This window comes from Chenopodium quinoa, unplaced genomic scaffold, assembly GCF_001683475.1.
Source record: "Chenopodium quinoa cultivar QQ74 unplaced genomic scaffold, ASM168347v1, whole genome shotgun sequence".
NCBI classification, from domain to species: domain Eukaryota; kingdom Viridiplantae; phylum Streptophyta; class Magnoliopsida; order Caryophyllales; family Amaranthaceae; genus Chenopodium; species Chenopodium quinoa.
The window spans coordinates 6,701,064-6,773,152 of record NW_018742329.1 but is presented as its reverse complement, the minus strand read 5'-3'; the positions used below and the strand labels follow the sequence as shown (position 1 = coordinate 6,773,152).

Genomic DNA, 72,089 nt, shown 5'->3' with positions numbered 1-72,089 from the left:
TCTTCTTCTTCATCTTCCTCTTCTTCCTTTGACTGATCTGATTGTTCTCAAGGTTTTTATCAATGGCGGAAGGTCCAGATTCATCGTCGCCATCTCTGGCGATGATTTCATCGTCTCGGCCTGTTCCAGTGAGGGAGGATTGTTGGAGCGAAGACGCGACGTTTACGCTGATCGAGGCGTGGGGACAGAGGTATATTGAGCTGAATCGAGGAAATCTGAGGCAGAAACAATGGCAGGAGGTTGCTGATACGGTGAATAACCGCCATGGACATGTGAAGAAAGCTCGGAGAACGGATGTGCAGTGTAAGAATCGGATCGATACTTTGAAGAAGAAGTATAAGATTGAGAAGGCTAGGGTTTTGGATTCTAATGGTGAGTATAAGAGTTCTTGGCCTTTCTTTGATCCTTTGGATCAATTGATTGGATCTACTATGCCGTTGAAGAAAATTTCTTCTCCTTCGCCTCCAATGGCGGTTCCGTTGATTGCTCATCGGACGCCGATGATTTTGCCTCAGAAGAGGCCGGCGCCGTCTCCGTCGCCTCCGGTTCCGACTCCGGCGCCGATGCGAGGTGATGAGCCGTCGTATTTTAGGAAGAATTATTCGGCGATTGCTGCTGCTGCCGCGGCTGCTGCGGTGGAGAGTGAGGATGAGGATGAGGAAGAAGAGGAGGAGGAGGAAGAGGAAGTAGAGGTGAGTGGAGAGAGTAGTGAGGCGGATGGGATAAGGAAGCTGGCAAGGGTGATTGAGAAGTTTGGGGAGGTTTATGCGAAAGTCGAGGCCGAAAAGCAGAGGCAGATGGTTGAATTGGAGAAGCAGAGGATGCAATTTGCCAAGGAGATGGAGTGTCAAAGGATGCAGATGCTTGTTGAAATGCAGGTGCAGCTTGAGAAGGTTAAGCGTGCCAAGAGATCCGATTCGAATGGTGAGATTACGCTTCTTAGCTTTGTTAATTTGTTTGATTTTATTGATTTGTTGATCATGTGAATTTTAGATTATAATCGTTTTATAATAATGTGTTTGAGGAGCATATATTATATTGAGGTGGATGTACTTGTTCAAATATGCAATTTGCCCCTTTGCATAAAGTTATTGTCAACTTTGATCTATTTTATTAATTGCATGCTCTATGGTTTGCTTGCTAGGTTTTGTTATGCTCAAAATTTTACGAAAATTATGTGGAAGGTTGTTTTGTGAGTGATGGCTGGTGTGAAATATACTTTGCTTTGGTGGCTTTGATGGTGATAAACTGATAATTCATAGTATTAGAGTCTTAGTTCGATGTTGTAGTTGTTCAAGTTTGTAGAGGTTTGGTGAGTCTGAGTACACTGGTAGAGTTCATGTGCTTCTATTTCTTGATGTTCGCCATTCTTAATATGATAGGATTGGCTGTTGATATTCTCCTTAGGATCAGAAAGGTTGATGAGTTTATTTTGTTTGTTTTTATAATTTTATTATTCGGGTTACATACGATTGTCAGTTAACATGATTTTTATCAACATAAATACAATCCTTGAATTTCCTGTCATATTTCTCATTGATGTCAGGAGGAACTAACCTCTCTTTCATGCTCTCTTCAACTCTTACAGGTTCTTGCTTATCTCCCTAAACATTATTTTGTCAAACATCAAGTTAATATCCTGTTTAATCTGTAGTATGTTGTAGTTAGGTTCTAATATTTTCAGAGTTCTCAGGCATACATTGAGGGGCCGTTTGGTTGGGGGTATTTAGGAAAGGGAATGGGAATCAATTGGCCCGATTCCCTTTGTTGATGTTTGTTTAGCACTTTCTTTCATTCCCTTTACCCCCTCCATTCCCCAAATTCCTTCTAAGTCCATTCCCCACCCCCCCCCCCAGTTATTTCCATTCCATTCCCTAGCCACCCCAACACCACCACATCACCACCTTTACACCTACCAACACCACCGGAAACCAGCCCACCTACGTACCTGACCATCGCCGACCCTACCCCGACCACCGCTGCCCCACCCCCGATCCTCGCCGCCCTCCCCTTCCCCGCAAAAGCAACCACAACCCCCGCAAAAACAACCACAACCCCCGCAAAAATAACCACCACCACCCACCCAACCCTTCCTATCGCCGTTAAACCGCCGCCTAGCCCTCCCAAAGCCCCGTCCCTGCCCCTCCCCTCTCCCTGCAAATCTGCCCCTCCCCCATAAAGCGTCCCATAACCACCGCAAAACCCTAAAAACTCTTCTCCCTCCCCTTAAAATCGTCAGCCGCCTCTCCCACCACCCTCGAAATCCGTGGGGGAAGGGTTGTCGACGGTTTTTATGGTGAGGGAGAATGGTTTCTAGGGTTCATTCGTGGCTGAGGTAAGTTTTACGGGGCTGAGGGAGGATTTGCGAGGGGCGGGGACAGCCGGCGAAGGGAGGCGCACGGTGAGGGAGCAGCGGCGAGGGGTTTGGTGGCTGGGTGGTGGCTGGAAATGGTGGAGAGTGAAAGTGTAGGTGGCTGTGTGGTGGTGGTGTGGTGGTGGGACTCATTCTCTTTGTTGTAAAACAAACATCATACACAATTTTAGGTAATTTCATTCCATTCCTTGTCTTTCCCTTTGTTCATTCCATTCCGATTACCCTGTGCGAACCAAACGACCCCTGATTATTGTTGACTGGTTTGTCTTTGCTGAACTTCCTGTTCATTCTTTTCAATATCACTATTTTTGTTCTTTAACTTCACTGAATGACGGGTTACTTTTTTTTCTTTTGTTTTTCTTTTTCGGAGGGGGTGTCGTATGTGTGATACGAGTACATGATTAATGTTCTTTGCCTTTGTTGAAGTTTTTTGATGTTATTCAGCAGCTCCATATTTTCTGCTGTGTTATGTACATGGAATTGAAACTTGTCCATTCCGTTAGGAAGCAGCTGTTCTGTAGCAGAATCTGGATTTGCAATTTTCGAAAACCCCATTACATAACACCTGGCATATACTATGCTTTTCTCCCAGTGTTGATTGTTACATAATGATGACCCATCATGTTAGGTGTTTATTTTATTTTTTTTATTTTTTATTTATTTTTTTTAAAAAAAATCTGTTATGTCTGTTCTTTTATTTAAACTGACCATATATTTTTAGTAATTATGTACTATGTAGTTTATAAAACATTATATATTAAGTAAATTTTATTCGTCCCCAAATATGTTGTCCATTGATATTATGATTAGATTTGGTTATATTCTGTTGAAAGAATACTTTTTAAACTCAAAAAATGTAAGCAAGGTTTAAACCATGTCTGTTACAAGGTGTTTCCGCGATATTGTAACCTTTACGCATTGTTTGGATAGCATAGAAGGATGGAAAGGAAGGAGAGGAAAAGATGAGGAAGGAGAGAGAGGAGGGAGGAGGAGATAGATGAGCTCCATATTTCCTTCAAATCTCTCCTATTTTGGAGGGATTGTAGATATTAAAGAGAGGGAAAATGGATCTCTCCCTCTCCTTCCCTCAATCCTTTACCTAGACAAGAGTAGTTTTCCTCCTCCCTTTCTCTTCTCTTCATTTCCTTCCATTTCCTTCTATCCAAACAAATGTTACTGCAATTGTAACCATATCCATGATTTATTTCTATGGTTATTTGTCCAAGCTTCTTTAGCTTCTGTGAAGGGAATTTTATTAAGGGTGGATATTTGTCATTTTTTGGGCTGAGAGATGTAGCATTATATAAAATATTAGATCCCAGAGGCATTTTCCGTTTTATGAGTCTAGGACTCTAGGTTCACTAGTATATGTTGTGCTTACTGATGTTCTTAAATGAAGACCACCCCCATCGATCACAAATTACAATGTTAGTGACATTGAATTAAGGTGCAGGGTTTTTTATTTTTATTTTTATATTTCTTATCTTTTTAATTTTTGGGTTTTGACTTTTGAATCTGAATTTGGCAGGAAGATCACTTACATTATGGGTCTATTGATTTGTTTAATTGATAGATTGAGGGAATCAACTACCTTTCCATCTCTTTAGCATTATGATTTTTTGATATAACTTGTTGGATAGGGCTAACCATATGTTGAGATTAACTTTATTTTTGGAGTTATTGCACAACCAGGGGCAATCAATGCTTAATCTCTTTGCCGTATCTTGGGATCATCTGAGATCTGACATATCATGACTAGTTTTGTCAAATAGGCTTAAGTTTGTTAGGAAATTAAATTGTTTGCTCTCTTTCATAGTGATTGCTGCCTATCCTCTCTTCCTCTCCTCTTCTCTTTACCTTTGTTCTATTTTTCTTTGTCACTGCTGACACTTTCCACCTAGTTGTGCTGTATTTTACGTTGCTGTAATTTTGTTTGAGCAGCCTATTTCAGTTTGAGGCTTGAGTACAAGGAATATCGTCCTCGTTTTTATGAAGAAAAACATTATTGAAGGTTTTGCAACAACAATATTGCTGTACTGCAATTTTTTTCCATTAGTGTGTTCCACATGTAGTGAGGGTCTTTATTGAAGTTTGTAGCTCATTTAGGGGAAAAGCTCTGTAGGAATTGAAGACTGAGATTTCAGAAAGGTTACAAAGGTCGAGAATACAGGAAAAAGGGCTTGACAATTTTATTTATAAACGCTGATTCAAATTTTACTGCAACCAATCTGTGGAACTTTTATTTATTTGACAACATATTTGCTGACTGGGGTCTGCGTGTTGCTTTTCCTTGGGAACATGGGAATAGTATAGGACTTATGATGGGGTGCATTTACATGCCTCTAGGCTATATCAACCTTTTTTATGTAGGGATAGTTTTATAATTCTATCAAACCCCTTATTTGAGGATGTAATTGTGATAAGTGCAAAATGATGCCGTTACCCAGCCTTTCAGTCCTTCACTAAGTTATAAAGATTATCTGACTACATGGTTATAATGTGAACTTTGAATTAGGCCAAGTTTGGAAGAACTAGAGAAGTGCCTATATTTAGGGTTGTTTTGTGACTTTGCTTGTAATTTTTTCATTGACATATATGCGCCATGTCTTGATGAAAAGAAACGTTTTTGCATTCATAAATAATCTCAACTATTGTTGATTAATGGAAAGAGTTATACTCTATACACAAAAATGTACATTTATGATCCTCCATTATGATGATATCTCGGACATTTATGGGGCCACTTTAATCCTGTCCTTAATGTTGTTAGTCTTGATCAATTAGCATTGTGTATTTGTCGTAATTGGGATCTTTGATGTACATCTTCCTTTGTGGGATCGTTTTAGTTGTTAAATGTGAATAATGAGTGAGACGCAAGAGAGAAGAAAAAAGAAGTGTGTAGTTTATGTGGGAATATTTGGAAAAGGAAAGTGTGAAGTTTATTTAGGGACAGAGATAGTAGCAGTATGAAATGATTCTTTTCTGAAAGTGAATCTGTTATTGTTATTTTCTGCATTAGTCAACATGAATTGTGAAAGCTTTGATCATCAAAGTCATATCTGGTCCTACTATTTGATAACGGTGATCAGGGCTAATCATCAAATTCAGATACGTTCAGATCAGGGCAAATCAAACTTTGATGAATTGTGAAACTCTAATCATCAAAGTCATGCTGTAGATGCTAGAACTAGGGTGCATTAGATTCCCAAGTGCTAATAGGATCATCTCCAAAGTTTATTTTTTACCTTTTTTGTTTAGTCATTGGCAATGGTGCCTGTAAACCTAAGTGTGTACCTGGCCAACCTGGGGAAACAAAAGTTGTTGCTGGGATAAGAATACATGATTTACCTGGCTATAGATGTATAAAGTAACCTTTGGCTTGCTGAAATCTTTCTTAGGTCTTGCAACAGCTTATTGAACGTTTTTTTTTTTTTTTTTTTATTTTTTTTTTTTTTTTAATTTTTTTTTTCTGTTAATTGATTTTCTTTGAATCAGTTGGAATGAGGAAATTGATTGTTTATAGTTGCATTCTCTAGCAAGTTTTGAGATCCTTTGGGTATTGACAGTGTTAAAGTAGAAATTCCCTGTTACTGTGAACTCGTAAGTTTGAAGAATGTGAATCATTAAGCTTTATGCATTGTTATATATAGAGCTTACATTGGTCTGTCTTTCTCTTGCAGATATGTATAGCTAGCTTCTTTGGGGAGCCACACTTGAAGTCTGATTTATGAGGTAGCCTGCAATTTCTTGCTAATGTATCAAATCGCTTTTGGGAAAGTTAATACCAGTAATTTTAGAAGTGCCGTGGACAGGAAGGTAGAATGATTTGCAAACTACAGTAGTTTGGAATGTTATGATGGTTTAACTTCTATTTGCTCTCTATTGACTCTTGATTCTTAGATTATTGCCCGATTTGGATATGATAATTTGTAATTCAAATGTTTTACAAAATGCTAGACGCTAGTAGGTCTTCAGGAAGCTCACGTCGGTCATGCTTCTTTTGAATGAATGTGCAGTTGGATTATGTTCATCTTCTGTTTAAATGTGGACACACAGGTTTGGCTAGGATTGGGTGTGCTTGATTTGGGAGGTTAACCTGTGGAAATCTAGGGGTTGGTAGCTCGGTATGAAAGTCCACTGTATTGTCTATCTATCTTTCCCATAAGAAGTTTTACTCGTTTTCAACCAAACAATGATCTCAACTCCTTCATGATGACTGTGTGGATCAATTCTTTTCTTTGGAAATTTTGCTCCTTATGTTCAACTAGATTACCTTTTAGGTATCCATAAGTTGAAAGTAATTTTTGAAGATGGGGAGGGGGGAGGTCCTTGAATTATGAGCTCATGTTATTTTGACTTGTTGACAAAATAAGCTTAGGTAATGTATATACAATTAGGCAAAAGTTAATGAGCGCCTCCGGGGCGTTAGATAAGAGAATTAAAAGTGTAAATATTAGAGTAAAATTAAAATTAATTACACCGAATGACGCGTGATTTTGTTATGCATTCCTTATCTAACGCCCCAGGGACTAGCCAAGAGAACGATACACCACTTTGATGGAAGCCGATGTGAGTAAAATACTACCCCTTCAAAACTCGAGTGCCATGACACGAAAGGTGAAAACCAACCCTCACCTCTAAGGCCATCTCAAGGCCCTAACCCTAACAAACATTGAACGTCCTGGGATCCATGACCATGAGCTACTCTCCCCTTAGTAACTCAATACCAGACATCTCCCGATTAGGAGAATGTCGGACCTTTAAGGAGTAAATTGATATCCCCCAATTCATCTAGATGAGGAGCCTTCGTCAATATTTGATTACCAATGATAATGGATGGACTGGCCATCATCACCAAACACGTGGTTGAGGAATTCTCTCTAATCCCCAACCTAACCCACACCTCCATGACACTCATAACTGAAGAAAGGAATCCCACATCTAAAGCAGACAATACAATGAGTGAATTGCTTGGAGAATCTTGAATTGGATCTCTAATAAACTCTTCCATCATCCCTAAAACAAAGTACCGACCACCACAATTCACTGGTGGCACACTCCGACAAAGGACCCAAAATTCTAAGACATAATATTGGATACTACAACCTAAACCCCAATCCCATACTTGAACCTCACCACTAAAAAGACCATCATTCCCTCCGGAAAAATTACAACTAGATTGAAGCACTCATAGTACTTTAAGCCCCATCTTTACAATTTGAGTCCATTTATATTTGGACATTTTGTGAAAAACTACTTTATAAAACACTTTTTTTTTTGCGAGAAACTCGCTAATCAAAAAAATGTTGTAAGAAACTACTTTATAAAAGGGTAAATATTGTAAGAGACTACCATTGGTCGAAAAGTGACTTTCATTTTTCGGCGTTGACCATATCACGTGACTTTTAATTCATCATATTCCTCCTTTTTTCTTAATTGGCACGTGACATGGTCAACGCCGGAAAATTAAAGTCAACGATGACTTTTCGACCAAGGGTAGTCTCTTACAACATTTACTCTTTTATAAGGTAGTTTCATTACTACATTTTTTTAATTAGATAGTTTCTTGCTAAAAAAGTGTTTTATAAGGTAGTTTTTTCACAAAATGTCCTTTATATTTTTACTTTATATTTTTATAAAAAATTAATCAATATTATCCATTTAACTTAATAGTAGATGAAATCCCATGTAATGCACGTTTTTTTTATACATAAATCTTATGGAACGATGATTCTCAGTATAACTGTATAAGACTATTGTAATAGAAAATTTTATCAGAATGATCATTTAAAATGGTTGACTCTGTGAGAAAGGTCCTCATATTAAAAAAAGTTTGCATTACTATACTACTATTATTATTTGGAGAAAATATATTGTTTGAATAAGAATTATATAAAGCCTTAGAAAATCAATCAATAACTATCTATATTTTTGTGTATGTTTGCGCTCCCGCACACCAAAAAAAAAAATCACACTTTCGTGTTACCTTTTTCTCGACTAGGTGATTGCTTTATATACTTTTTACTTTTTTTTTGAGGGAACATATATTTATTTACTTTATTCTTTTCAAATACTAGTTAGATTTTAATTGCATTATTATAATAAAGAATGTTTATTCCCGTAAAATAAAAATAAAAATAAAGAATGTGGTACAATTTGAGTTAAGCCTTTTAATTTTAAGTTCCTTATAAATGACAAAAATAGATAAATAAGTAAATTTTAAGTTCCTTATAAATGACAAAAATAGATAAATAAGTAAATTTTAAGTTCCTTAATATAAGTGCTTGTTTTTTTTTCTTCCTAAAAATCATGATTTTTTTTTTTTTTATTTTTTTTAATCCTGTTAAAAGTTTATTCAGACCTGAAATAGATAATATTCGGTAAAAATAAGTAACTTTAGTATAGTAAGTTCAATTTGGTAAAAATAAGTTCAACTTAGCAAATGTTATTTATATTTAGTAAAAAAAAAGGTTAGTTTAGCAAATATAAGTTATGTTTAATAAAAAAAAAGGAGTTTAAATTAGTAGATTTCACAATTTCAAAGAACAAATGTAATAGCAAACCAGGTCAGTAAAAAAAAGTTTTCTGAAGAAATCACTAAAAAAACATTTATATTCAGTAAAATAATTCAATTCAAGCAACAATAATTTAAGTTTCGTAATATGAGCTAAAAAAAACCTAAATAAAATTTTTTTATAAAAAAATAAATGAATGAATAAGGGCACATCAAAAGAACAATTAAACTAAATACTAAAATAAAGTTTTAAAAATGTATATATATAATTGTGACACGTCATTGATGTGATTTTTTCCCTTCAATACCGCCCTATCCAACATTTAATTTCCTCAATCTTGGCCCCAAATCACTCATGCACTCTCAATCATCCTCTCCCACTTCCTTAACCTCTCGCTAGGGCTCTTCATCAGTCCAAAATTAGCCTGGACCGGGCCGATCCGGATTGGACCGAAAATCGAAATTAGAATTTTAAGAACCGAAACCTGACCGATTAAGCTAGGACCGAACCCAGACCGGATTGAAAGAATCGGTCCAAAACCCAAACCAGATCGCTTTGGATTGATTTAAGAATTTTTTTTAAAAAATACTTAATTTTTAATAAAGTTATGGAAAACACGAAAAGGTAATGGAAAAACTATTTTTTTTACGTCTTTTTTTTGTATGTTTAGGACAAAAAAAAATTATAAAATTAAAGTTTTCTAAGCTTATTAAGAATAATTTTAACCATTATTTAAGGTTTCCGGTATATTTTTAATAAAAAAATCGGTTCGGTCCAAGACCGGTTTTTATAGGGTTTTGGACTGGACCGGAAAAATGATTTTCAAGACCCGAAGACCAAAGCGATTAATTTGGCCCGGTCCGATTCGGGTTTGGTCCGGGGTGGTCCAGTCCATTTTTTGGTCCGGACCGACTTATGAGCACCCCTAGCTCTCGTTATCCTAACACTTTGCAATTCTTCAAGCCTCCTTACCGGAGCATCACTTGGTCTCCTTTTATGTAGCCAAACTATATATATAAAGAGAGAGAGAGAGAGAGAGAGAGAGAGAGAGAGAGAGAGAGAGAGAGAGAGAGATAACCAAGGTAAATAATAAGAAATGGGAACCAATTACAGCCTTTAATCACCTTACATCAGATGGCTCACATCTCTTCTGCATTCATTAATGACGTTTTCGTAATTTCACAAAATTTAAACTTTTTTCCAGCTTTTTAACTTTTAATTAAGGCAATTTCATATACTTTATGACTGATTTCATTTACTTTTACTAACTTTTCATTTACTTTATAGAAATGAAACTGGAAATTACTTTATAAAGTTGAAATATTACGAAAATGTCATTAATGACGCGGAAAGCATGTTGACCGTCTGATTAACATGATCTAAGGGCCTAGATAATTACTAGTTCTTATTATACTCTTGGTTCTCATTTATATATATATATATATATATATATATATATATATATATATATATATATATATATATATATATATATATATATTCTATTTTATGTTGGTGGTACAATTTCAATTATTCTTACTTTTTAGGAAAAATTGTCAGGAACTACATGCTTAATATGGGTATTTGGAAACAACTACTCACTAAAAAATTTTATCGAAAAAACTACCCCCTAAATTTAAAAAGTTAGAGTAGCACTACTCATTTGCATTTTCCGGCGAGAAAGTCCGACGTGTGGGGCCCACTTTTTAAATTTTTCTTCTGAAAATTCCTAATTGAAGAAGTGAAAACAAGTAAGGTATGCAATTCATAGGTAATTCTTTTCTTTTAATCCATTAATTATGAATTTTGATGTTAGGGTGAAACGATTAGAAATTCGGGTTCTTAGAAATTGGGGATAATTATTTGAAATTGGTTGAATTTGTTGCTTTTAATTCAAATTGGTTACCTTAGGGTTATGAATTAAGGTCCAATTTGTCATTGCATCGTGTCTTTTTCAGAGAAAAATTGAAAAAGTGGGCCCATGCGCCGGACATTCTCGCCGGAAAATGCAAATGGGTAGTGCTACTCTAACTTTTTAAATTTAAGGGGTAGTTTTTTTGATAAAATTTTTTAGTGGGTAGTTGTTTCCAAATACCCCTATTAAGCGTGTAGTTCCTGACAAATTTTCCTACTTTTTATATTCAATGTAGTATTTCAGTTATTTTTAACTTTCATATTAAAGGTAATATTTCAAATTCTGTTTGTTTGAATAATTATAATGTGTAATGACAAAAATGATGTATAGGGAGTAAAAGTGAAACATAAGTGCACAATAAGTATAAATCATGATAAAAGGGTAGAATAATAAAATTTTCTTTTATTTTAATATGTACATTGCCTTAATGAGTCCAAGGTATTATTGCTAAATTATTCATCTTTTTCATATTTAGTTTGATCTAGGATTCTCACTTATTGCTATTTTTCACGATTATAATCAATTGTTCTGTTGTTTTGATGTCAAACCAAGAAAGTTTATTAACTGGTATAATATCAAATGTGTAGGGACATAAAGTGATATCAAATTTTTTAAAAAGGTATACATTTTCTGAATATAGTCATCAATTAAAATTATATAATAAATTTATCCTCTTCTTTAAATATTTATCTTTCAACACTTTCCACAACAATTGTAAATCGATTTGAATATGAAAAATTATGTACAATAGCACGAAACGACAAATATTTAACACGTTTAAATGAAGAATTTGATTGTAAAATGATTAAAGTAGTAATTACACTTTAAAAATATAATTTCTTCAAATTTGCAACATATTTTGTTCTTATATAACCCTCCACATTACAAAGGTAATTATCACTTATTAAAAAAAATATATATATAATTTGAACTTTACAGTACTATATATATATTTTATCCTAATAATGGTCACAAAAATTAGTTTGTGACTTACCTGTGTCAACAACTACCATTTAAATAATCACTTTTAAGATCAAACACAAATAAAAATTTTATTCGCCAAGAATTACGGTTGAGGGAGTTTATTTAATGGAATTTCATTTCAATCAATTATGGTAGAGAAAACTAGGGATTTTGGTACCTAACACAATTATAGGTAAATTATCTTTAATTTCGCATAATGGTTGATTTTATTTTTCAATTAAATCTTAAAATTAGGGTTGTTTATGGTTTAAAAAAAATAGAGCTTTATGAACTTGGGAGATTTTGAACAATTGAAGTGTATTACCCAATTTAGGGTTAGTGTAGAGCAATACCGTCATTTAATTTGGGTTCTTTTGGAAGAAAATTTTATAAAATGTGCCATAAACCGGAGATTCTTGCCGGTAAAACCAAATGTGGTAGTAGTATTTGAAGTTTTTGTGGTAGTTTTTTCAAAAAAAATAAAATAATAATGATAATTATTTTCAAAAGTGGTTATTTAAATTGGAGGTGTTGACAAAATTTCCCGAATAATGTTAAAAGTCAAAATGTGTCAATAAAAAAAAAAATGTTTAAATATCTGCTACATGTGCAACCTAAAGAGAGAGAATAGGAATGTCTCATATATCGCAAGTAATATCGTCATTGTCGCAGTGGAAGGACTTTTCATACAAGTAATATATTAAGGCACCAACTCAAGTTTTGTGCCCTTAAAAAGCTTGCAAAGTAGACTATTACTAGTATTACAATTACTCGTATTATACATTGTACTGTCGAGGATATTTGGGTTTGTTTATATATCCAAACCATTCTTCATTCACTCGATCTTCTATTATTTTAGCTTACCTCATATTCTAGAACAAGCTTTCATTTGTCCAACTTGATATGCTTTTTGATCATAAGTTTCCATTCTAGAGAGATAGTGTAGCAGGCTAGGTAAGTATCTGCAATAATAAAAGGATTAGACGTACTAAGTGATCTTATTTTAATTAGATCAATAATATGTATGTTAATTTGTTGTGCATGAGTATAATACTATAATTATTATATGAATTGGAATTTAAAGATTGTTTACAATAACAATTATCTTTCATGCAACACCAATATTCTATTTCTTGCATTTCTTCAGATTTCATAGATCAAGAAATCTGATGCCTCACAAGGGAAAAGATACTAAATATGCATATTAATCAGAAGAGAATAACAAGCATATAGTTTTTAAAAAATGGCAAGGAGTCATTTGATTTATATTTTTATCGGTTTGCTAAATAACAAGCATTTTTTGTTCAAATTACTAAATGTTCAAAAAAGCAACCCTAACACTTACGTTCGGGTTCTGATATATGTAATTTTGATTCGATTATTTTGGTTATATATGTAATTTTGGTTCACACTCTATATATAATGAGTGTTGAGGGAATTGAAGATGGCCACATTCTCTTGTCTTTGAGGGTCTCAATGATATCTTGTTGTTGTAGATGTAGGGCTTGTTCACATTTACTTAATTTCAATTCAGTTCAGCTCTAATCAGTTCAGTTCATTCAGTTCAACTCCAATCAGTTCAGTCCTAATTTCCCTTTCTCATAAAATATTCAGTTCAACTCAGTTCAATTCAGTTCAGCTCCAATCAGTTCAGCTCCAATCAGTTCAGTCCTAATTTCCCTTTCTCATAAAATATTCAGTTCAACTCAGTTCAATTCAGTTCAGCTCCAATCAGTTCAGTTCAACTTAGTTCAGTAAATGTAAACAGGCCCGTACTCTTTGTCTCTCAATATATATATATATATATATATATATATATATATATATATATATATATTTTTTGTTTTATGTATTTTTTTTCTTTCTTTTTTCATGATATCTGGCTTTTGGTTTTTCCTAAGATAGGGAAACCATTAGCTGCTTTTGGTTTTTTCTTAGTGATAAAGAGATCATTAGCAGATGTGTACCTTTCCTCATATAAAAAAGCTTGCAAGAATAGTCTGGCATAATTAAGCTAATGGAGAACGACATATGATTTATGTTATGGTCAGGACAAACCCTATGTATCAGAAATTCCAATCAAGCGACTTTTCAGTTCAGAATTCTGGTTAAATTAGTTGTTGCATGTGGATTGTGGATTCTTTTTGAATAAAAGCACTTGAAGTTAATAAAGAAACCAGAGTTATTAGGGGTTTTTGCAACGTTCATGTATGTATTTTTTTAGTCATATATTTTCATAAATGAAGATCATAGTTGAGAATATCTACATCTATATTGTGTTCCATTGGAGATTATAGGTTACTTTCCATTCTAAACTACGCTTAGGCCTAGTTATTGCCCTTATTGGATTTGACATTAAATATTTTTAAAGAAAAACGATTTTTCATGGAACACATATATTCTAGAGAAACCATCAATCAATCAATAACTATATATTAAAACAGACACCGGGAAAAAAAACCCTAGCCTCCTCTCTCTTCTCTCTCCTAAACTTTAGCCTCCATCGTCAATTTTGAAGGGGTTTCCATCGGATTTCACCGGTGGAAAGCCCCAATCTTTATTTTCTTTTAATTTTTTTGTTTCTTAGGTTACAATAATGTCTCCCTCGAAAAAAGGGTTTATCTCCTTCGAAAGACAAGGTTTTTTCGATCTCCTTCGAAAGACAAGGTTTTTCGGACTCCTTCGAAAGACAAGGTTTTATTTGCGCTTAATTTGATCTCTGGTTGTGCGGGGCTACTATTGATTATGGCTCGGATTCGGGTTACGGAATCAACACAAAAATTTACTTTCTCACAAAATTGCGAAGCGGCAACGGATCCACTCAAAAAGTTGTATGAGACAACGGACCGAGAATGTGCCGAATTGTTATATTTATGTATTTGGATTCTTAGCCCTTCCCCGATTAATTCTTGTTTGATTTTGTTAAATTCGTTTTCATTATCATTAATTGTCAATTGTAGATATCGTATGGCTATTATTAATGAAATTTAATGTCCTTTAGGACTTCTTTCAAAAAAAAAAAAAAAAAAAAAACAGACATCGGGAGTGATACGTATCACATCCTCTACTGTTGTTTTTCCCCTCCAAAGCTCCCCCCTCCCTTTCAACCCTTTTTTTTAATTTTTTTTATTTTGATTATATAATAATACCATTTCAAATCTTTATATTGTCTTTATGACAAATATATTCCTTTATTTTACTTCGTGCTCATAATTTTTCGAGAAAATACAAGTTTATAACCTTGATAAACAAAAATTGTTTATCAAGGGGTGTATATGTAAGTTATATCGAACTTTTGATTAACTGTTATTTTCTCTCTTCCTTCAACCTTTTGGTGTTTTCCTATTTTCTCTCTCCTCCTTCAACCTTTTGTTGTTTTCTCTCTCCTCCTTCAACCTTCAATTTCAATGGTGGAAATCGGAAACCCAAAGTCCCAAACCCAAATTAAAAACCACTTCTTCCTCCACGGTACCACCACTTATGACAGTTCAAAATGCCGCTGCGAATGAAAGGCTTTCCCCAAGGGGTTGATATGCCCCTAATTTACACCATTTTCTAGTAGGGTGTCTTCTTATTTCGCCGATGAAGAAGAGGAGGACTACAGGAAGAAGAGAAGACGACGGACGAAGAGGAAGGCTTTTGTGGGTTTGATTGGCGGAAGGTGGATAGACGGTGGTGGTTGTGATGGGTTTCGGATGGTGGTCGATGTGATGGTGGTGGACCAGATGGTGGCTATGATGGTGCTACCGGTTGAAGATTTGAGAAAAGGTGGGAGAAAGAAGATAAATAGTAACAAACGGTGAGTTAATACCGTTAACTCCAAAAAACTGGTCATAGTGGCCCACAAACAGTATATATATATATTAATAAGAAAAACACAATTTTCAATGCAATTATTTACGTTTAAACATAATTTGCTTATCAAAGTTATAAAATGGGGCTTGTTCTAATTTTTCTACACACATGACCTAAGTAATTATTCCAAATCCTTTTTAATTGTCTTTTAAATGTAGTGTTATTAAATTTTGTCAAAAAAATAATAATAAATTGATTCATATAATAGATGTTAAAGAAGTTACTTTAAAAAAAACTTAACTTTTTTTTCCCAATTCCTCTAGCTAATATTTTATTTCAATATAAATTTCAATATGACTATATATTCAAATTAATTATAATTTTGTCTCTAAAATTGTACTACTGCGTATATATCATTACAAATGAAGGACTTATAGAGTATAGTATAACTGTAAAATAAATGTTGTGTTTGAAAATTAAATCATATGTCTAATTCTAGGGAAAGGTGAAATATCAATCAATTTTAGTCTATGGTTTGATTAAATTTTGAATTTTATTAAAAATGCAGTTATAAATAAGTATTTACTAATTTGGCCTCCAGAACTGATCAAACCAAGCCCCGCTAAATTCTCGGATTTAGGAAGCCTAAAAAATCCATTTTTGTTTAATTTTTTTTGCTTGCCTATATTAATATAGATTATGACATTATAATTTCTATATTTGATGTGTATGTTTTATCAAATTTTATTTGTTGGATATTCTTACAAAAATTAGACTTACCGTGCATGGCACGGGCCTTAAGCTAGTAGTGGCAAATTACTAGTTTTCCTTTGTTTATTTCCTTACAAATAATATATGATAAATTGAAAATGAATGAAAAGGTGAAGATGGATGAGGAGAAAGTAATACGAGTCAAGCAGGAAAAAAATGGGGCTTTCTATTCTTTTGTTAAGGAAGATTAATTTTTTCCACCATTGAGAAAATTATTTTTTAACCCTTTAGAAACCAAAGAAAGAAAAACAATGGAAAATATGAAAAAATCATTTTCCGTTGAAACAATATTTACATCATATGATTCATATCAAACACACCCTAGTTTATTCTCATTACCGCAATTTGTTACGAGGTACCAAGCAAGCAGTTAGGGGTATGCAAGTATAGTAGACTTGAAAAAAGCCAAATTGTGTCATATAGTTTATGTAAAAGTGTGTATGAAATGAGCATTAGGGTATACTACCTCCATTTTGTAATAATTGCGATATTTTGTTACTTTGACTATATACCAATATATTAAAGACTTGATCGGGCCTCAATACACTCCGGACTATAGATTTGGTGCAGCCAACACCTTGGACTTTAACTAGTTGCTAGAACACCATCAACTATGTATTGATTGTGGTGTAATGTGTACCATCAAATACCCTTTATTATCGAAATGACACACGTTGCACCCAAATCAATAATTGATGGTGTGCTAGCTATTACTCAAACTTCGGGGTGTTGGGCATAAGGCCAAGTTTGCTTTAGATAAAAAAACATATGTTATCAAGTCAATTTTTTAAATTAGTCTTTATGTACATTTTTATTATATAAACCTTTCATACTGATTAAAAATATTAATGGTCAAAATTGTGCATTGACATGTATGTTAATCAAAGTGTTGCCATTATTATTAAACTGAAGGAGGTAGATGAATAAGATTGTATGTCTTATTTGAGGCTCATCTAGTACAGGAATGTCTTAATTAAGGAGAACATATTTCCTTATACAGAAACTTTGTTATTACATACTTCCTTCGTTTCTTTTTAGTTGACACGTTTCTTTAGTCACGTTTGTCAATGCACAAATTCAATCATTTATATCTTTAATTATTGATAAGAAAAAGTTATAAAAAGTTGTTATTTTGAAAGAATACATCGTAACGAATCTAACAAGATATCACTTGACATATTTTTCTTCACATATAAATCACAAAACATGGTCAAAGGGAGGTGTGTGAATAGTGCTAAAGTCAAAACGTATCAACTAATAAAAAACGGAGGTAGTATCTCTTATACAGTTCAAACATGTCTTGTGGTGAGAAAAACCGACGTATGAAAGTTTATTAATGTTATTATTATAGAATAAAAGTTTATGAAACATAATTCCTTATTCTTTTTGCCTTTTTATGGAATAAAGTTAATGTTACTGAAATTCAATTATTTTGTTTATTGAACTTTAATTAATTTATTTTTACGAATTATTATTATTTTTTTATTTTCTTTTATATATACTGGTTCTCTAAACTTACTGCTTTAGACTAATCAAACTTATGTTTACTAAACTGGACTTATTTGTTGTTGGATTAAAATTATATTTTACCAAGCTTAAATTATTTTTACTGAATACTTTGTATTATAATAAGGTGAAGAGAACATGACATTATTATCAAAAAACTAGTGTGTCATATATTGCCCTCCTAGCTAGTCAAATTTTCAGAGAGAATTCAAGTTAATCTCTGGGATTGACATGAAAAGTTAATCTCCTCTCACAGTATATTGTTTTATTTTTATTTTTTAAATAAAAAAAGTTAAAAAGTAAAGTGGCACGAACACAAATGCGTAAAGTTGTGAGAGGAGATTAACTTGGAATGTTAATCTCGGAGATTAACTGGGGCTCCCTCAAATTTTCAAGGCAATTTTATGATGAATTGATGATTGAGTGTACAGTTTGTCGAATGTGAATGGCAACCTCGACTAGGAGGTCATGCACTGATCCATATGTCAATTCCATGGTAATACAAGCCAGTCAATAGATTACTGCAACATTCAAACTAGCTACTTGGTATATTCTAAGCAGGCCAATTGATTAGATTGGTAAATAAAAATGAGCCTTAGTGATAATCTGGTAAAAAAAAAAAATGCAGCGACAATTTGGTAAAAAAAAAGTTAACTCTAAGCAATAGTTTGGTAATAAAATAATCTTAGGCGATAATTAATCCAAAAAATACAAAAAATTCTGATAAATTACCCGTGAATGCTTAATTTAGTTCGTTTTTCGTGATTTGTTTACCAACTTTTTATATATATATATATATAGAAATAGCAATTTCAAGAAAAAAAATGTTAATTATCAATTTCACTTAAGTTTCATACCCCTTATTGACGAAATTTTTATAAAAAGGGGTTGAAAATAAATTTGTATCCAGATTTAGCAAAATAAAAAGGAGATGACATATTAATTCAATATTTTAAATGGGACAAATAAATTTAAAAACACAAAAAACAAATTAAAATAGGATTTTTGAAGAGTTTGTCGTACAAAAAAATTGGGTTTTTTTTTTTTTTTTTTTTTTTTTTTTTTTTTTTTTTTTTTTTTTGTCTAAGGCCCTGTTTACTTTACCTTATTTTTGCTGAACTAAAATTATTTTACTGAAAAAAAATTATAATTGCTGAACTTAAATTACTTTTACTGAACTTAAATTAATTTTACTAAACTGAAACTATATTTGATGTACTGAAATTATTTTTACTGATTTTCTATTATAATTCTTCTTCAAGATAACTGAATTTTACTGAACTGAACTGAAATTATTTTTACTGAACTGAAATTAATTTTAATGAATTGAACTTATTTTTACTGAACTGAAATTAATTTTACTTAATATTATTTTTTAAGGTGAAATGAACATGGTCTAAATGTCGCCGGAATTTATTATTTTTACCAAATTGTCGCCTATGGTTAATTTTTTTTATCTAAATTGTCACCAGATTATTTTTTTTATTTAATTGTCGCTAGGGATCTTTTTTTATTTACTAATCTGGTCAATTAGAGTAAAAAAAATAAAATCGATCTGAGCTTTGATTGTAAACAGTTCACAAACTGCATAGTTTGGTCCATGTCCACCCTTATATTAGAGGACATGGTACCATACATTTGGGCTATTAAGTTCCTCCCTTAACCCTTCAAATTAAGGCAATGTAAACATAACCACTTATAATGTAGGTTTTCATGTTATGTAATTCCATAATTGTTATATAGACCCAATCTAGGTATTATTTAACGTGTGCACACTGCATTTAGCATTTACGTGCATGTTTTCATGTTTGTACGTGCATGTGTATATTATAGATTTTTATATGATAAAATTTTGAATTGTCATGTATAGAACATTACAATTCCGTTTCAACCTACTTACTAAATTAATTACATGGTTTATAAAATTAAAAAAAAAAATTAATCCAAATTTTTGATGATCCATCTTGAAATAATTTAGAGTTAGGCTCCGTTCTCTTCACCTTATTTTTGCTAAACTGAAATTATTTTTATTAAAACAAAATTATATTTGCCTAACTTAAATTATTTTACTGAACTTAAATTAATTTTACTGAAATGAAATTATTTTTGCTAAACTTAAATTATTTTTACTGGTTTTCTATTATAATTCTTCTGTAAGAAAACTGAATTTTACTGAACTGAACTTATTTTTACTGAACTGAAATTAATTTTACTGAACTGAACTTATTTTTACTGAATTGAACTTATTTTTACTGAACTGAAATTATTTTTACTTAATAAGGTGAAGAGAACAGGGCCTTAGTTTTGTACTCCATTATTTCTTAAGATATAATAGATTAAACAAAAACAAAACACAAGCAGAACTAGTGAAAAATCCGGATTGTTCTTCAAAAGTGGAATTAATTCAAAACTGAGTAAAACATGAGATTAGCTTTGTGCTTTGTGTTTATCCCTTTATTAGCTTTCTTAATTTTATTTGTTTCAGCATTATTTCAGCTTGCTAATAAAATTTTGTCTAATATACCTCCATCAGTTTTTAATCATCTTCATCATTCTCTAATTTATGGTAACATATTAAAAAATTTCCGGCCTAATTGAGAAAATTAAAAGCTCAGTTAAACTCAACTGGAGCTCGAATATAAATCTTTATGTCAAGCCTAAGTCAAACAGGTTAATATCATGTCAATTCATTCATATTATCAATTTATCAGAATATCAGTATCCTTAGCTATATATAGGCCACCCTCTTCCCCTTGCTTCTAAATCTTTGACATTCAGGCCGTAGCAAAAGAATAGAAGGAAACTTAACAAATGAATCATCATTGATGACAAATTTTCCATAATCAATAATTAAAATGAACCAATATTGGTGACAAATTTCTGGCCTAAATAATTTTATTAAACCAAACCATTAATATTTGTTAATAACATTATGTGTTTTTTTTTTAATTTATTTTTTGGCCTTTAGTTGTTGTTTCTTACATAGCAGCTTAGCCAGAGTACTCAGATCATACAACTCACCAATGCAAGCTAAGTCATCTGATAATCTCATACTAAGTAGATACTTTTACAACCCAAGGAGCCAATTCATGCAACCCTACCTTGAGTGTCAAGACAAATAAGTAAAATAAGAGGAACTTTTTTTTTTTTTTTTTTTTTTTTCCATTATACTGATGAAATTTATAAACTCATGTTTTGTTATGATTAAAGGTGAAGCTGTTTATTCAAGCTAATTAATTAAATCAAGTTAATTTTCCTCAAAAAAAATAAATAAATTAATAAATCAAGTTAATCAAAAATTGGGAAAAATAATTTATGGATACACTTCCCTTTACACTCAAAACAGGAACAATGTGCCTACATAATTTGTATTACAAAAATCAAGTATATATGAGTAAACTTACCATCAATGGGGTAATCACAAAGGTGCATGGGTAATTCCCGGCCCATTTAAATTAAAAACTACTTCCTCCAATTTATTTAAATGCATCATTTTCTATAGATAAATGGAAGTTTCAATTTATATGCATTACTATGTCAAATATATATATATATATATATATATATATATATATATATATATATATATATACTAATAAATTCTCTATATCTATATCATATTATATTATATGGACCCTCTTTATTTTTTTGTTTTGCTACATTTATCTCTACTCCAAAAATTGCCTAGGACTCCGTAATATCAAAAGCGATGCAACTAAAAAAAAACTAATTAAGGAGTTATAATATATTGTTATATGAATTATTTTACATTTCATGACACCCAATGCATCATAGTGCTTATCATTAATGAGTTTTATTATGGTTCTTCTATAACAGATAAAATTAAGCAAGATTCATCATCAAGAAGGATGAAGGTCCAAATAAAAGGAAAAATTATTAATTTTGAAATATTTAGTAAGATAATTGGTAATGAAATGAACTAATGATGCATTGAAGTATAATGGGATGCAAAGAGCTGAGGAATAGTCATTTAGAACTATAATGGGATGCAAAGAGAATGGAAATTTTGTAAGATTTGCTACTTTATGAAAATGTTGTTGTATTTATTCTAATAGTTTATGCACCACCTATTCAACTAGATCTATTTTTAATGGAATTCTTTTTAGACTTAACATGCTTAAATATGATATAAAGCATTAACTCTATTGGTAGGGATTGACTAATATTGTACTGCAGGGGTTTATTGTATCATGGATATTGTGTGCATGCATTACAAAATGTTTTGGTTATGTATTATGAAATATAAATCAGCTTATGAATAGGAGTGTAATAAGTAGAGAATAATATCTTATATATGTGGATGTAACTTAACAAGTTATGACAATACCATATTGTTGCTATAAGTTCATGAATTTACATAAATATGTATGTATATACTAAAAAAGTGTTGGGCTTGCCCCCTCTTCATTCATTTTTCATTGTAAGAAACTTCATCGTAGCATATAATCATACAGGATTAGTCTGATGATAGCCAGACTACTCATCATTTTTGCAATTGCTATGGGTTCGATCCTTACCAGCAATAAATGGTTTAATTAAAATCGAGTAGGCCGGTAGGGAGAAGTCAAGTAAAGTGTGAGATTAGGGTGGGCCATGAAAGAGGACAACCCAAAGATTTTGTATATAATATCCGTGATTTTGTTACATTAATTTTAATTACTTGAATGAAATTTTTTCCTTTTAATTTTATTAGACAACTGAATCAAATTTAGGCTTCTTTACCATTTTATGTTTTGTACGATGTGTCTTAATATGTCTCAAATTAAGGTAAGCAACTTGCGACAAACTCACACAAATATACCTGACCACCGTTGCTATGATAAAACACAGAAAATATAAAGGGGAATCTTTTAAACTTTTTGTCTCAATTAACAAGATTAATTAACAACACTAGAGTAGTAGAACCCATTTCCTACAGTATTAGACTTTCACTTTCAATTTGAAGATATATATTAGTAAATATTACTCTCTCATTTACAAAAAATGTGATGCTAGATGAATACACTTATAGTTAATTTCGGGGATCAACCATACGTATAATTGCAAAATTTCGACACTAAACATTATATATACTCATATATATGTTGAACGATAAGACAAGAAAAAAAAATGACATCGATTGCATCAAAAAAAAATGACATGGATTGAAATAAGCAACAAAATTGTGCAAAACAAGTTTCCTAATTTAGTAAAGATCATCTAAATGAAAAGATCACCTAAATTTGTACTACACAAGTACATACGTATATAACAATACTATGTAATCACATGCATAACATAACATAAGATCTTAATAACAGTATTTTTCGCATGATAAGAGAAAGAATTGCTTATCTAACTAGAAATTCCTCTCTTAACAGTGAACAAGCAGTACTTAATTATTTGGATTTATACACCTATAAAATATATAATTCGTTACATAATTATGTATAATAATAACTATACGTAAGCCTAATGTTCAAGAAATTTAATTAAATTAGGGTTTTACTCTGTTCAATTAATCCATATGACTTTTATTTCTTTTTCATTTTTTTTATTGAGTAATAAGTTCAATTTTAATGAATAGTAAATCTTGATCATATCATTAATCTTGTTTGGAAAAGGGATTATTAATAGATTAAATAATTAAATTCAATTAATTCAACAGCTAAGAAATAAATAAAAGAACAATTAAAAAAAGGTTAAATATGTATTATGTCAATTTAAGATATATATAAAGTTATAATTTATAGATAAGATAAAGATGTTTATACCTTAAAACCGACGATTTGAAGAAGATCCATCACTTGTTTTTAAAACCTTTCTCTTCTTCTTTTTCTTCTTGTAAGGAATTCCTCTAGCTTTAGCTTGACAATCCTTGACCTCCCTTAGGTAAACCCGAATAGTCCCATTTCCGAACGGATTCGACTCCGGTGACCCACCGTGCTCCTCGTAGGCAGCTCGTAGCCGTCCGATCAAGGCATCGAGGCTACCCCAAGCCTGCCGGAGCGGGCAGCTACAAGCAGTGGCGGACCCAGGAATTTCCGACTGGTGAGTCACAATCGATAATCAAGTATCTAAAAAAAAAAATTTACCGAACAACCAAATAATAGTACTAAAAAATACATCCAAATATTCAAAACAGTACAAAATACAACCAAATGTTCATATAATACTACAAACGACAACTAAATAGTAATGCAAACTTATTACAAATTACAATAGTTCTCGACGAGTTTTCATGTTTTGATATCGATTCATGATATCTTCCATGCTAACATTCAAAAACAAATCATTCTCCAAATAAGTAATTAAACAATCATTCAACATTTGATCTCCCATGCTATTTCGTAGTTTGTCTTTCACTTGCTTCATGCCAGAAAATACCCTTTCCACACTTGCCGTTACGACAGGAAGAAGCAACACCAACTTCAAAAGTAAATAGACCCTATCATGAGTTTCAGACAATCCCGTTTCAACCAATTTGATTGAAAGCTCACTAAGACCCTTCAAATTCCAAAACCTGTTATCTCCTCTAACAGAACAAATGTAACTCTCAAGTGTATGACCAAAGACTATCAATTCTGAACTTGGAAATTCATTAGGATAGAATTTTGCAAGCTTAATCAATTTTTCCTTGTCAAACTTAGAAAAACGATCCACAGGACTCAAACAAGACATACACACAAGTAGTTCTTTAGTTATTTCGGGAAATCGATTTTCAAGTTCTTGCAATTGAAGATCAATGACACCAAAAAAAACTTCAACTCGAAAATGATGTAAATTAGACACTTGTGGGCATTTACCTCGAAACAACCTCCTCCCGGGAACAACATATTTAGCCTCCATATCTGGAACTGCAATGTCATAGTCACCAATAAAAGAAATGACCTGTTCCATATGAGAATCCCATCCTTCATCTCTCATTTTTTGCAAATTAGTCTTGGTTACATTAACCATGGCCATTGCATTCACAATGTCTTGATCGTGCTTTTGTAAGGCCACATTCAAAGCATTTGTTATCGCAAATATACTAACCATCAAGTGTGCCACAAACACAAAATCAAAGGACATCAGAAGATTTGTAAGTGTTTGAGCTCTATTAGAATCTATTGTATCAGATACTTTTGCAATATCCTCAAGAGAACCAAGGATTACAGGGAATAAGTCAAGTACATTCAAGATTGTCTTGAAGTGAGATCCCCAACGAGTATCACAAGGTCTACCTAATCCACGTTCTTGATTTAAACCTGAACCCGTTTCAAGTTCACCTAGAGACAAAGCATCCACCACTCTTTGAGCTTGATTTTCACGAAGAAACTCTTTCCTTTTTGGTGAACCCCCCACAAAGTTCAACAGAGGTGCAAGTACATCAACAAATAACCAAGCACAATCTGAATTCTTTTTAGCAAGTGCAACTTGAGTCAATTGAAGTTGGTGAGCAAAGCAGTGGACAAAATAAGCTTCTTTACACTCATTCTCTATAAGAGTCCTAAGGCCATTAATAGAACCTTGCATATTACTTGCCCCATCATAACCCTGACCCCGTACTTGAGAGAAAGACAAAGAATGCTCCATTAATAAGGATTCAATAGCAGTTTTGAGAGTCAAAGAAGCAGTGTTTACAACATGCACAATACCAAGTAAACGCTCACACACTTCTCCCTTTCTATTAACATATCTCAAACAAAGAGCCAATTGTTCCTTGTCAGAAACATCAGCGGACTCATCAGCAAGGATAGAAAACAAACCACCATCAATATCTTCAAGCATTGCTTTAGTTGTCTCTTTTGCACATGCATTTATGATATCTTTTTGGACTTTTGGAGAAGTAAGTTGACAATTACTAGGAGCATTTTTGAAAACAACTTTAGAATATTCAGGGTTACCTTTGGAAATAAGGGATAAAAGTGAAAGAAAGTTACCTCTTCTTAAGGAACTTTCTTTTTCATCATGACCACGAAAAGGCAACCCTTGGAGTAAAAGCCATTGGATTGATTCAATTGAAGCTTCAAGTCGCATCCTATATGCATTTGTACTCTCAGCGGTTTGTTTTGTCAAGGCTTGTGTGATGCTTGACTTTTGCTTCTTGAACAAATCCATAGCTAACACTGCATTATTATGTGCACTCGTGTGCTTACCCACATGTTTTCTTATTAAATCCGATCGATTCCATGATTTGAAACCATCACTAACAAAAGCATCACCTCCAAATGCATTTTCATCCTTGAATAGATAACAAGGGAAACAATAGGCAGCATCCTTTTCCACACTATACTCAAGCCAAGTCCAAGTATCAAACCACTTAGCACAAAAGCGACGGTTTTTGCCAAAAATAGAAGTTTGAGGAAATATAAAGTCTTTGGGCTGACAAGGCTTTCTTTGAATGTAAATTCTTCTCACTAAATCTCTATCATCTTTATGAAATTGACTCATCTTTCTCCTCTTTCCTGGATCTTGTGGAATATTAGCAAATTCATGTTCACTTAATCTTTCACCAAAGATTGGGGCATTAGGAGAACATTGGCCTTGTTCATTTTGAGGGGAATTTTGAGTGGAATAATTAGATGGAGATGAATGTTGTTCACTTTCTTGAGGTGGACATATAGTTTGTTCACTCTGTTGAGGTGGAGATATAGTTTGTTCATTTTGTGTGGGATGTGGAAGAGAAGTTGAAGTAGGATTCTTTTTAGCAAAGAAGCTAGTAATGTTTTGCAGTTCATTTGGAGTGCGTTTTCTCTTCATTCTGAAATTTGAATAAATAATCAACTAAAGCAAGCAAAATTCCCCAGAAAAATTATTTACAAAGATCATTTTACCAAACAAACCACAATTCACATAATCACATATTCACATGGTCAAAAAGGTTCAAATTTCATCTAAAACCCAACAACATTATTACATTAAGGTCATTACTCATTAACAAAAGGTTCAAAGTTTACCAAACAAACAAGTGATTGAAGACTTGAAGTGAACAACTAACAAATCAACCAAAGTTTAATAGAATTAACTAATTAGACTTGATTAAATTGAAGATTAGAATTTTAAACTAAAAATTAGAAATCAACTTACTAGCAAAATGAGAATAGGAGATTAGACTTTAGAAGAAGCGACGAAGCGAAGAGCGGTGAGCGCAGAGCACGCTCTCGACTCTCGAGCAGTGGAGCAGGGCAGCAGGCGACTGCCGACTAGGCGAGCAGCAGGCCAGCAGGCAGTATCACAGCTTGAACAATTAACAAATTCACCATTTCACAGCTTGAAATCACAAGCTCACAGGGCAGCAGGCCAGCATCACAGCATCACAGCTTGAACAAGTATGTAAAGTGTCAATTGTCAAACATTTCACAAATTCACCATTCAGAATTTCATTGAACAATTCACAAAATCACAACAATTAGGGATTATTGAAATTGAGTTGATTATTGAACAATTGAGTTGATTATTGAACAATTAGGGATTTAGGGTTCAAAGAATCAAATTTAGTATTACTAATTCATAACTAACAAGTAATATCAATTATCAACAATTAAACAAATTTAGATGAAGACTAAGTTAATTAATTAATTTATGCGAAGAGGAACTGAGGAAGACGAAGAGGAACTAAAGTGTCAATTACAGTATGTAGTAATAAAGATAAAGGAACTATTGAAGATAAAACAAAAATAAAACTTATCAAGGAACCATTTGTCAATTACAGTATGTAGTAGCTTCAACTATTAAACAAAAAGGTAACAATGGATCATTTTCTTAAAAAAAATTGAGGTAACAATGGAAATTGAATATATCGTTTTAGGCAAATATTTTGATTAGAATAGAGCTTACAAATTAAAACAATACAGAAATTAGAGATACCTTTGGAATGATTGTAGCCTTTCTGCAAAATCAATTTGATTAGTTGAACTGTTGAAGGGTTCAGTGGTTCACCATTCACAGCTAAACATTAAAAAAGGCAGCAACTTTGTTTTTTACTAGTATAATTTTTCTAAGGCTAATTTCCAGGAAATGAGAATACATATGAATGAAATAATGAAAAGTCCATCACAAATTCACCATTCAGAATTTCATTGAACAATTCACAAAATCACAACAATATATAACAAAATTAACAATTAACAATAATCAGTACAATCAAGTTATCAAGTTATCAAATATCAACAATTAAACAAATTTAGATGAAGACTAACTGAGGAAGACGAAGAGGAAGACTAACCTCACCTGAATTTATGCGAAGAGGAAGACGAAGGGTCGAAGGCGATTAATCGATTATGGAGGCGAAGTTGCGAGTTGCGAACTGCGAAGAGGAGGACTGGAGGAGGCGATTATGGAGGTGAATAGGTGATTGATGATGGCGAAGGATTGAAGCCTTGAAGGGAATTAGGGAAGAGGCGAATTGGCTAGGGCATGAAGGATTGAAGGCCATGAACTGAAATACTGAATTCGTGAATTTGGGAAAACTGATTTTTTTTTTTTTTTTTTTTTTTTTTTAAAAAATTAACTTAAAATTTTTTTTTGGGCCTGGTGAGTCACTTGACCCACCAGGTCTAAGCCCAAGTCCGCCACTGGCTACAAGGAGCAGGAGGGTCAGGCTGACCATAAAAAGTACACCCATGTAAGTGAACCTTAGTTTTTCCAAACTGATCAAGGTACCTAAGAAAATCCAGCACGTGATGGCACGTGCACTGAGTTACCGCCACGGGCGGTCTCATGTTATTAAGGTACTGCCCAAAAGTGTTCCAGTCCCTACGTTTCTGGGACTCGTATCGACTAGGCACTGGGGCGGCTAGTGGAGCACCAGCCGCCCTGGCTTGGTTGTCGGAACACATCATTGACACTAGTGGTGAGGGTTCAGAAGTGAATTTTGTAATGGTCTCCATGGAGTCCATGAACATAAGTTATGTAATACCTTTTAAAGAAAAAAAAATATAGGGATTCTTTAAATTTTATTTTATTTTTAGTACTATTTGTTTTGAAAAAAAAAAAGGAAAGAAGTGAGGAGACAAAATTTGGTGAATGAGGGTAATGAAGTGGGGGAAGAAGATGATGGAGGTCACATCTTAAGATTTGAGAGAGGGAGGATCAGACAATATTTGAATGGACCCCATTTTTGAATAAGAGGGCTACTTTTTTTGGTTCGTTGCTTTCTTTTCCTCTCCTCCTTTGTCTCTCATTTCATTTTTGTATTTGGTTTTTATGCCTTTTTTGTAATATCATTGTTGCTATACTATAGCTAGATAGGAAGTTTATAGATGTATGAGGAGGATCAAAATTGTGTCCTTTTTGAGCTAATAAGGTGATTAGTTTTCGGTGGTAAAGGTAATTAATTAGGCGAATATTATTTACATAATAGGTCTTGTATCAAACAATATGAATATCAAACGGAATATTAGTTATTTAAGCAAAGTATGTTAAAACTTACTAGGTATCTTATGCAAGAATTACCCATTGTAAAAGAAGATACATAATAAATTACCATTGTTATTGTACATAAAAAGTTTCAATTAGTGATTCTTTTTGGCGTTTTAATTGTACAAAAACTTAGATTGGCCAACGAGTCGTTTTAGGTTTTGGACATACAATTTACTACGTATTATAAAACATAAGAGCTAAAAACAAGTCTTTACATAATCATAACCATTATGTTCCTTAAAACACATGAGTTTCATTACTCTCATACACCATAATAGCTAGTAGTTGCTCAATAGAAAAAAGGATTAAATAAAGGCCGAAAAATTAAGGGCTATATATAAAATTAAAAAAATAATCTAACGATCAATGTATTCTTTTATGATTAATATAAGGGCTTTTTTTTTTTTTTCCAAAATGTGACACTATTGTAAATTCAAACTTATATTTAAAGTAAGAAATTAAATAATTCTAGCAATAATTAATACTTTATACATATTATCAAAGTTACCCAACTAAAAAAGCTACTAAGGGCATGTTTTCTTTACCTTAATTTCACTTATATAAAGGGTCTGTTCACAGTTACTTAATTTCAGTTCAGTTCAGTTCAGCTCTAATCAGTTCAATTCAGTTCAGCTCCTAATTTCCCTCTCTCGTAAAATATTCATTTTAGCTCAGCTCAGCTCAGCTCAGTTCAGTTCAGCTCACATCAGTTCAGTTAAGCTCCAATTAGTTCAGTCAGTTAAGCTCAGTTCAGTAAATGTGAACATGCCCAAAATCTAATAAGTTCATATTGAATAATTTTGATAAGGTCGGGTAACCAAGTTCAAATTACAACTAATTAATAAGGCTTAATAAGATAAGTGAAAATCAGTTGAATAAATAAAGTGATCCATATTATAATATACGAAATTGAAGAAATGAGTTTAGTATTCCTCTCATGAGAAGTGAAGAGAGTTTTCTAATGTTTTTCCCTTTTCTTATCTTTAAATAAAAGAAGAAGAAAAGTTTAATTCGTCATATTCTGTATTTTTTTAGAGGGATAAATTGTATACTAGTACAGACTTCAAATTAAATTTCCAATATTATTAGAGGTATGAAATATAATCAATACCTTATCTTTATGCATAGAATATTTAAGAATTACCCATAGATAAATAATTCAACCCACCACAATTCACAAGTTTCCCAACCCAAAGTTGCCTGAAAGAAAATTCACGCCATCATACAATCATACATCGTGGGAAAAAGTTTGGAAATTTTAAGGATGGTGGACCGTGGACTGTTTGGGCCAATTATGTATTGTATAGCCAATTAGATACACGAATCCAATGGAAATATTTCATCCAATCCCAAAGTTTGAGGACAAAATTTTTCACAGTGCTATAATTATTGCATTATATCATTCCTATGATTCCTAATACAACCCTACAAACTACCTATTGCGCTTAGAGGTGGGCATAGGCCGTTCTGGCCCGTGGGCGGCACGAGTAGGGCACGGTGGTTGCACGGTCCGGCACGGTGACCGAGGAGTAGGCCCTGCCATGAACACAATTTTAAAAATTTGGCATGGGCACGGTGGGCAGCACGGTAATTTGGTCCGCCAACACGGCACGCAGCACGCCCCGGCCCGTGCAAACAGCTATATTTCGCTGCTTTCAACAGCCGTAAAACGACTATAACAAAGAAGTTAAAAAAAAACTAAAATAATAAAATTAAGAATAATAAAAACAACAATAATAATATAACAATACAAAAACATAAATATAAATTAATAAAATTATTTATATATACTCATTTTAAAAGTTGTTAATAAAAATATATATCGATTTAAAAACAAATTATGGTCAGCTCGCTATCCGGCCCGGCCCGGCACGCCAGGCACGTGGGCCGTGCCGTGCCATGGGCTGGGGTGTGCCAAATGGTGGCCCGGCACGACACGACCCGCCAAGTTGCAGGCACAGCCCGACCCGTCACGAGCCACCATCAGGCACGACCCACGGTGGCCCGCCACGATATGTTGCCCACCTTTAATTACGCTTATTAAATTATGATATGCATTTTATAACTAGTTTTTTTGCCCGAACAATGTTCCGGGACATTGCTTGTAATTTGATTATAGTTATTTTTCCTATAAATTCAATATTGAAAGTAGAGGAAACTAAGAAAAATTATGGTGAGAATAATTGATGCCAGTCAAAGGTTTTAATATTTTAATAGTGAATTAAAGTTGAAATTCAAAAATTAATTTATGTTTACTTATTAAATGATTAATAAATAATAAAATAATAATATATTGAGTAGTCAATAAAAGTTGCGTAATAAAAAGTGTTATAGTCAAATTATAAATTACAACGCGTGGTTTAAATCATTCTATTAAGCAGAATAAGTACTAAGAGGCATTGATAGTTTAATGGTAAACTAGTTTTTGGCCCGGGCGATGCCCGAGTGTATATCAAAAAGTTCAACAAAATAAAATGAAAATATATTGATGGTTTTATAAATAGTATCATTTGTTAAATTTTGTAAATGTAATTGAACATCAAAATTAATTATTTAGTATGTAGTAATCTAAATATTATATTATATTAGTTTGTTGTAACTGTTACATGGATTTTACTGTCATAATTAATAAATTCCTTTGATTAAATATATTTTGTGGTAAAAAGAAAAAACATGTAAAATTTTTATGCATTTTTGGGTTACATATTTTACTTAACACCTATATGCACTATTGTTGAGTAACTGAAAGGAAGAAATAAATTTGTAATCTATTGTAAAAATATCCACATATAAGTTCACGATTATAATTTTAGAATTTACCTATGAACGTAAATAACTCTTTTTATAAAACAACTTTATTATCATATAAGATGTGTCATTGGATCAAAGTTTAATTTGGAAATGACCCCACCATTATTTTATAAATTCTCTCTCCCACTAACCCCACTTTACAAATATCTTACTACCTCCGCTTCACATTACTCGCAACAATTTCCTAAAACGGCTGCTTCACATTACTCGCAGCAAAGTGATTTCTTTCCTTTTTTAGTAATTTTTTTTTGTATAATTTACAAAATTACCCTTACTTTTTTTTAAACACCCTAATTAAAAACCTGATTTTATCTTATTAACTTAAACTCTAACATTAATTAACTTAACTAAATCCACCAAAATCAATCTTCTTCCATCTAAATTATCTATCATCCCAATTCCCAGCCACCTTCTTCCTTCAACCACCTTCATCATCCTTCACCTTCTTCCTCATCCCCATTATTTTTTACTCTCTTCCTTCATCATCAAATTTCTTCTTCTCACTACAAGAATCAGGTCAAATAACGACGGACCAATTCCGATGGAGTCCGTCGATATTTCCGGCGGATTTAATTTTCGTCGGAAATCCGTCGAAAATTTCCAACGGAAAATAAATCCGTCGGAATAATTGGACATTCCGACGGAATATTCCGTCGGAAAAGGTCATTTCCAACGGAAAAATCCGGCGGAACATATACTATGAAAAAAAAGGAAAAAAAATATTTATTTAACATCTAACCCTAAACTTCTTCTATCCGCCACTTTTTTTCCTCACTTCTCTTTCCTCTTCTTTCTCTCTCCTTAACCCTCCTCCTTTCCTTTCTTCTCTTTCTCTCTCCTCATCCCCTCCGTCCGCCCCTTCTCTTTCCTCTCTTTCTCTCCCCCCATCCCTCCTCCTTTCCTCTCCTCTTTCACCCCCTACCACCACCACCACCAACAACACCATGAACACCAAGCAACAACGAACAACGAAGACTACAACAACACCGGCGACCACAACAACACCGGCGACCACAACAACAATGGCGACCAAAACAAGAATGACAACCACGTACATGCGCATAGATCTAGTTAATTTTTTATGAAATTGTAATGTTAATTTATAAATTTTATTAGATGATTGTATAATTATATATTTCTTTTAATTTTTGTGGTTTAATTATCGTTTTTTTTTAATTTTCTTTATGAAATTCTTGCTAAATTTGTAGATCTATTGGTTTTGATTTATTTGTGTGGTGTTTTTCGATTTTATTGTCTCAATTTTCGTATTTTTGGGTTGATTTTTGATTATTGGGGTTATTTTCGGTTTTTTTTCTAAGTTTTCTGTTTTTTGGGGTTTATTTTTGGTGTGGTGGTGTTTAAAGGTGGGAAGGGGCTAGGGTGGGTGTTGGTGGCGGTGTTTGAAGGTGGATTAGTGGCTAGTGTGGGTGTCGGTGGTGTCGATGGTGGTGTTTGATGGTGGGAAAGGGGCTGCTGTGGGTGTCGGTGGTGATGTTTGAAGGTGGGATAGGGGCTAGTGTGTGGTGGTGGTTGGTGTCGGTGTGCGGTGGGGTCTGGTGGTGCGGGGTGGTTGCTGGTGATGTGGGCTGATGGTGGGGTGGTGGGAGGCGTTTTTTTTTGTTTTTTTAAAATAATTTTCCGACGGAATTTCCGTCGCAACATACCGACAGAACTCATTCCGTCGGAAACTTGCGACAGATTTTCTCGGGCCTGAAAATATTTTCCGGCGGGCTGAATTCCGTCGGAATAGTGTTTCCGACGGAAATTCCGTCGGAAAAAGCCCATTTTCCTACAAAAGGTTTTCCGACAACTAGTTCCGACGGAATTTCCGTCGGGAACGAGTTTTCCGACGGAAAACAGGGTGTTTCCGACGGAAATTTTCCTTCGTTATTTGGCTGTTTTCTAGTAGTGTACTGTCTTCCTCATTCCCATTATTTTTCTTTCTCCTCCTCCAACTCCATTCTCAAGGTTTTCCAAATCTGAGGGTTTGTGTGTTCAAGGGTTCGTTGGCTGCTGGTGGTGGTCGTGAGTGGTTTCAATGGGTTTGTGTGTTCAAAGGTTCGTGGTTTTGTGGGTTCAAGGGTTCGTGGTTTCTCTGGGTTGGTGGTGGGTTGGTGGGTTCAAGGGTTTTCGTGGTTTTATGGGTTGGTGGTGGTCGTGAATGGGTTGGTGGGTTCAAGGGTTTGTGGGTTGGTGGTTGTCGTGAGTGGTTTCTCTGGGTTGGTGCCACACTACTTTTTTTATTATTATTATTATTATTATTATTTCTATCTCTGATTATTATTATTTCTATCTCTGATTATTATTATTATTATTATTATTATTATTATTATTATTATTATTATTATAAATTATTATTTTCTTAAACAATGAGCTAAGCATACTGTTGCAACTAATGGAAACGGGGGGAGTAAAGTAAATAGTGGAATAAAATTCAGTGTAACAATTAAAAGAAGAAGCTAAGAGTAACAATAACAATAACAAGTGTTCCTAATCAAATGAAACTCTTTATGAATTACGAGTACTAAGTTACACGCACATTCCAACAGTGTTATACACACAATACTATAATGTTTAATTTAGGTTATTTTCGATAAGTGTTTATTCGGGTAAATCAATTAAGCATTTAGGTCATTTTGAATATTTGTTAATTTTGGGTCGGGTCATTTCGATTATAGTTTGGGTCGCTTTGGGTTTTGGGTTCGTTCGGGTCAATCAATTTAGGTCAAAATCGGGTTGGGTGACTTCGGGTTTCGGGTCAATTTCAAGTCAGGTTAATTCGGGTATCGTGCAACTTTGAGTTAGGTTAATTCGGGTCAGGTCAATTCGGGTATCGGGTCAACTTTGGGTCAACTCCACTTCGGTTCGGGTATGGGTCGGGTCGGATCAGCTTTGTGTTCGGCCAATTTCGGGTTTACGTTTTCGAGTCACGGGTCGGGTCATTCGGGCCGGGCCAGATCTAGTATAGATGAATGGGTCTTAACATGTCATTGCTCATGTGGAGCTAAATCTTATCAAAGGAAGGGTGACACATGGCGATACCATGTTATACCTTTGAGTTTATATAATAAAATGTATTATAGATACCAAGTACGGAGTAGTATTTATTTATGGATAATAATTTATGTAGCTTCTAGTGAAATGTTTACAATAATGAGCAAAATAACACTCATTCCCTTTACTCTTTTCCCGCTACTCCTCCTACTTCATTCTCCCCTAAACTACAACAAATACACTGCACCCCTATAATTACCTATATATAGTCACCACCCGCTGCCGCACGCAGAGACGGAGCTACATGGGGGGCTGGCAGAGGCTCGACCCTCGTAGCCTATCTCTGTGGCCCATAATTTATTAACTTGGCCCCCCGCAGATTTATTGTATATGTATTATTAAGTAAAGATAAGTAGAGCTCTCAAAAGCTGACCCGACCCGAAATACCGACACTAACCCGACCTATTAACCGACCCGTCTGAACCCGAAAAAAATGGTGACCCGAACCCGACCTAACCCGATCTGAAACCAACCCTTGACCCGAGTATTTGAGACCCGAACCTGAACATTAACCGACCTAGAGATGAGACGACCCGACCCGAATATAACCCGTAAATTATTGACCTGAACCGAACCCGACCTGAACCGAAATTGACCCAAACCCGTTTTAACCCGTCAAAACCCGAATTCAACCCGACCTATTCCTAACCCGACCCGAATTATAACCCGCAAATAATTGACTTGAACCGAACCCGACTTGAACCCAAGAATGACCCGACTTGATTATAACCCGTAAATAATTGAATTGAACCGAACCCGACTCGAACCTGAGAACGACCCTAACTCGTTTAAACCCGTAAAGACCCGAATTTAACCCGACTTATTTTTCACCCGACCCGAATGTAACCCGACCTTTTACTAACCCGACCCTAACCCGATAAGATGTATGACCCGACGTGAACCGACTCAAGCATGACCCAACCCGAACCCGACCCGCATATGTTATGACATTAACCCGTATTGACCCAACCCGAGACTACCCGACTCACACTAATCCGACTCAAACCCGACCCGTTTACCGGAATTGACAGCTCTAAAGATAAGAAGTACATAAATTATCTTGCTTTAGTGGTAAAAAGGTAAAACTATTGCATAAGGTTGTTAGTAAAATTGTCCCAAATTAAGCAAGGTAAGTAAGACAAAAAGAAATATATTGAGTCGCATTTTCTTTCTAAAAAGGTGTAAAAGTGGTGCAGCTAATTTGAGCAAGAGGGTTAACATACCAATAATTACATTAATACACTAAATTCTTCTCATTTTACTTTTTTTTTTTTTTTTTTTTTTTTTTTTTTTTTTTTTTTTTTGTGTGTGTGTTGTTGTTTTAAAACTTTTTCTCAAGATGTCTACCTTTGAACTTGCATAATATCATTTGCATAATAGGGCATATACATTAAAACGACAATAATATAAAAAAAAGATCGAATGAAGCTAGTTGCTCTTCCCTTTCGCCAAGTTTCTTCCATGTATATTAGTAAATCATACAGGATAAGAAGCGTCCAATGTGATACCACATTTATTCTATCCTCGAATAACCCTCATCTAACCATTTTCACCCCAACTTTCGCCCCACGAGTTCTTCACTAACCAATAATCAGTCCCATCAGTACTAGTTCCATACCCGATAGCTGTAACATCATGATTTATGTCGTCGCCACACTCCCCATGGAAGACTCCACTTTGGTAGTTATTGAACTCAAACCCACCACCATCGATTCCAACCGAGATAGCTTAGGTTGCTGGGAAACGGCTTTGAGTAGGGCACCCTCGTCTTTTGGTGGAATTGATTCATAGTCGTTTATTGTCACAACACTTGTTTTAGCTTGGCATTGACTCTGATTACCATTGAATGCAGTGTATGGGTACTCGGCGTCTGTTGATATACCTTGGTTTTTTCCGATGAATTCGAAAGCATTTGTCATATCACCACCACCACAACTGTTTTCTTGTACACAATAAGTTCCTCCTCTGAGAGTGAGATTAATTGTCCTGTTTTTATTTTGTTTAGTCCTTCTACTGCCCCAATTGCAGAGAATGCCCAACAACTTCCTGCAATTTTTAAACAATTTAGGGAAATTCTCACTGGTAATCACCTATTATTTTTTTTCTCAATGGTAAAGGGTGCAACTTTTAATTATCCTTGGTAACCAAACATTAATATGATTGATTAAATGGTAACTTGTGTTTAAAAAAACATCATTAAATCATTAACCATGGTTTAATAACAATGAATTGACTTATTTACCCTTACAATTATTTCCCTCCTTTTTTTTTCTGGTTTTCGTTCCCCATTTCTAAAACCCCCAATTCATCTTCCATTACTCAATTTCTTCATATTCTAGGGTTCTTCATTGTCCAGATTAGGGTTTATGGAAAAATCGGGTTCATCCTCTGTATCAATGAAGGCTATCACCATGGACGACAAGCTTGAGTGGGTGAAGTTTGTGACCTGTAAATGTTCTCCTCCAAAAATCGCTATTTTTCAAGTGTAGGGACTGTGATAATTTTGCTTGGGTGAAGGAAGGAGATGCAGTCAGGGCAGGGGATGAATTCGAGGTTGAAGGAGGTTCATCTGGTTCTTTGAAGACAAAAGTTGAGGATTTGGCCAATTTCATGAAAGTTGCTGAGAAAATGGCGCTTATATAGTATTTTGTGTTGTTGTCTGTTGTTTCTAAGTACTAATGTATGCATCCCCTATTGGTATGCTTTGGTTAATGCATGTACTGTGAAAGGCTTTTATGCTATTATTAATAAAATGGTTGGTTTTGAATTTATGAAATTTATTGCATCTAATATAACAGTAACCATAATATAGTCAATTCCATCCAATAGAATAGTAATTACAAAATTGCAAAATGATATAAGTCAATTCCTGCCAAAAGTCAGATTGCTTACAAAATGATATTAAATCAAGTTTCACTACTACTGCCATGTCCACTAACTATTGTCAAAGATGTGTCTACTAACATCTTTTACTTAGAGAAAATACATCATAACTTTTAAATATGTCAAAAAAAAAACACAAACAGCAAAATAGCTCCACAAAATAACAGTTGCATTCTAAATAAATCAACTAAGCAGGTTGAGAGGCAGAGACACCCTTTCTTGTTCTTGGTGAACTTCTTATTGGCTGGGATGATGATGCTTCTGTTGTTGGATCAGGTTGGGACAGAGACATCCCCTTTGGCTTTGGTTTGGGTCCCTGTTTCTTGTTCTTCTTCCCTTCGGTTGCTGCCTTGGATGCTTTTTCTTTCCCAGTGAGCCCTCCTTGGCATGTCTGAGAGTTATGCCCATAGTTCTGGCACTTGCTGCACTTAACAGTCTCGGACCTTTTACCCTTGGCCTGCTCACCTTCTTCCCTTCTTCTATTTCTTGCAGGCCTACCAATACCTCTTTTCATATTGGGTGGGGCTATTTCTGGGTAGGTGTTGTCAGGCCATTGTTCAACATCTGGGATAGATGGATTTGATTGTGTTGCCATATGTGAGCTTGTACCTTCTTAAGGAGTACCATTCACTCACATACTTCTTAGGATCCTCATGTGCATGTATAATAGCCCTCATATCATGCTTACATGGCAATCTAGACAGCTGCCACACATTACATGCACAAGTTTTGTCATTTGAGTTGACAGGCAACACTGATTTACCATCTAACACTTCATACTCCCCAGCTCCAGCCTTCAAACACCTACAAGTCCTAGACTCATGACTAAGAACTTGCAATCTTCTAATGATATTTGGACAAATATCATCATTCCAACTCTCACATTGCTCCCTTCTAGTGGCCAGTCTGACCATAGTCAGTCTTCTGATCCCTGCATTAAAATGTAAACAAATTCAGTTCTTGCTCCTAAGTATGGTAATGCAACTTCAGCATAAGCATAAGCATAAGGCTACCTTCAAGTAAAGTGAGAACAGGTCTGCATCTGTTGATTCCTAAAGTAGCATTAAAGCTCTCTACAAAATTTGACTTATTCACATCACACTTTATGTTAGGGTTGAAAGCATGTTTTGACCATGTTGATTGGGGTCCCACTTTTGACAACCAAACTAATGCCAAGGGATTAGCCTTCTGGAGAGCTTCCATTGCTTTTCTGAAAGTAAAAGGGTTATAAGCCTCAGCTGCCTTCCAAAAGAGTGAGAACATTAGTAATCTTGGGAATTCCCCCTTGAAGTTCTTGACAAGATGTTTGCAGCAGTATCTTCTACCAGATTTAGGCCATAATTCAGTTAGTGCAGCTTGTATACCCTACATTTCACACACATGTTCATAAGTGAGTCAGCAAAAAAATTTAGTAAACTATGAACTAAAAAACCAGGACAAGTCATAAGAGTTTACCTTTTGCCTATCTGAGATGATACACCATTCATCTCCTCTTCCACTATCCTTCAATGCATTCTTCAAATGCTAGATGAAAAACTTCCATGTATCAGTGTTTTCAGCTTCAACTATTGCCTAGGAATCTGGAAACAATTCGTTGTTTGCATCCAAAGCAATAGCTGAAAGTAGAACTCCACCATAGTTCCCCTTTAGGTGAGTCCCATCCACCCCAATAATGCTTCTACAGCCAGCAAATAGTCCATCCAAAACAGGTTTAAATGATATGAAAATGCTCTTGAATGCTAATGGGCTTTCTGGATGGGTTGCTGGATTCCAAACACAGTGTGCCAATGAATTGGGGTTCAAATTTTTAATGACATCACAATAAAGTGGCAGAATCTTGTAAGACACATCATGCCCTCCATGGATTTCTTCTAAGGCCTTTGCTCTCACTTTGTACAGTGTTGACTGAGCCATTTCTACACCAAACCTTTTCCAAAGAAGTTCATTCAATGACTTAGCAGGTATGTCATTGTTTGCTCTAATGTCCTCCAGCAAGACCCTTTTTGCCCACCTAACATTAACCATACTGTTCCTAGACTCCAACCCTTGGAAGGTGTGTTCAGAGTTTTGAATCCCCTTAATAGCCCAAGTGGTTCCATCTGACAGAACAGCAGCATGTAATCTCCACTGACAATGTGCATCAGAACATCTAACTGTGTATCTTAAGTTGTTTGCATAGTCCACTACCAATGAAAAGCCACACTGAATACAATAGTCCCTTACAACATCCCTAAGATGTTGTTTGTCCATGAATAGTTGCCAAGGTTTCAACCCTATTCTCCCAAAACCCATATCCTGATACAATTCCCCATTATTTTAAAACTTACTAAAGTAATTATCCTCATCATTCTCACACTCAAAAGCAGGCTCATCAAATAGATCAAAAGTATCCTCAACCATTGGGCCATACTCATCCTGAGATAGTTCATCTTCAGTGTCAACACTCTCATCAGTATCTGACCCGTCATCACTCTCATTTGGTTCATAACCCCATCATCTTCTTCTTCATATAAAGACAGGCTTTGATTATTGTCATTCCCATTACTACCAACCCCCAAGCTACCTGAACTACTCCTTCTTCTACTCCCAACTACACTAACAGTGTTCATATCACTGTCACCACCAGATGCACTAGCACTAATCACAATTCCCTTCCTCTTTGCAGTAGTCCTAGGAAGTTTTCTCCTAAAAATGGTTGTTGCCCTAGAGGACTTGGATGATTCAGAATTCTGCCCTCCACCAAACTCTCCAGTGTTTGCTAATGGTGCAATCATAGGTTGGGTACAAGGCTGGGATTGTGATTGTGATTGTTGGAGACTGATTTCAATTGGTATTTGTGGTTGGGATTCATGTTGTGACTCAGGATCATGTTCTGTCTGAGGTTGAGGTTCATGGTCTAACAGAGGATATTCATAATCTATGGGTTGATTAGCTTGCCATGGTGTTGGTGAAATATTAAACAATTTTCAACTGCATTACCCCTACCCCTGCCTCTCCCTCTTCCTCTCCCAATACCCCTTCCTCTCCCCTGACCTCTCCCTCTCCCTCTACCTCTCCCTTTCCCTAAGCCTCTTATAGGTCCATCCCTTAAGACATCATCCCAAGTTGCTTCAATGTCAGTTCCTTCAGGTATATAACTTTCAACAATGGGTGCAGGCTCTACCTTATTCAAACTAGAAACATGCCTCTCAAATTCTTCTTTAGAAATAATCTCAGCTTCAACCACAGTGTTCTTTCTCCTTCGAGGGGTCAGTTTAGGATTGCTAGCACTAGGACTTCCTATTTCATTAACTACTTGTTTATCAACTTCCATGGGTGATTTACCTAAAACAAGTGGCCTAGCAGCAGACACTACCTTAGTATCCTTAAGGCCATCCCATACCCATACATATATCTCTTTCTTATCGGTTAGGTTAGAAAACATCTTCATCAAATCAGCATCACAATTCAGAGACACATGCTTCATTTTATACACATATTGAAAAGTCGGGTTTTGGGGTGTTTGTACATTATTTTCCTTAGCCTTCTCCCAATACTCAACTATGAGGTCTATTAAATTCACCTTATCAACATCCTCAACATTCACAGAAACATCAATACCCCTATATTGAAATTGCAACACTACAACATCACCCATTCTGCAACAAATACACAACCAAACAACACAACAGCAACAAACACTATAAGAATCATACCCTAACACACAAAAACAGAGCATAGCACAACAAATTGCAAAAAATATAATCATACCTGGCTTCGAATCGAGTTTTATGTTGTAATTTTCCTCATATAATGGCTAAAAATTTGATCTTGCAAGCCTTACGAACATAATTCGATCGTACTTCACCCAGCAAACCTAAGAATCTTTTTCACCAAGTCCCTCGCAATTCTCCAAATAATCCCCCAAAAAAACCCCAATTTGTTTGATTAAAACCCTACTAACTCAAAAACCCAGATTTTAGAAGATCGCTCGTGATTTTTTATTGAAATTCTTCGCAAATTGCTCTCCAATTCACTAAGTTCAATTTTTCCAACTGATGAAGATGAACGATCAAACCACTTCACTTAATTTGATTAGACACAGTTGGTTGGGGTAAAATAAATGGGGGGCAAATTTGTCTTTTCGCATCTCAAGACCTAAACCCTGGTTAAATAATTAACCAATACTAAAACACAAGTTACCATTTAATTAATCATATTAATGTTTGGTTACCAAGGATAATTAAAAGTTGCACCCTTTACCATTGAGAAAAAAAAAATAATAGGTGATTACCAGTGAGAATTTCCCAACAATTTATTTAAGTATTTTAAAGGAAATTTTGATAATTACCACCATCTATTGTTGCTAAAATTGAAAATACCACCTCAAGTTTTTTTTGTTTTTGTTTTTTTTTTTTTTTGAATTTTACCACCTAGTTTTTTCCAAAAGTTCTAAAAATCCCACCACTTTTGTGAGATGACGTCATTGTGGGACCCACAATTTCGTTCTTCCCTCTCTTTCCCTCGTTCTTCCCTCGATTCCCCCTGTTCTTCTACTCCCCTCTTTCAATTGCATCTCTGAAATTTGATGTCATTTACAAAAATTTCGCAAATTATGTTATAATTTATACAATCTAACCTAAAACGAAGTGAATTGATTAGATTAATTAGGGTTTGGGTAATTAATTTGGGGGTTTTACTAAATTTGACAAATTAGGGTTTATGAAGTTAAAATTAAATAAATAAGTGGAAAATTAAACAAGTAATCACCACGGATAAACCCCTAATTTGTCGAATTTAGCAAAACCCCCAAATCGATTACCCTAATTTGTCAAAACCCCCAAATTGATTCCCCTAATTTGTCGAATTTAGCAAAACCCCCAGATTGATTACCGAAACCCTAGTTAAAGTAATCAATTCAGTTCGTTGTAGGTTAGATTGTAGAAATTATAACCTAATTTGCGAATTTTTTGTAATTGAAATCAAATTTGAGAGATGAAATTGAATGAAGGGAGTAGAAGAATAGGGGAAAGAGAGGGAAAACGAAATTGTGGGTCCCACAATGACGTCATCTCACAAAGTGGTGGGATTTTTAGAACTTTTGGAAAAAAACTAGGTGGTTAAAAAAAATTGAGGTGGCATTTTCAAATTTGGCAATAATAGATGGTGGTAATTATCAAAATTTCCTATTTTTAATTTAAGGCTTGTAAATTAACAGTAACAATCAAAATATGTAACTTTTTCTTTATTTTCATACCACATTTCCCTTGGTCTTTTATCCCTGTAGCAGCTCCGTGTTCTCTCCATTCAATTGAAGACGGGATGTTATCACCAGTAAGGTTTTCATACCTAAACCCGTTCGTCATTGAACCACCCGATGTGGAGTCAAATTGCTTTTTATAACCAGTGTGAGTAGCTAAAAACTCCTCAGTGGTTAAATTAGTGAAGGCATTAGTACCTAATGTGTATAATTTAGTTGATGGTGCATTACCATTGAGATTTTCTATACGCTCAACATTCTTTTTGAATATGTTGAAACGTTTCTCCTTCTCAATTTCATCCTTGTAGACTCGTCCATGTTGAGCCATCCAGAGCTCGTGCCTCTCTCTTATCAATAAGGCTTTGTGATGGTTAGAGGACGAGCCATGGCTTGGGTAGTACAAATTAAAACCTCAAGACAAGGACTAAGGGTCTGTTCTCTTCAGCTTATTTTCAGTTCAATTCAGCTCCAATAAGTATAGTTAAGTTAAGTTCAGTTCTTAGCTTAATTTCCTTCTCTCATAAAATATTCAGTTCAGCTCCAATAAGTTCATTTCACTTCAGTTCAGTCAATCAGAACAAGCCCTAAGGCTACGCATAAGAGTTGTGATGATTGCTTAGTAAAACCCATTACAACGATTAAAAGAGTAAGAGTTTATCGTATGTAACGTAGGGTTATTCTTTTGTAAATGCTCTTACAATTAAGCTCTTAGTTTTTTTTTAGTTCCCTTTGTCAATTAAGCTCTTAGTTGGATATACAAATGTTATTAAAGTGTGTATCTTTTTATAGGCAATCTTTAATAAGAAAAGTACTCATATTAATTACCAAAGTCTACGTTGAAAATTAAAATTCATGCAATAGAAATACATGTTTGGCGTATAATTATCATTCGTTGACTTCCCTTCCTGATTAAGTTGCGGGTCAAAGCATCTTGTTAATGTAAATTCTCTTTCGTAATAAGAATTAGCTGATAAATCATTAAACAATACGAGTAAAGTAAAGGTGTCCACTATAGACGACAATTAGACATTCTTAGAAATTGGCAAATATGCATATTGATAATTTAGGAATTACAATACTGCAAAATGTTCCATACATGTATAATGGCATAAAATTGATTTTAGAACAGTGTTTTTTTTTTTTAACTTTTCTTTTTGCATCACTTACAATTTACAAATATGTAGAGATGTCAATTAAGTACGTCGTATGGAGTTTTAAATTGGGTCATGTTTAGGTGAAAAAGTGAGCTTAGGTTTGGTTTAGTTTATCAGTTCATAATCTATTACATTGCCAATTATCTAGTTTATAAAGATAAATTGTTATTTACCATCAGAAAACCATAATAATTAGACACATTGATTGCCAAGTCAATTCATATTGAAATTTGGGGATTTCCAATAGAATTTGAGTACGTTTCTATCCAAGTATTTCAATTCAAATAATAGATATGAGACTAGTTTAAGGTATTTTCAATATTTTATACCTCATAAATAATACCCCAAACTTGCAACTAAAAAAAATCGAAGGTAGTATAAATTATTTTCTAGGAATTTAAGGTGTTTGAGACTACCCTGACTTTGATCACAAAAGCTTATAAATTATTATCAATCGTTTGATACAAATCTTGGTTGAAGTACATGATTAATTTATATATTCTAGTTTAAGCGAATGGTTAAAACCTAAGATCGATTTATAATTCTATCAAATTATAATTTATATAAAATACAAGAAATTAGGAAAATTAATGCCGTGTACAAATTATGAACATTCAAAGGATTAATGTTGCATGATCAATTCTTGAAATGGATTAAAAGGTCGTATAAAACCTTGTTTCTCGAATTTTGGATGTGATTAAGGGCCTGTTTATATTTACTTATTTTCAGTTCAGTTCAGTTCAGCTCCAATCAGTTCAGTTCAGTTCAGCTCCAATCAGTTCAGTTCAGTTCAGCTCTTAATTTCCCTCTCTCATAAAATATTCATTTCAGCTTAGTTCAGTTCAGTTCCAATCAGTTCAATTCAGTTCAGTTCAGCTCCAATCAGTTCAGTTCAGTTCAGTTCAGTTCAGTAAATATGAACAGGCGCTAAGTGAATTATTTTTGAATAGTTAAACGCGTCGCAAGGTCATAAGACCAAGAAATGAGGAATACTAGCAAGTGAAAATAACTTAATTACAATTTTTACAAAAAATATTACTCGTAATTGTCAGCTCTTTACAATTAAACACGGTTCAATATTGAATGCTGAATATCTGACCATTTAGTATAGAAGTGCCACAATTTTGTTCCCTTTGATTTCTTTGTTAGTTAAAGCTGATGGGTCTTTCTATTTATCAACTTGGATAGCCCCCTGAAAATTTATGGCCCCTAGTCATAATGTAAGAAAAGGGCCCTTTATATAAATAAATTTTTTTACTGGAGTAATAAATTTGCATAATATTTCGTTAATTGTATAAATATGAAACGTTATAATTGAAAATATTAATATTTTGAAGCAGATGCTCGTAGAAACCGGAAAGATTAGAAGAAGTGAAGAGGTTATATTGCATTGTTATCTCCAAGACTCCACCTAATTGACATCTAAGTAATTTAATGTTAATTGCTAACTAAGTACAATAATTATTTTTTAAAAAATAGCTTTTGTTTGTCGTTTGTTTAACGAGTAAAAACTATAGTATTTAAAAAAAAAAAAAAACACTAAAGTAAATATAATTTTTTTTAAAATTTTGGGCACCTGAAAGGGCCCCAGGCTATCACACTCGAGGCCTACCCCTCCGGATGGACCCTGAACTTGGAGCTCCTAATCTGAGAATCATCTAGACCTTATGTCATGATAAATATATTAATCACATTTTAAATCCTGTGAATTTAATTTGTTTGATAATAAATGTTGGAGTCATGTTAAGCGTGGGGCTAATGTAGTTGCCCACGTATTTGATAAGCGTAGTCCAATGAGCTAGCTAGGTAATAGGATTTGGGTTAGTGAGGCACCAAAGGTCATTTTGGTTTAGTTTCGATGGGTGTATGTGAGAATTTTATGTCTTTACTGTACTATACTTGACGATGATTTATAGTCAGTGTGAAATAAGGCTTGTTGGTCTAGGAAACATATACAATTCTCACAATTTAGACATTATTTGGGCCTTCTACCAAATCACAGTGGGCTTTCAATATGTAATATTTTCAATAATAGGCATGGAGATTATTTAGGCTTGTATTTTATCAAATCACACATTGGACGTTTTATCATTCATTATAATAGTACTAATGTACTGTTAATCTGTTACCATGGATGATAGAAGGTCCTATGTAGTATGTACTAATCTCTATCCTATTCTTAAGCATTGTTAATACTAATTTTATTTTTGAACGGGAAGTAATAATATCATTAAATAATAGTCATACGGCATCTACAATAATAAAGATTTGTAAACCACAGATTCAGAGAAAATATCATAACTTTTACAATCAAAATCATAAATAATTTGCATATTTGGCATCATTCGTACTCCACTGCTTCAAGCTTGACGCGAACAATGATTTTCGATGTCTTTGCATCTTTCCAAGTTGAGACCTCCGTAATCTGCTAATGTTTTGATCGACCGGTTGATGAAAAATCCCAGACCCATAGGAATCCAAATCACCTTCCCAATTATTATAAGAACCCTAAAAATAAAATTCTCATCCATGGATGATCAAAATCCCAGAAAATTGGGGAAAACCCAAAAAATTGGGATAGACTCTCACAGATGGAGAGAACAAAACAAAACAAACAAACTAAAACAAAAAGACTAAATTGAATTAAAGAAAAAGGGTTGGTAATAATCTAATTTTCAGAGAAATTAGACTATTTCCGACCTAATGGCTAAGAAAACTAAAACTCTAGAAGAGAGAGAAGAGAGGAGAAAGGAGAGAAAAAAGAAAAAGTCATTATACTAATATTATTACTATGGCTTTTCTACCTAATTTTAATACTAATATATATTATGATGCTTCATAGAATAATAATTCTATTGCTTCAGATATACGGAGGTCTCAACTTGGAAAGATATATGTTCATTAGTGCTCGGGTTACATATATGTTCTCTCTCTATAAAAATTCTCTCTAAAAAATTCTCCTCTAATCTTTTGTTTAAGTTAAAATCTCTCTAATTTAGCTTTATTTTTAAGTTATTAGCTAATAAAAGCATCATATAATTAAGTTATTATTTTATTTAAGCATTGTTACTATCTTTAAATTCTATAAAAAATACAAAAAAAATATTTTAAGTTCAAGTATTGTTGTTATTTTAATCTTTGTTAAAAAATTAGCTTAATTTTTTAAGTATTCCTATTCTATACTAAAACCAAAAAAAGGGTTTGTTTCTCAAGATTTATTTATTTATTTATTTATTTATTTTTTTAAAAGGTTCATTAGCTTTATTTTGCACTAATTTCTTTTAATACCTCAAAATTTCAAAAATATCACTTAGGCCTGTTCTCATACGTTGAATTTCAGTTCAGTTCAGTTTATGTCTAATGATATTGCTAATGATATAAAGCCAATTTTTATTCTTTTAAGCTCTTATTAGAACGACAATAATAATAATAATAACAATAATAATAATAATAATAATAATAATATTTTCGTTCCAGCTTTTACTTTTTTTTTTTAATTGTGTTAAGTTTTTACAAAGTGTTTTGTGTTCTTTTGTCATAATAATATTTTATTTTATTTTAATTAAATATTATATGTTTTTAAAATGTTTTGGGTTTCATGTTTTTAATATATTGTCCATAAATATTATAATTATATAGTATATTTTTCTTAAATATTTTAATATGTTTATTTGTATATACACAAATGTATAATAATAAATAATCAAAGACCACTAATTTGTAGTTAAAAATCACTAATTAATAAGTTCAGTTCAGTTCAGCTGAGTTCAGCGCATGAGAACAGGCCCTTAGTCTCTTTTGTTTCACTTTAATTAAGGAGTTATCATCGTTTAATCCTGTGAATCGCTAAACATCGCCCGCAAATTACCATATAAAGCCCACAAATATGATTTGGTGTGACCATTATGCCCATTTTCTAAAATTGAAATAATCTCGGTTTAAAAAATGTGGAGCCGTACTGGCTCGCCGGGGGAGACCGGAGGGCATGCCGGAGATGCGGGGGACGCCGGAGGTACGTCGTCGTCGACGGAAAACGAGGTAAGTCACCGTTAAAATTCACGGTTTACCGTCGGAGTGGCTCCGGCGCCTAGGATGGACGCCCAAACCGTAGCCTGGACGTCCAAGCCAGACGCATAGCCCAGAAAACCTTGCAAAAATTACCCTTGAGTTTTTTTTTTAAACCCAAAGTGAGATTATACAGTGAACCCTTACAACTTCACTCCAAAAAAAAACCTTTACCTACTAAAAAGTCATCAATTGGGACGCATTTGTTGAATTGTCTTGTTCAAAAGACATTTTTGGTGATCACCAATCGGGGTGATTTTCCTCAACCAAGGTCGTTCATTTTACTTTTATAAGTGAATCCGTCAAGAATCACTAAAATCCCACTTACAAAAATGACGTTTACAAAAACTACCCAAAATTAAAAACCCAATGGAATTTGGTTACTTAAAACATGGCATCTATCCGAACTAAGAAGTTTTTGATCCGTGAGTGAATTCAAAATCTCACTATAATCGGTACGCAGTGCAACTTTGGTGCTCAAACCTACCTTGTACTTTGTATTAATTATTATGTTGTTTTATGCGATTAACATGTCTTAAAACTTCTTTTTTTAACAACACAATAGTAAGAGCCCGTTCCTTAGAACGGAAGGGAAGACGAGTTCCAGACGTTCGATTCTCTTAACTTAAACCCCGAACCCTGTGCCTTATTTATTCTTATGGAGTTAGCAGTTGATTTTTTTTATATAGTTTTCTTTCTTAAAATTGACTGTTTTAAAATTCGTCCTTATTCGGATAAAAATAAGGTGTCGACTCTAAGTTTGCAATTATAAGTCTTATCAAACACTTAAGTGGAACCTTTATAAGACTAATTTTAATTTTGTCCACTAAAAACCAGGTACCACAATTTGTTAAATACTTTATCTCTTTATTTAATTGCATCATTTGGACATTTTCACTATTCACACTTCTCTTTTGTCCTTCTTTTGTGATTTATCAGTTTGAAAATATTGTAATTAAATATTAAATTTTTATAATTTACTTAAATAAATAACTAATAATCATCAATGAATAATAACTAATTAATAATCCATCAATATATTTCAATAACAATATACTTAATGTCACACTACAAAAATTCGCTCTTGGTTTGATAACACTGACAGGATAAAATCGTATATCCTAATAAAAATAATTACCTAAGTCCTCTAACTAAGTAGATAGGAAAGTAGGGTTGAACCACAGGGAAACAAGTCAAATGATTCCTAATTAATTAAAATAATCTAAATTATTAAGTAACCGATTTATTGTTGTAAAAAGAATTAAACTAAGGAGATTAAAGTATAGAGTAATCAGATAATAAAAGCCTAGGGTATAGGTTCACCAATAAATAGTATTCTAGGGTAAAACACAATAATCAATCATCAATGCATCAATTAATCAGATCATAAAGGGCTTTCGCTACGCATTACAATCACAGAATTAATCTACCGTTATTAAATCGCATCTCTCGAATCTTGACTTAACCATTTATAAATTAACTTGTCTATTGAAACTAAGCCTAAACATCAATTCTCATCTTTCGAATCTCAAATCAATACATAACTCATACGATAAAACCAGGCCTAATATAATTGCATAGCATTAAATCGATCAATAGGAAATTAATCAAGCATTGACAATCAACAATAATAAAATACCCCTTCATATTATTTATGGATCCCTACAACTCTAGAAAATAATCTACTCACATATAATTAAATTTAAACTAATCAAAGCAATTAAACAAAGCATGATGAACAAAAACAAATAAATTACGGAAATTAAAAGGGAAGAAATCGTTACCAAAATTAACGGAAATAATGAATTGTATAAAAACCAAGAGTTGTAGAGAGAGAAACAAGGAGTGGAATGTTGTCAAGGTTTATTTCGTCAATAAGGTGCTTTCATCTTTCAATCGTGTCAACTCTCATCTTCTTCTATCAAGAACTTGCATTTGTGGGTTTGCAAGTTTCAATTCCCTTCCCTAATTTCAACTCGCAACCATTGTTCATTTCAAGTTTCTCGGCAAATTAAAGGTTGCAATTCTCGGGTCATGGTAAGGATATGGTAAGTTTTCCTTAGTGTTTTAGGCTCTGATGTAACAGGTATCAAGCAAGGCATTGTTTGAGTTCTCAGTCACTTCAGTTGTCCTCCAATGGTGGTCATTGCAAGCCGTGTTTAAGGGATGGATTACGCGTCTTGCCTCTGCTATAGTTCATAAGTTTTTCCTTTGATTGTTTATGTATGTGGTTTGATGTAGTTGGTTGTAATGTAGTGTTGTTTAGCTCTTATAGATTATAATTTCTACATTTCGTATATGTACTCACTGTCAAAAAAAAAATATATATATAAAAATGAATAAAAATAAAAAATTGACACCACTATGAAAGTTCCCTTACAATATAAGGAACCAAAATATGTGATATTGTACATGTGATGGATTTTCTACTAGCAATAAGACAAAAACTTATCTAGAAGGTCCAAATTGATTTTATCTAAGTATTGTAAGCTTCAATTAAGTCAACAAGATATAGTAGGCCAAGTAGCATTACAAATTAAATCTAAATAAACCTAAACTAAGATTTTTATACAAATCAAGGTTAGATCTAATCGTCAACAATGCATGTGAGTTGGTGAATCTTATAGCATGGTTGCAATAGAATATTCAAGTCTTTTACCTTACAAGCGATCCGTTGGGACCGTTACACCATATAATATAAAAGTAAATGCATAAATATGGGCATGGCATGGTTTATAGCAACTCAGTAGTAACAAACTAGTCTTTCAATCTTTCATGTAAAGTAAATTCAGTCAAATTAAAGCTTCGATGATGTCAAGGTCGCTGCATGGACCACCAAAATATTACTCATTCCGTTACAATTTACTTACCTTGTACGTTATATATTTCGGAGGCGTCTGGTATAGTAATTTTAGATGTAGAAAACGAATTCAATTAAGTATTTTCATTTCTAATTGTTTGGTATGGGTTAAAAGTAACAAATACCCTTTTTGGAGGGTAACAAAATCCCTCAATTTGTTACCCTTGACAAACTAGTGGTAATAAAATATGTTTCTTTACTCAATCACATTCTGCTCAATTTGTTTCCATTCCACTAAGGGCCTGTTCCGATTGACTGAACTCAGCTGAACTGAACTGAACTGAACTGAGCTGAACTGAACTGAACTGAACTTATTAATTAGTGATTTTTAACTACGGATTAGTGATCTTTGATTATTTATTGATTATTTATTACTATACATATGTGTATATACAAATGTACATATTATTATTATTATTATTAATTATTGATTATTATTATTATTATTATTATTATTTATTGATTATTATTATTATTATTATTATTGTTATTATTATTATTATTATTATTTATTGATTATTATTATTATTATTATTATTATTATTATTATTATTTATTGATTATTATTATTATTATTGTTATTATTATTATTATTATTATTTATTGATGATTATTATTATTATTTATTGATTATTATTATTATTAGTATTATTATTTCAATTATTATTGTTATTATTATTATTATTATTTATTGATTATTATTATTATTATTATTATTTATTACCTATTGATTATTATTATTATTATTATTATTATTATTATTATTGTTAATATTATTATTATTATTATTATTATTGTTGTTGTTGTTGTTGTTGTAGTTGTTGTTGTTGTCGTTGTAATAAGAGCTTAAAAGAATGAAATTTGGCTTTATATCATTAGCAATATCATTAGACGTAAATTAAGAGCTGAACTGAACTGAACTGAGCTGAACTGAACTGAACTGAATTTCAACGGAAGAGAACAGGCCCTAAGATGCCAAACGAATAGTAAAAGTAACATTTATCATTACTCTTTCCCTACTTATTTGAATCCTTTTCGTTTCATTTACGATGTTGATACCAAACACCCTCTTGTATGTACGAGTAACAATTTTCTATTTTAACAGGATCGGGTTCGCTATAGTTAGAGTTGGGGGCCATATTGTATCTCGGCTCCCCACTGATTTCTTGTAAATCGATTGACTTTGTAAGTTTTTGTTATTTTTATATAATAATAATAATATAAATATATATATTGTTCAATCTCGTGGCAAGACATGTTATTTTGCTACGTGTCATCAATTTTGCTCTCAGTGATAAACAAGTTAAAATATATATAACGTGTCATCAAGACAAGTTATCATCTTTAAAAAAAAAAACACCACTTAAGCTCTCAGTGACAAACAAGTTAAAATATATATAGTTTAATTAAAGTAATAAATTTATAATGACACTAGACATCGTCCGGACTAATAACTAGGTTGACCATCAAAACCTAAAAATATCAAAAGTTAATGTTTTGAATAATATATGCATTGATACTAATCCGAAAACATTTTACATAATACTCCCTCCGTCCCTAAATTACATTTCTATTTGAAAATTTACACGGGAATTAAGAGGAAAGAATAAGACAAATAACAATAATTATATAATGCAATGGGAAATACAAAACATTAAATAATGTTTTTGAGTAAAACAAAGATAGATTAGTGATTACTTATGACATGTCATCAATCCTTTGCAAAAAAAAGGACCAATCACATGCTCCTAATTGAAAATTTTTAACCAATCATATTCATTGTAATTTGGCACAAGGATTCTGAAATATTAAAGGCTGAAAAAGTACATTAGCCAACCAAACATTAAAAGTGGAATGTAAATACATTAATTATACATTAAAAGTACAACTGAAAAAGAGAGTGTATTTGGGATATTTAGAAATTTTTTTTTTTTACTAAAAATAGAAAGGTGGAATGTAATTTTAGAATATCCAAAATAGAAAGGAGAAATGTAATTTAGGGACGGAGGGAATAATGTATATGTTTCTGTATATTTGTTGGAATTTGAATTCAACGAATATTTGAGTAGCTCAAACATTAAACTATTGCAGATAATTAGAAATGAAAGAGTATAACTTAAGACTATATAACAACAAAATTGAATAGTGAATTGTGAAAAATATAATTTTTGACACTACTCCAATTAAATTTTGCATAAACACCTCAATAATTTGTATATTGGAATAAAAAATGTCAAAGTTATTAAATTAATCCATCTATATATCCCAAATTACTTGTAGCATTTTCCTTATACAATTGTTCCGGATTATTAATTATATCACTTAATTATGTATGATTATTAATTCCTCTGCTTTCCTTTGGTTACTCTATTATGACTTTGTGCATATTTGTCAATGCATGACTTTGACCCCTAATATCTTTAATTGTCAATTAGAAAAATATAAAAAGGTTAACTGTTTTAAAAAAAAAATATACTGCGTACATTGAAATGAATTTATCAAAATCCAACAAAACTATATTTTTATACATAAGTAATGCTGATGAAGTGAATTATGTGAGTAGTAAACAACTTTAAAAGCTTAGAGATGCTTGCACACCATTACCTTCAAGGTATCTAAAGACTATTACAATTATGGGTAGAAAGTTTACATCAAGGAAAGATGTTATTATTGGTGAGGGAATTGTGATGCTCCAAATTCATATATATAGAAAATGATGTAGGAGAAAGAAGAAAAATGAGGCTTTGAAGAGATCAAAGAATTGTTTTGCAACAAGCCAACAACCATTATACTTATATCCCTTTGCTTATGTAATATACGTTTTATGAATTTTACAACATAAAACCTTGCTAAATTGTTAAATTTACGACAATAGTGCATCATACAAGCTCAAATTTTAGTACAATGAATAGATAATTGTTATACTGGTGGATAAAAAGTAGCTCTACAGTATGCTTATAAATATGTTTTGCTAAATTGTTAATCATATTAGAGCCTTGTAATTACACAAGTGAAAGATTTGTAGGTGTGTAGAAAGAGCAATAATGGCAATTATGTAGTTGAGATTTGAAAATAGATCTTGAATATCACTTTAAAACGATATCAATTAACTAAACTAGTTGACATCAACACGTAAATCAAGTTATTATGTGAAAAAAAATCCTAACTTGTAAAATCTCACATGTAACTCAAGAAACTCAAAAACAGACTAGACTCGCTAACACCCGTATGGCCATAGATCCATACTACAACCATAAAATCTTTTCGAAAGACAGAAGAGATTCCCCCGACCCATGAAAGAAGGCAAAATGTTCCAAGTCATAATTTCACAAAAAAGATGAGCTCACTTGAGCATTACTTTTCAGCACTGTCTCTACCATAACCCCACATTTATAGTACCATATACATTATTCAGTTGCTGCAAATACTCAAATATAAGGCTCCAAAAAACACAAAGTAAAAACAAAATTAAATCCAAAATCAAAAATTGATTAAGAAGGAATACCTTGTACCTTGTAGAGTTGGCAATAACAACAACAACATCAACAACCCCATTAAAATTATCAGCTCAGCAGCTGTTGCTTTAGAGTAGAATTTGTATTACTTTTGCTTCTGCTATTTTGCTCTTTCCAAATACTATAAACCAACAAATCCATCCTTCAATTTGCAGTTCAGCTGCTCCTTTCTTGCTACCTACTGCTTTCTCTCTCTTCTTCTCATATTTATTGCATTGTTTGTTAAATCTTAATCAATTTCCCCACTTCGTACAGTAATCCATCATTACCATCTTTTTGATTCATTCAATTTCTGTTTATCCCTAACAAATTATTTTCTGGGGTTACTTCAATTTCTGTTTTTCTCATTTAAATCATCTGGGGTTACTTCAATTTCTGTTTTTCCCATCAATTTCATCTGGGGTTAGTTTAATTTCTGTTCTTCTCTATTAGTTTCATCTGGGGTTACTTCAAATTCTATTCTTCCCTATTTAAATCATCTGGGGTTACTTCAATTTCTGTATTTTCCCATTAAAATCATCTGGGGTTAGTTTACTTTCTATTTTTCCCCATTAAAATCATATGGGGTTTACTGAATTCCTGTATTTTCCCATAAAAATCATCTGGGGTTAGTTTAATTTCTGTTTTTCCCCATTAATTTCATCTGGGGTTTTATCAATTCTTGTTAAAATCATCTGGAGTTATCCCCATTTCGGCGTCGTAGCTGTTATCTTCTGGGGTTGAAGAAGAAGATGCCGTTGGTGAGATTTGCAGTGAAAAATGAATATGGTTTGGGAGTTGAAGAGCTTTACAAAGATGCAGTTGAGTCTGAAGATCCTAAAGCTGTTCTTGATGGTGTGGCTGTTGCTGGCCTTGTTGGTGTTCTTCGCCAATTAGGTGATCTTGCACAGTATGTTTCTTCTGCCTTTTATATGCTTTTGTTTTTCTTCACTAATTTAGTGTTGTGGATTTTGTAGAGTTTAAGTTTCCATTTTTTTATTTTAAAAAATATTATGGTAGATTTTGTTTTGTCTACTATATACATGGAAATTAATCATGTTATAATATGAAGTAATGGATTTTGCTAAAAATTGTAGCATTTATTTTCATTTGGTTTTGGCTAGAAGAGAGAATTTTTGGCCGTTGAGACTTAAGACCCGCTTTTGTTGTCAGTGTGCATGTGTAAATTCTGGGTATATTTATTGAAATGCAAATGATGATTTACCTTTGAAAAACTTTTACTTTGTACTCGAGTATTGATAAATTTTTAGCTTCATTTTCTGCTCTGGATGGGATAGGGTGGCTGACTGTCTTGGGTGGTTGCGGCCATATTGAAGTTATGGTTTGTTGAAGCATTGATGGTTGGAGGTTAGGACGTCAATGAGAAATTGATTTGTCCCTTTTGCATGCAATTACTTGAGCTTGGTGGTCCTTTGTAGGATTGTTGTGGTATGGGAAACTAAAGCTTTGGGGTTTTGACAGCTGTTTTGGGAGTTACAAGTAACTTTTCTGTCACCCGTTTTAGCAATGACATTTCAGTTTGAATGCAACAGAGCTCATGAAATTTGCTTCGCCTGTGGGTGAGATAATTCCAAACAAAGTAGAAGTTAGAGATTGCTGATATGCTTTAATGAAAAGCAAAGAGGTGAAGTGTTTGCTTGATTTCATTTTGGATCATTGTAGTGATTAGTAATGACAGTTTGTTTCAGAAGTGGTAGTCAATAGTCATGCTGTAGTTTGTTTTGATGCGAGGGCTAAATCTGTTATAGGAGTTCTCTGTTAAATTGACTTATTGGGATGTGGTGTTTGGTGGGAGAGGATGACAAATTTAGAGTTGTGGTTGAATTTGTGAACAATCTGTTGTCCCATCTACAATCACTTGATCTTGGTGGTCCTGTTAATGACTGAATTAATATGGGAAGCTTGGTTATCCCAGATTAGCTGTCCTAATATGAATGTTAAATCTTACAACAGCAAAAAAGAATGTATATGAAGGCGAGAGGATCACAGTGTGATATAATAACTTGCTAGGAAGCTTTGAGCTTTTGGAGGTTTCTTTGATTTTTTTTCCACTTCAAAAGTTAAAACATTCATAGCATATAGTGCACTGCCCCTCATTCCCTCGAACACCTTTAAGAGGCAAATAAGGCAACTATCATATCGTGAGATGCAATGATGTCATCTATAGTTCTCTTTAAATTTTTATCCAATTTTGCGTAAAAGTCTCAAAGTGTAGGGGTTCTACTGCCTACCCTCATTTCCTAAATTTAGCCGTGATAAAAATAGTATCTAATTTCGATTTTTGTAAATGCCAGAACCATTTCCTAAATAGAGCCATGATCAATATTGTAAGCAAAATTCAATTTTTGTAAATCTTAGAACAATTAAAGATACAAGAATTGCCGAAGCCCCTTCTCTTTTGTTTTGGTGATTGATAATGTCAAAGAAAAATCTTTTGACTTCAGAATAAGGTATGGAGACAAGGTGGGCAAAAAAGAAATTTTAGATTTCTTGAGGTTCTGGTAGTCTTACAAAGACGAAGTTGGATTATTGTATAACCACAATTTCAACCAACTCTATACTATAGAATTACCACAAAGCACAGAAATTCAAAACAAACTGATTTTTATTTTGATGTGCATTAGGTTCTTTTGTTGACAGGATATGTTTTGGACACCTTATAAATTTTAACTTAGATTTTTTTTTTTTTTTTTTTTTTACGCCAATTTTAACTTAGATTAGGAATAGCCTATGGGAGTCAATTTCCTAATTAAATAATCAGGGTTATAAGTTTGATTAGTTTTTTCTCGGATTACACTTGTTAGAAGATAATAGGAAATAATAGTTTAGAGATTAGTCTGAACTATGATTAACAAGAAAATGATATATACTCTTGCTAAGTTGCTTTAACCTAGAGTCATAGAAATAATTATTTTGCTTATTAGTGTAGTTGCGTCTTGGGTTTGGAAAGGTCATGTGAATGAGAAAGGGGACATGCTTGTGGTTTTGGAGCCCAACTTGAAATGAGTGTGGTCAAAACCATCTAACATAGATTTCCTTTTGAAAGATTCACTTCATCATCTCGTATAACCATTACGGTGAAAAGGTTTACGATAACTTCATAGGCTAAGTCTATGAAATTGATCTATTATGTGAATATTGAGTAAAAATCTATGCAATTGAGAAGAATGCAAATACACCTCTCACAGAGAGGCCACGATACAAGTCGTACCACAAGATTAAATTGGTTAACCAGTATACCACACTGAGAAAGATGTCATAGAAGAATTGAAAGTACAGCTATAGGCAAGAGTCTAAAGTTGACTAATTGGAAGAGTTTACCCCTTTGTTATCTCTTTCCTAGATACACTAAGAGTGTTCATTAGTTTTAACAACCCATCTTTTCCTTTTGAATTCATTAAGAGGGTATGTTGCGTGTAGTGGAGTAATATGGATCAGATTAAGTATATATTTTCTTAAAATAAGAAGGATTAAGTATATAATACTGAATGTGCAATTGTGCAAATTTAAAATTTCGACCTGGTTCTATTTTCTAGATTTTCGGTAAAACCAAATATGTACAAAAAAAAACATGAACATAGAATTTTATTCATTTTTTGTACATTTACTTAAAAAAGTGTGCACATTCAATAGAAAAAATATGCATATAAAATCCTTCTCATTCTTATCAATGTTAACATTTCATGAATATCTAAATCTTAATATGTTACGAGAGCTTATTCTTTGTAGAAGAAGTTGCCTAGGAAAGCAAATAAGTTCTATATTTTAGGGAAGATAAAGCATCTTATGGACTTATCATTGAGTTTTATCAGTTGAAGTACAAAAGAACTAGGGTGGGATTCTTCCTTTAGTTGTTGACAAAGTAGGGCTTTGTTGGGCGCTAAAGGAAATTGCATCAGCTGATGCTTATTCTCTTGAGTCATGAGAAGTCTTACTCTGTTATAGTAATTAGTTTAAATGTTCAGAGTTACTGAATTCACTCAAACTTCCCTCTCCCTGGTTTTGGGTTTCGGGTTGGTGGCATACACCGTGGAGTAGCCTTGTGCTCTATAAAAGAATTACTTGTCTATGAGACTTTGAGTAATGTAAGCATAGATGGAGAAGGAAAAACAATCGTTAACAAGATCAACATAGAGATGGGTGATAAGTTATCGATCCACAGTTTTAAGCAAATGCTCTACATAAAACTGAAGATCTAACCATGTTAGAGAAGACAGTTGAGGCTTGACAACTTCCACCCCAATAACAATTGAATCATACAGATGTGTTTTCCTTTAACATCCAACAAAGCCCCCATGAATATGTAATGCATTGACTTCCGGTAACCGGATAATAACAATGTATTGCAATAATTAATGGGAAGGAAGGCTTAAAGCTTGATTAATTTAAAGATAGAGGAAGGTTACAATTGATAACTTGAGGCTATCACTCTTACTAGTAGCTTGAGGCCACCACTCTCTCAATGTCATTCACTCAATTTTTTGGATACCTTCCTAAAACTCAGATTACTCTACTTATACTAAGATGGTCATGGAAGACCTTGAAGCTTACATGTGATACTTAGCTAAATTAGAAAAACATAAATCAACACAAAGAAACTAAGTTGCTTTCTTTCCTTCTGTTCCTTTTAATTAGTTTTGTCTTCTTCTTAATTGGAGCTTCCATAATTCCTTAGAGTGCTTGCTGCTGCTGTTGCTTTTTCTCCCCCCTTAGTTGACTTGCCTCCTTCTTGTATAGACCCTTATGGGTGGTTGACTTGGCTGGACACCTTGACCATGTGGATCCGTGACAATACCCCGCCCCAAAAGACTCACCTTGTCCTCAAGGTGGAAGTCGGGGAAACGCTGATTCAAGGACTTGCCATCTTCCACCTTGATTAATCGAAAAGATATAAAACACATCTGTTGGATGTTAAAGGAAAACACATCTGTGTGATTCAATTGCTATTGGGGTGGAAGTTGTCCCTCGGTTGTCTTCTCTAAGTACTTTTATACAAGGTACTTGATCCCAGAAGCCTTTGAAGTAAATAGTAGGTTGTAAATTGCGATGATCCTTACAGTAAGCATTTTCAAACTGAATCTAGACATGTGCTCAACCATATAGGTTTTGTGACCAAGAGCAAGGTGAAATATGGATCTCTAAGATACTAATATACAACTATAAAAAGAATCTCAGCATAATTTTGCTTAGATGGGGTCTTGGGAGGTGAAGACACACCCAAGTGGCAATCTTACCTATAACAAGTTTAAAATGGTAAGGGGGCTGTTTCCCTGAAGTGGTGCTATGATAAATTTGCCAATGACTGTTTCATATTTGGCTATCGTATTGTTCCTGACTGTTGTTAATGGTAGGGAGATTGTTCTCATGCACAATTTCTGACTAGATGTAAAATTGGATAAACTCAACCTCTAAAATCCCTTTGTTCCTAACTTCCTGTGTAGTCCATAATCGGATTTTGATGTTGTGTTCGAAATTGTGTCGGATCCTCCTCACACTCCAGTTTTTGTAAATTTTCATAAAGAGACTGTATATTTGGGTGGTGTCATGTGGAAGTGTTGGAGTATCTGATACACAACAGCTGACGTACAGCAGGGTGTCGAAGTAACATAGCTGTGTTCTTATTGTGAGGGAACATGATTTATGTTTTACATCTGTGTACCGTGCTATTCTTTCTCTACAGAGACCACTATCACCCAGCAATCCAGCATGAAATCCTGTGTTCAGCCCATAGTTATCTAATTCACTAATCCCCTATTAACCGCACATGGCAAAAGGCAAATTCATGAAAGTGATACATTTGGGCCTATTTGTGGCGAATTGTGTACTCCTACCCAATTTCTTACTGGCGATCTATTTCACTGGTTCAGCCTATTACTTTACCAATTCAGACTTGATTCCCTTTCTCATCTTTATAATACAAGTCTGGAAGAAAGAAAGTAAAAGACGAATTCACTGCTTTCGAAAGTAGTATAGCAGGTTGTACTGAAATGATTCGTGCTGTTTAGCAGGCTCACCCATAAGAAAGTGGTGTATGTCCTTTTATACTACTAAATGGTCACCTATTTTGCAGCTGAAATTCTGACTTTTTCTCCCTCATCTGTTGTGGATATGTAGGTTTGCAGCTGAAGTTTTTCATGGTTTGCAAGAGCAGGTTGCCTCCACCTCATCTAGAAGCCGTAAATTGGTTAATCGTGTTCAACGGATTGAAGCTTCACTTCCTTCACTTGAGAAGGCTATACTTTCACAAACAGACCACTTGCGATTTGCCTATACACCTGGTATGTTTCTCTCTTATATATGTTGTTTACTGTCTGAGAAATAAAAAGTCCCCGTGAATCTGATTTGTCCCCCAATCAGCATTTGGGTTCTTTAGATATTGTGGATGATCTGGTTCGAGTATAAAATCTGTTTGTGATTGCATCTCTGAACCTATTTACCGTTACTCTGCAGATTTGATATTATGTTTGATATGGGTGATCATAATTTTAAGTCACATATTTTTGTCAAAGCATAAGGGCACATTCTTGGAAGAAGTTCAGTTTTATCATTTGGGGGGGGGATTGTTTTAGCAAAGCTGACCACTATGACTAGATTATTGTATCAATGTATCTATTGAAGTAATAGAAAATTTCTATAAGGCATATATTGAATAGTTGTCTGACAGTAGTTTACTAATTTGTAAACTTATGTATGTTGATTTTTCGCTTATGGTTGGATATGGGAAGGTTAGGAAGCTGACAAAAAAGAAAGTTTAGAAAAGAGGGTAGAAAGTACAATGAAGGTCCTACTTTTTAGGTCCAACTAGCTTAAGTTCAACACTCTCACTAGAAAGTACAATGAAGGTCCTACTTTTTAGGCTTTGTCTTTCAAGGTGTTTCCTCACCACAAAAGGGGGCACTTTCACAAATTAGAGTTATTATTGTGGAATAAGTAGACTTAATAGAGTAATTGTCAACATTTAGGGAGATAGAGTTGGCTGGTCTCTTTAGAATTGTGTGACGGATAGTATTGGAGAGTTTGCTTCAAGAATTCTAGCTGAGAATGTTCTTGTCTTGTTTAAGGTGTCTATATCATGATCAAAGTAGATGATAAATTACTTTCTACCCATATGAGCCTTAGTATGCTTCAACATGTTTTATGGGTTGCCCAAGATCAAAATGGCAAGAACGGGAACTCTTACGTTAAGTTAGAATACCCATCTATCCCTCATAGAAACATAATTTTTTTTGCATGTTTACAAACTGAATTTATGATTTTAGAATACAGCTGTTTATGTTAAACAAAAGGGATTTAGAACCCACTTTCTTAAGCTATTTGTGAGTAGTTTGGCATCTTGGGAACTCATCTCTACTCTATGCGGGAAAACATTTCTCCCACCAAATGTTTTTCTTAAAGATAAGTTATCAATTTGAGGACAATCTATTTTGTTCAGCTAGAAGAAAGAGGTGGGGGACAAAATATGGATTGTCTTTTAAGCTTATTTTCCTTTTTATGACGTGGGCTTCCTTGTATCAGCTGCTGTACAATGCTAGTTTTCTTATTATACCTTAATTTTCTGTGGGTGATGTGGTAGCAGAGAGCTCGACTTACATTCTAGTGCACCAGAATAGAATACAAAATGAATAACATCCCTCAGCTTGAAAATGGTTCCTTTTAACCTTTTTAAAGGGTTTATTTCCTCCCCCAAAAATATATATTTAAAAGAATAAGAAGACACCTTTTCTTGATTGGTTTTCATGTTTAACTTGATCCTTTGGAAATTGTCTCAAGGGTTGCAGTTTTGCAGGCTCTGAACGGCATGCTTATATCAGAACTGAGCGAAATCTATTTGTCTGTGATGACTTGCCACATTTTGTCATGGATTCATATGAAGAGAGCAAAGAACCTCCACGCCTGCAGTTACTTGACAGGTGAAATTGGCTTAAGAAACAGCTTGTAACTGATTCTAATCAATGTGCTTCTTATGCATAGTTTGTTGTCCTCAGATTTGACTCTGGTGGCCCTGGATCTTGCTTAAAGAGATACTCAGATCCAGCTTTTTTCAAGAGGGCATCAACTTGTTCTGAAGTATCTATCAGTGAGAAATCTCAACGAGAAAGAAAAGTTCGGAAAATCAAGGTACAATTTTTTTTTTAAAAATGTAAAGATGAATTCACATAGAATTAGTTGGTATAAAGTACTCGTTTTTATATTTAAGATTTGATGAAATTTCAGAAAAATGACCATCTTCCAGTCATCCAGTGATAGTTACCTCTCTGTGAAAATGGTTTTGCTGATTCACGAACTACGTGTATCCAGATTTTCACAATATTTTGCCACTAAATTTCAGAATTTTCATAAATGTTTATGTAAAAACAATTTTAGTCTAGTCTTTAGGAACTTATTGATCCTATTTTCAGTACATTTATATTAACTAACATATCAAGAAACCTAGTTTAACATCCATGTTCTACAGAAAAGAAGATCATGGCAACGGAGTGGAAATTTCCCTAAGTCTGCACCAACTCTGAATGGCAGCAGCAGGTAACCATTAATTTACACCTGTTTTTGTTAGCAAAAAATCATTGACTGACTCAGGATGCAACATGGCCAGTTTTTAAAAATTATTTTAATTTTTTGAGCTTAACACTCATACTTCATGGTTTCAGGATGCAATTCTCTTCTACAGGCCATGGGCAATCTTCTCCGTCACATACAGGTTCCACTTTTGACATGACATTCAAATCAGATCTGGGAGATCAATCAGATTCACGTGGCTCAAAGGATGGCATGGATTTTATTGAATGTGATTCTCATCCAACCATATCTACACAGCCAGATGAAACAAAGAATAAGGGATTCTCTTCTTTAGCAACGCACGCAAAAGTAAATACTAGTCGATCAACATACCCTGATGAGCAGCCTGCCATTGACAGTGATGATAAACCGTGTAGTCATGCTGTTGAGACTACGGTCCCTCGATTTTCTAGTGCCACCTGGGATGAGCTGCTGGAAACAGTTGAGCCTACGAAAGCTGATTATGAGAATGAGGATACTCAACAAGTGCTCGCGAATAACACTTCCATTCATGAGCTTGAGTTTGAGCTTGTCAATGGAGAGGGTGCCAATCAAGTATACAAGTTATCTGAACAACGAAGTAATCCAAGTTTTGAAGCTAATGTGTGGGACATGAGAAGAACTAGCTCTGGGAACTTTATGGAGCCAACTGGAATGAATGATAGAGTTGGGGAAGGTGATTTTTCTAAGAAAAAAATCGACCTTCCAAAGCATCATTTGGAACCTCATCTAAAATCTTGCACTCCTGTGGCGGACTTGTCTATCGACGAAAAACTTCCAGAATCAGCTATTAAGAGCAACTCAATAAGTGATCGAGTGTACAGGAGGCAGGGAACAGATGAGGCTGAAAATCTTCTTAAGGCTGATTTTGATATTGCTAAGAGGGAACTGGAAATGATTGATTCTGAACATGTTAGTGCAGTGGATGCCTTTACAGAAGGTGATAGTAATGTTAGAGCAATTGACTGGAATTTGCAGGAATCAGAAACAATCAATGCTGAACACGTTAGCCAGGTGGATTCCTTTTGTGAAGGTGGAAACAATGTAAAAGTAATTGAATGGAACGAGCAGGATTTGGAGACCGTCAAACCAGAACACATTGATGAAGGGGATGTCTATTCTGAAGGTGGAAACAATATGAAGGTTGTCGAATGGACCCACCCAGAATTGGATACAATTACTGCAGAGCATGGTAGTGCGAGTGCGATGGATAACTTTTCTGAAGATGGAAATAACACGAAACTAATCAAATGGAACCACTGGGAACTGGAGGAACAAAATGCCGAAAATTTTAGTCAAGTGGATACTTTTACCGAAGGTGGAAACAGTGTGCAAGTGATTGAGTGGAACCAGTTTGATGACATTGACAGTGGAACAGAAAATTTTGTTGATGCACTCAATACAATTGAATCAGAGTCTGAAAGTGATTTTGAGACCGAAATGAAAAAGGAAGTACTAACAATAGGTTTTAAAGATGAGCTAGGAGAAAATGTGACAAATGGACAAACATTAAAAGTTACAAGTCACTACTATGATCATAAGGGAGGAGGCTTGGAAAATATAGAGAGGTCAACTAGCTCAGTGTCTTCAGCCAATACATGGTCTCCTGACCGTACTTGGTCAGCCCATGACAAGCCAGAATCAACTTTAGGCATGAAAATGGAAGTTGCAACGTGCCTATCTGAGGAACAGTCTGTGCAAACCAGCCAACCAGCTCCCCTCTTCAATATTCCACAAGGCTTAGAAAATCTAGAGAGGTCAACTACATCTGTGTCTTCAGCCAATACATTGTCTCCTGACCGTTCTTGGTCAGCCCATGACAAACCAGAATCAACAGCAGACCAGAAGATGTATGTTGCAACATGCTTATCTGAAGAACAGTTCGTGCAAACAAACGGGTCAGCTGCCCTCTCTAACGTTAAAGGTTTAGAAAATTTGGAGAGGTCAACTAGCTCTGTGTCTTCAGCCAATACAATGTCTCCTGATCGTAATTGGTCAGCACATGACAAGCCAGAATCAACAGCAGGCCAGAAAATGGATGTTCCACCGTGCTTAACTGAAGAACATTCCGTGGAAAACAACCAGTCAGCTATCCTCTCCGATCTTCCTCAAGGTTTAGAAAATTTAGAGAGGTCAATTAGTTCTGTGTCTTCAGCCAGTACATTGTCTCCTGACCACACCAAATCAGCCTGTGACAAGCCAGAATCAACAGCTGGCCAGAAGATAAATGTTCCAACGTGCTTATCTGATGAACAGGCAGTGCAAATCAACCAGTCAGATACCTTCTCCAATGTTCCCCAAGGTTTAGGAAAGTTAGAGAGGTCAACTAGTTCTGTGTCTTCAGCCACTTCTTTGTCTCCAGATCGCGCTTGGTCATCCCTTGACAAGCCAGATTCAGTAGCAGGCCGGAATATGGACGTTGTATCATGCTTGTCTGAAGAACAGTCTGTGAAAATCAGCAAGTCAGATATCCAATGCAATGTCTCCCAGAGTTTTGATTTTTGTGCTACTGATCCAGCAGTAAATGTGGAACCTGCAGTCTGTGAAATGCCAAAATCTGGTTCTGATGCTGGTGGTGACAGGCGGATTATTTGTGGACCACATATGGAAGTATCAGCTGGGTCATCCACCTCCGATCCAATCGCTCTCTGGACAAATGGAACTTTGTTTGGACTAGCGCCTTCAAAACCTGTTGTGTTCATGCCTAATGCTGTGGAATCTACTCCTGCTAGTAATGGTGAGAAAGTTGGTCAAAGTACTCTTGATGCCATGCAGAAGGCTGATCCTGGAGGAAGACTGTCTTCAGCAATTAATAAATCTGAGCACGGTGGTAAATTAGGCAACTACGGTGAAGATGTTAGTTCCTCTAAGCAGTTGTCTCATCAAAGATTGAAGAAGACACATGATACATCTGCAGGCCATGATAAGGGCATAATTAATCATCCAGTGATCCACGATCAGAGTAATGGTGATGCCTTGCCTCTTGAAAGTAAATTTCAAATCGGTAGTAATGTGAAAAATGCATCATCTGAAGTTCCTGGTGCAAGCGAAGATAGATCGTCACTGTTATCCATGCTTAGTCGTGGTTTGCTGAAAAATGGTCTGCGCAAGAGTGGGTCACTTGGTTACTATGAAACACGTGAAAGTAGTAGCCCCTCAAAAGTTATTGAATTTGATAATAGATGCCAAGATGCTGCTTTGCACTCAGTATCTGAGTCTAACTTGAAAGGAAAGTTAAACTCTCCTGTAAATTCTCCACCACCATCACCACCTCTTGAGCATATGAAGATCTCTTTCCAACCTGTTGATGGCTTTGATACGTCCAGACTAAAGCTCAAATATCCAGAGGGGGTTGATCACTATGAAAACACTTTAGATGCTTTCCCTACATTTCAGTTGGTTCCTGAGTCCACTAAGTTGCAGCATGATATTGGTTCAGATTCTGATGATGATACATTTTGCCAATCATATGCCTACATGTCAGATGATTCCCACAGCCATCTGTCTGACTCAAATTCTGAACAGTGGGAGTTTGGCGATTCCACAGAAAGTAATAACCACACACTTTATAATGGATTGCACAGAATCTCTTCAGCAGATTCAGCCTCAGTCTCACCACAGCTCGAAGAAGCAGAGCATGGAAACATGCATTTTGGCTCTGCATCTGTCAGCAATGCGCATTTGCTGTCTCATTCTTCATTTGGCTTACCAATTTTGGATGCCAATAATCCATTTGGTTGTCAAGAAATGAAACTGTGTCTAAATCCTCCAATAGATTCTTCCCATCTACAGGAGCCAACACATGAGCCACCTCTCCCACCTATGCAGTGGCGGGTTTCCAGATTATTGTTTGATGAAGTAGAAGACAACCAAGATCAAGAATCTGTTAGTCTGGGTCAATCTTTTGTTCCTAAGCTTTCAAACTCTGCCATTACTCACCCAGCTAAGGTTGACTCAGCTAAGCTAATGAACACAACTCAGGAGTCTGCTACAGTTACAAAACCTAAGAAGGTGATAATGGCATATCTCAGCTCACTTAACACAGTCTAGTTTCTTAATTTATGCTGTAATGCATATTTCTTCAAATTATTTGGATTTTGTCTTTTTATGTGATGGTGATCTTTCTGGTGCATCCAACAGGTGGAAGATCAGAAGTTTGGACTAGAACAACCATATCATGCCGAAAAAGATAAAGTTTTGGATGACAAAGGGGATTTTCTGCACCAAATCCGAACAAAAGTAAGTCCAATTTTCTGATATCACTTTTTCAAATAAACCTTGTGAGCAGAACGGATAGTATGTATGAAAACATTCTTGTGCTTGTATCATAAAGAAACCATCATGGGCTTGCTTTTTTGAATTTGGAATTGCTACATATATAATACACAAGACTTGAAAGAAAGATATGGGGAGAGGTGGTAAAAAATTTGGGTCGGGGTATGGCTTAACATCAAATGTCATGCCCAAACCCGCAAAAAAGTGGTGGGCTTGTTGGGCCAAAGCGGATTTTTTGGGATGGGTTTGGGTTTTTAACACAAAAATATGTTTTTGGCTTGCCCAAATACGCCCTTTTCAGAGCCTAATCGGGCCGCCACCTTAGTGAGTTAAACCTGACAATTTGGATTTAAAGACCTTTTTATCATTTGCTTATTGCCAAATACTTGGAAATATGCTTTAAGACTAATAAAATACCACTTAATTATACTTTTTCTTATATATTGGTGTACAAGTATGGTCATTTATGTCTAATTAGGTAATTATATCTGACCATACCAAAGCCATATTTACTTCAGACCCTTATTCCAGGTGAAAAGGTAGAGAACATAGACTAAGAGTATGTATGTGCGATGACATCTTATCCTAGTCTTGTTATTACTGAATTTGTGCAGCAAAGTCCCACTATGACATTTTCTATTTTTATTAACTGACCATTTCGTATTTGTTGGAATGTTCAGTCCTTCAATCTTAAGCGCGCAGAACCAACACGGTCAATGTATACACCTACTCCTGCCACCAGTAACAAGATTACAGCAATCCTGCAGAAGGCAAATGCAATTCGCCAGGTAATTATATTCTCTTCTATTAAGCACTGGAATGTGATGCTAGCATCCATTTTAAATTCTGATAGCAAAAAAATTTCTGGTAGGTTGTGAATAAAGTGGCCTATATGGCATGAAATGCTAATGAAATGTAGATTTGGATGCATGCACGTTGCAGTGAAATCATTTACATGCATATTGGTGTTGCACATAAGCTGTTAGAGATGGTGTGGAAAAGCAACAGAAGTGCATAATATTATTCCCCTTCCTGTGCCCCTTATGTAAATCTCCCGTACCCATCCATAATGAGCCATAGAGGCGTGTATCAAACATAGAATTAACATCCTCATCAGCCATGTGTGAAATCAAGAACTTTGATGGTAGCTGGATGACATGATGGAGGTTCCCTTTGAACATGACTTACTGTGGGGATAGGTACATCCTTCAATCAAGCAAGTAGAACCATATATCAACACACTTGGACTATAAAAGCATAAATTAGTCTGTCTATGACTCTATTCACTTAATCTATACTCCTAAAAGCTTATAAATGATGTACAATTTGTATGAGCAACTGCAAATTCCATGTCTGATATTGCAATTCAAAGGCATGAATTCATATACTCCTTGGTTTAACTCGCATGCAATGAACATCGTGAATCATATTCATTATCTTAACATTGTGTCATGCAGGCTGTTGGGAGCGATGATGGTGAGGATGATAGCTGGAGTGATACCTGATTTGTTGGGTGCAATTTTGCAGTTAGTTCTAGAACAGCCTTGATTTTAGCAGGTCCTTTGATAGTATTAGTCAGATTTCTGCGTCTGTGATCATAACTGTGAATAGTATCTATTCTGTAATTAATTAGTAGGGCTAACGTAGGTTCTTAATGTAGTCACTCCTATTGTATACAGAAGTAAACCTTTTCTTAGTAGGTTCTTGGCTTTTTTTTTATCTGTAAGCTCCTATGGTAGAACCGTAAAAACATCTTCTGCTTCCTTATATCTATATGATAGCTTTCCTTGAAAATAAAGCATCAAAGTTCAGTTCTATGTTTGGATCTTCAACTTTACGTGCCAGTTGCCACTGCCCTGTGCTATCTTGCTGCTTGCATACTGTAACAACTTGCACAACCATATCTGTAAGCCATGGCTTGGATGTGTTTTTGCAAAGAACGGCATGGCACTATGCGAGTGTGCGTGCACGACTGGTTGCTAGCTCGTGTGCTGGAATGATTAATTTGGTCTCAACGTAAATATCTAAGATAAAACTTAAGGTGGCCAGTGAGCCACATGACTCGGCATGACACGGTAAGTGTGTCTAACCCTTGGGGTGGCCGGTATGACACGATGTGGCTGGCATGATCGTTGGGGGCCTAGCTGCCTAAAGTGGAAACTTGATAACACTACCACTGCCACTGACATCGACTCATCCTTAATTGTATCTCAGTTGGCATGAAATGCAAAATTAGTGTGGTTACTGGTTATGTTCTTTCGTGTAATCTTCCTTTCTTTACTTAGTTTAAGTTGTAACTATGCTTTTCATTTATAGAACTCTTTGTCAAAAAAAAAAAAGGACTAGTTATTTTCTAACTTCTAATGTAATACTACCTCTTTTTTTATTTAGTTGACACGTTTTGATTTAGCACTATTCACACACTTCTCTTTGACCGTGTTTTGTGGTTTATACATAATGAAAAATATAGTCATGTGAGATCTTGTTAGATTCGTCATGATATATATTTTCAAAATATCATATGTTCATTATTTTTGCTTATCGGTAATTAAATATATGAATGGTTGAAGTTGTGTGTTGGCAAACGTGACTAAAGAAATGGATGAGGTAGTTGTTTCTCAAGGACTAGAAATCTAGAATACCTCCTTCAAACATTTTTTTATTTTAAGTTTTAGGTAAGATACGAAAGTACCTCTCCTATCAAGGGAGGGGTGGGGTACAGGATCGAACTCTGATCACCGGGGGGGATGGAGGGACTAACTATCCCTCCACTCCTTGATCCTCCTACAAATTATATTTTCTCCGTTAATTTGTCCTTTTTTATTTAAAGAATTATATAACAAATTGTAGTGCATATGTGTAGTTATTTGTTACGGAGTATATAATTAGTTTCTCAATTAGTATTTGTTTTAGAATTTCACCATGAAAGAAATAAACTTCTTCTTAAAGCAACCTCAAGAAATGTAAATTGGCACTCCGTATCTTTCTTCCTTGCCAAGAAAAAAGATAAAGACGCAAAAATGCTTGTTTGCATGATTGCATCGTCTGCATGTTGTGACGTAGTGTGAAGGGAAAAAAAATTAATAAAATTCAAACTAACAGATAATATTATTGGAAAGGAGATTGCTTTTACATAAAATAAGAAGATTTGTTTGTTAAAGAAACTCCCCTAAAGCAAACCATTACTTAACATTATAAATATTACTTACCATAATATTTAACGTTGAAACCTACCTTTAATTGACTCAAGGTTCCAAATTCCATGTCATATTACTATTGTTGAATGCTAAAAGTATTTTTTAAAGTGCTTGTTATGACTTTTGAAAAAGTTAATTACAATAATTAAAGGTAAGTACTATGTAATATGTACTGTATAATTCCTCAATTGTTTAAAATTATGTAAAACACGAGTTTAAAGTACAGTATAATAACAAATTACAAAGATGAATGATAACTGGAGCAATTTGTAAATGGAGCTTAAGTAAATACCATCTTATTTTTGTTAAGCGATTAAATTACAATTAACCTAATAGTTATTCTAAGGCATCTAAGTTAGAAATTTGCAAAAATTATGATTCCAAAAAAAAAGGGATAAATTGAAGCTAAAAGGAATAGCATTACTTGGAAAAAGCATATCCAACATAGAGGATGAGTGCATCTTTCATAATGGCCGTTGAGAAAATTTGGTTTGGTGGCATACGTTGTTCCTTTCGCACTTTTGATAGTTTATTAACTACACAAATAAAGATGTTTTTAAAGATAAAGTGAAAAAGGCTAAATCTAATGACTTAATTAAGGTGTTAACTTGCGATATATGATTGATTCATTGGATAATTCTTGATTCATTGCACAGAAAACTTGTCGATGCCTTTTGCTTTTGTTCTTTTTTTTTTGGCCTTTTTTTTGGGCCTTTTTTTTCACCTCATCGAATCTGTTATTGTCAGGATTTTGCATCTTTATTTAGGCATTCCTTCTCAAGAGGATAGCCTAGTGTTCCTATAAGGAAAAAAAAAAAAAAAAAAAAAAAAAAAAAAACATTAATCGTAAAAATTGTCAATTAATAACATATTTCCTCCGTTCTTTTTTACTTGACCCGCTTTGACTTTTACACTATTCATCACCCTTTCTTTGACCGTCTTTTGTAAATAATATGCAATGAAAAATATATTCATGTTTGATATTTTTGAATTCATCTCAATAAGTACTATCATAATATGTAAATTTTAAAATTTTTACTTATAGAGAATTAAAGTTATTGATCGTTAAAGTCTTGCATTGGCAAGCGTGATAAAAGAAACAGGTCAAGTAAAAAAGAACGGAGGAAGTATATTGACATAACATAAACTAGTCCTTCCTAAGTACAAAAGTAAATAACCTCTCCTTTCTCTCTCCTCATTTCTCTCTCCAAAACCCTAGTCTCCATTGTTGAATT

At 34.0% G+C, this 72,089-nt stretch overlaps 3 protein-coding genes, 1 long non-coding RNA gene and 1 pseudogene across 6 annotated transcripts in view; 2 read left to right on the top strand and 3 right to left on the bottom strand.

The window, feature by feature from the left end:
- LOC110691158 (trihelix transcription factor ASIL2-like) overlaps window positions 1–6,404 on the top strand; it is a 6,748-nt gene extending 344 nt beyond the window's left edge. The window contains exons 1-3 of one of the 2 annotated variants that reach the window (XM_021868078.1): window positions 1–924; window positions 1,547–1,588; window positions 6,055–6,404. The exon at window positions 1–924 is cut by the window's left edge and continues 344 nt beyond it. In XM_021868078.1, the coding sequence (XP_021723770.1) occupies window positions 63–924; window positions 1,547–1,588; window positions 6,055–6,068 (918 nt within the window). In that variant the 5' untranslated portion in view covers window positions 1–62 and the 3' untranslated portion in view covers window positions 6,069–6,404. The remainder of the gene's footprint in view (window positions 925–1,546; window positions 1,589–6,054) is intronic. The other variant, XM_021868082.1, reaches the window with a different exon arrangement.
- Window positions 6,405–12,386: 5,982 nt separating this feature from the next.
- On the bottom strand, window positions 12,387–23,878 carry LOC110691151. The gene is made up of 2 exons (XR_002505217.1): window positions 23,614–23,878; window positions 12,387–12,729 (listed from the first exon to the last, which is right to left on the bottom strand). It is a non-coding gene; the product is annotated as an uncharacterized LOC110691151 (long non-coding RNA).
- Window positions 23,879–24,014: 136 nt separating this feature from the next.
- Window positions 24,015–28,121, bottom strand: LOC110692135 (zinc finger MYM-type protein 1-like). Its single transcript, XM_021869136.1, has 3 exons — window positions 28,050–28,121; window positions 24,227–27,144; window positions 24,015–24,113 (listed from the first exon to the last, which is right to left on the bottom strand). Exons 2-3 carry the CDS (start codon window positions 26,582–26,584, stop codon window positions 24,015–24,017), a joined length of 2,457 nt encoding a protein of 818 aa, XP_021724828.1. The 5' UTR covers window positions 26,585–27,144; window positions 28,050–28,121.
- Window positions 28,122–36,212: 8,091 nt separating this feature from the next.
- On the bottom strand, window positions 36,213–43,871 carry LOC110689200 (annotated as a pseudogene).
- A 10,860-nt stretch (window positions 43,872–54,731) lies between these two features.
- On the top strand, window positions 54,732–70,052 carry LOC110691137 (protein SCAR3-like). 2 transcript variants are annotated; one of them, XM_021868063.1, is made up of 9 exons: window positions 54,732–55,715; window positions 60,941–61,104; window positions 62,613–62,736; window positions 62,812–62,944; window positions 63,282–63,349; window positions 63,475–67,393; window positions 67,523–67,621; window positions 68,338–68,445; window positions 68,600–69,097. In XM_021868063.1, exons 1-9 carry the CDS (start codon window positions 55,558–55,560, stop codon window positions 68,600–68,602), a joined length of 4,776 nt encoding a protein of 1,591 aa, XP_021723755.1. In that variant the 5' UTR covers window positions 54,732–55,557; the 3' UTR covers window positions 68,603–69,097. The 2 variants fall into 2 exon arrangements, with proteins under 2 accessions (XP_021723755.1, XP_021723752.1); XM_021868060.1 differs by lacking the exon at window positions 68,600–69,097 and adding an exon at window positions 69,115–70,052 and having other exon boundaries at window positions 54,733–55,715.
- The last annotated feature ends 2,037 nt before the right edge of the window (window positions 70,053–72,089 follow it).

Bases quoted from the DNA above. Each gene is read 5' to 3' on its own strand.
- LOC110692135 (XM_021869136.1), bottom strand. From the start codon at position 26,584: ATGAAGAGAAAACGCACTCCAAATGAACTGCAAAACATTACTAGCTTC. The intron at 24,114-24,226 runs GTATTTTCTGGC...TTTGAATGTTAG, and splicing joins TAACGGCAAGTGTGGAAAGG to CATGGAAGATATCATGAATC.
- LOC110691137 (XM_021868060.1), top strand. From the start codon at position 55,558: ATGCCGTTGGTGAGATTTGCAGTGAAAAATGAATATGGTTTGGGAGTT. The intron at 62,737-62,811 runs GTGAAATTGGCT...TGTTGTCCTCAG, and splicing joins CGCCTGCAGTTACTTGACAG to ATTTGACTCTGGTGGCCCTG. The intron at 67,622-68,337 runs GTAAGTCCAATT...TGGAATGTTCAG, and splicing joins TGCACCAAATCCGAACAAAA to TCCTTCAATCTTAAGCGCGC.